At 36.2% G+C, this 57,331-nt stretch overlaps 2 protein-coding genes across 7 annotated transcripts; both read right to left on the bottom strand.

Annotated features, from left to right (window-relative positions):
* Positions 1-531: 531 nt before the first annotated feature.
* Positions 532-13,739, bottom strand: fhdc4 (FH2 domain containing 4). Its single transcript, XM_052106606.1, has 12 exons — positions 13,583-13,739; positions 12,667-13,046; positions 10,302-10,363; positions 9,116-9,218; positions 8,823-8,908; positions 8,513-8,613; positions 7,379-7,449; positions 7,128-7,235; positions 6,936-7,006; positions 5,537-5,654; positions 5,157-5,321; positions 532-3,700 (listed from the first exon to the last, which is right to left on the bottom strand). Exons 2-12 carry the CDS (start codon positions 13,006-13,008, stop codon positions 2,597-2,599), a joined length of 2,331 nt encoding a protein of 776 aa, XP_051962566.1. The 5' UTR covers positions 13,009-13,046; positions 13,583-13,739; the 3' UTR covers positions 532-2,596.
* Positions 13,740-18,688: 4,949 nt separating this feature from the next.
* Positions 18,689-29,716, bottom strand: arfip2a (ADP-ribosylation factor interacting protein 2a). 6 transcript variants are annotated; one of them, XM_052107608.1, is made up of 11 exons: positions 29,468-29,716; positions 27,897-28,001; positions 27,641-27,688; positions 26,403-26,511; positions 26,193-26,255; positions 24,554-24,634; positions 23,369-23,484; positions 22,662-22,883; positions 20,354-20,511; positions 19,921-20,095; positions 18,689-19,830 (listed from the first exon to the last, which is right to left on the bottom strand). In XM_052107608.1, the coding sequence occupies exons 2-11, from the start codon at positions 27,990-27,992 to the stop codon at positions 19,675-19,677; spliced, it is 1,224 nt and encodes a 407-aa protein (XP_051963568.1). In that variant the 5' UTR covers positions 27,993-28,001; positions 29,468-29,716; the 3' UTR covers positions 18,689-19,674. The 6 variants fall into 6 exon arrangements, with proteins under 6 accessions (XP_051963568.1, XP_051963571.1, XP_051963569.1 ...); XM_052107611.1 differs by lacking the exon at positions 26,193-26,255 and having other exon boundaries at positions 29,468-29,715; XM_052107609.1 differs by lacking the exon at positions 27,641-27,688 and having other exon boundaries at positions 29,468-29,714.
* Positions 29,717-57,331: the final 27,615 nt, after the last annotated feature.

Below are 57,331 nucleotides of genomic sequence, written 5' to 3' on the forward strand. Positions count from 1 at the left end.
TCCCAGGCTGTTATTGATGTAGTTTAGCAGGCACTTTAGACTTTGTAAACCACCTAAGGCAGGCCTGTTGGGATCCTCTGATGTTATCTATTCTCCCTAACTAAGCTCTCAATGTCTTTATCAAGGATTTAGGCTAAAAACATGATTGAGCCAGATTACTGCAGCCTTTTACAATGTTTTGACCATGTATATCCACATCCAGTAGAACCAAAAATCTTGTTGGCCTAACCTATCGATGTAACACATAAAAAGGTACAAAATTAAAAAATGCTTAAAAATTGCTTCAGCAATGTTAGGAAGAGTAACAGCAAAAACAAATGCACTTAACACAACAATTTTATGAGCATCCACAGGTAAGCCACTGAGCTGTTGTTTGGATTGGTTTTAAATGTTCTTAATTGCAATTTTAACACTGTTACAATACTATTTCAAACAGCAAGTGCAAAGGTTTACCAGCTTGTGCTATGGAAAGGTTCAAAACAAAGTTCTTTTATTTCTGGAGTCTTTAAAACTGCAAACTACATGAAACTTCCTCTATTCCCCATTTTAATCATGCAACAGAGTATATAAATCCTCAGTTTGCTCTATCATAGGAAACACAATAGACTTACAATTTATTGAACATTTTCAGTGACATGATGTGGTACGAACTAGGCCATTTCAGTATGGGTGTACTGTGCTAGTTGGCATTTATGTATGCTTTGGAATAATGTGTAAACAAGTCAGGTCAACAGAATTAAAAAAAACACCTTAAGTTATCAGACAAGATTATTTTATTGCAACCAGTTCAGCTTGATATGTTCACAAATGTATTGGTATTACGTCTGGTCAATATAATCTTAATTAGAAGCATTATGCATGAATGAGAAAATAACAACTCAAGTCTACACATTGTGCTAATGTGTGAAGGCACTGTCAACAAATCAAGACAATAGCAGCATCCCAAATCGTACACTTCTGCACTATTCTGACCATGTTGTAGTGTAAGTAGTGCAGGTAGTATGTTTTCACTAATAATGCAAAAAAAGGATTACTATGAGTACCCATCTGATGTAGGCTACTTCAACTGGAATGATGGACACTTCATGCACTCAACAGACTCAGCTTGCCCTATGTAGTGGAGTTCATTGATGGTGAATGTGGTAACAAGCTAAACTTCTTTGAAGACAGCACCTTATAAATGTGAGTTGAATGTTTTAACATCACCTCAAGATGTTTGAATATGTTTGTTTTTTTTAGATATAATTGTTGAACTGAGTTTGACTAAAACGCTAAAGATAGCTTCAACATATCATGTGTGTTTGAAATATCACCTCCATCAGCTGAGAAACAGCAAGTGTTCGGTGCAGTAAAAAAATTTTTGTGTTCCACTTGGGACAAAACTACAATTTGAAAGTTCATACACTACGTAGTTGAGTGCATAGTGAACATTGCAAGTGGATAGTGTATACGGTGTATAATTTGGAACAGGGCTATTGTAACACTGTGGAAATCTGTATCATATACTGCCCTCTTGTGTGGAATATGGTGCATTGCATGTAAAATTAATAATTGTACACATCTTAAAAATATATCTGAATAACATTTTTGGTATTCTGTGAAATTGCATGAGCATTATTATCTCTGCTTTTTGTTATGCTCTTTTTTTTTTTAAAGAGTCATGGAAATAAATGTCAATTCACTGTTTTATTCAAGCAAACATTGATCAAGTACAAGCTTAAGGGATAATTCACTCAAAAATGAAAATTCTCTCATCATTTACTCACCCCTCATGCCATCCCAGCTGTTTATGTAATTCAGCTTCTGCTGAATTTTTAGAAGAATATCTCAGCAATGTTGGTCATTTCAATGAAAGTGAATGTTGGCCAGCAATATTTACTATAATCTTCACTTTCACATCTGAGAGTGAAAGTGGAGAGTTATTGTAAAAAGATAAATATTGATCTTTTTCTCACCCACAACTTTATCATATCTCTTTTGAAGGTATGCATTTAACCACTAGAGTCTTATGGATTACTTTGATCTGCTTTTTGGACCTTCAGATTTCTGGCCACCATTCACTTACATTGAAAGAACCATCAAAGCTGAGATATTCTTCTAAAAATCTTTCTTTGTGTTCTGCAGAAACAATAAAGTCATATACATCTGGGATGGCATGAATGATGAAAAACCTTTCATTTTTGGGCGAACTATCTCTTAAAAAGTGTGAAACTAAAGTGTGTAACTGTTTCGGTGTTCAAATACTTTCTGTAATCCCATCTTAATATGAAGAGACAACTATAAGTAAGCCATTTGTAGGGTCATTTTCTCAAAAACTGTAAACAATGCGTCTCTGCGGTGCTATAAAAATTGCTCAGTTTGAACATCTTGTACAGCCTGATACAACAATATTGACTCAACCAATGGTGTGAGTTGGGGGCATCCTCTTGTTTTGATCAAAGGCGTATTTGGAGAAGATGTTAGAAAACAATGTTTATTTTTGTAATTTCATTTGGTGGTGCAGAAATTACACGCTTTAATTCCCACAAATGCAACATTCCACATCCAGAATTTGAATAAATGTAGAGCTGTGTTTGTAAAAACCCATGACTTCTCATCATGGGTCCACACTATCGCAATCAAGCTCTTTGCTGTTTGATTTTCCACGCATACGTTTAAATAAAGACATAAAGCTGAAGGTCTCTTTAGTGCTTTTGGGTGATATGGTTTGGTTGTTTAGTTTTTTCCCATTACCAAATTGCAAGCTACGCACTGTCTCTTCAGTCTTTGCCTCTGACTCAGCTGATTGTAATTGTGATGAGTCAGCTAATTGTGATTCCTCTTGAGATTTAAGTGGTTTGGCACAGGAATCTTTTATTGTCTCTGTCAAGCGTTGTGTAATGAGCATACTGCAATCCACAGATTTCATTTTACCAATACTACCAATAGGGGGAGTTGGAGTTCCCTTCAAATTACCAGGAATGAATAGGTCCTCCTCACTGATGTTTCCACTACTGGCTTTGGGAAGTGCGATTGTGTGCCGGCGATTGATAATCTGGTTGGTCTGAAGTAGTTCCAATGTGTTAATGCTTTTAGAAGTCATTTCTTCAAATGTACAAGTATTTTCTTGTATGGACACGATCAGAAGCTGTTTCCTGTCTTCCTGGAAGACCAGCTGCCTGGGTGACTGAACTGGTGACAGGGCCTCACCAGACGAAGCGCTGCCTCTGGACTGGAAACGTAAAACCCTACGTGACAGCTCTCTCATATTCTGCACATCTGTCTCAGTCTGGGCCTCTTCTTCATCTTGCTCAATGGTCACAGAGACTCGCTTATTGATGGACAAGTTGGTACTAGCCCCAGGGCTCAAGATCGTGATCTCTGGTGGCTTGGGCGGCCCCTCCTCACAAACATTCTTATTATTGTACTCCGCAGCCAAGACACTTTTTAGCCAGCTATTCCTCTTGACCTCTCGGTTGTTGGCAGGGCAGTTCTCCTGCGAGGTGATCTCAGAAATGCTTCCCTGTGTGGGTGACGGAGTCCCAGCCCTGCGGCGGGATGAGCTATTGTTGATAAACTTCTGCAGGACGGACTCCAATGCAACTCCTTCTATGTCTTTGTCTCGCATGGAGCAGGTGGCGGTGGAGCGTCGCTTGGCAGCACACTGAACACGCTCTCGTTGTCTGCGCTTTACCTCTGCCATTTCTCGTTCAAGGTTCTCCTAAAGCGAAAAGGCAAATGAAACAAGAATGAGATACTAATTCAGAATTCTGAAGTCTCTGATGAACTATTTTACCTAGTCAAGTAGCAACAATCATATAGAAATCGTATCATTATAAACTTGAGTGTAAGCCTTTACAGAAAACAATACAAAACTAGATTTTTCCTGTTAAAGTGACAACCAGTGTTTGATAAGTTTATTAAAAAATTATAATTCACCACAAATTACAAATTATTTCTCTCAAATATGTAATCAGATTGCTTTGCTCATTACTTTTTGAAAAAGTTATCATATTACTAATTACTTTAATTTTAAGTTACTTTCTAAAACACTTTTTTGCTCAACAAATTCAAAATATTGCTTAGATTTCATACACAGAAGTCATACACAGAGCACCACACATTTCTCCTTCACAAGGACTCGTTACAGGCCCATAATTAATGTATTCCACATAAATAATGTATTAGAAATAAGCATAACCCTATTATGTACATACACATTTTTACATTAATTGAAAGTCAGTATCTGTAATCTGATTACAGTTGCATTTCACAACTTTTTGACTAAAAAGTTAATTAGATTACAGTAACTAATTACTTTGTAATTTGATTACACCCAACACTGGTGACAACTATTTCTAGTTATAATCCTACAAATGTATGTAATCCTAAAAAAGTAGGATCAAAATAAGTTCTTATTTAATGGAAAGATGTTAAAGGTGCACTAAGTATTTTTTTTTTTTTTTGTGATTTGCTGTCCATCAACGTGGATTCAGATAATGCAAAAGAAAAAAAGATTTTGGTTATTTGAATGCTATAGTAAAAATACAGTGTTAACAGAAATATATTTCATCCATTAAAGGGACAAAGCTAATAGTTTTGGCTGATCATGTGATCTCAACATGCAGCCACCATAAGAAAATAGTACTAGAAAATAATTGTCTATGTCACTGATATGACTGGAGTCTTAACTTATTTGTCAAAAGTACTATTCATTCCAGTCAGGCTTCCTAAGCAACCAATTGGCCCGGTTGCTAGGGTGGGTAGAGTCGCATTGGGTTAACCTCCTTGTGGTTGCCATAATGTGGTTCTCGCTCTCGGTGGGATGCATGGTGAGTTGTGCATGAATGCCGTGTAGACTGGCATGAAGCCTCCATACGTGCTAGTGGTACAGTACTCAACAAGCCACGTGACAAAATGCATGGATTGACAGTCTCAGATGTGGCTGCAACTGAGATATTGTCCTGCACCACCCGGATTGAGGTGCCACTACACCACCACAAGGACTTAAAGCGCTTTGGGAACTGGGCATTCCAAATTGGGGAGAAAAGGGGAGGGAAAAGTACTATTCATTTCTTTAGGTATGGACCCTTTTTTAAGTCGAAATAATTCTTGGTGCACATTTAACATCCTTAGATTGACTAAATTAATTTTATATTTTAGAAGAAAGGTATTACCTGAACTGCTCGTTTGAACTTCTGACAGAAAGAGTAAAAAATGGAGCAACACTCCTCAAGTTTGAACTGAGAGGGATCCTCACAGAAATACTCTGCTACAGACTCACTCACAGCAGCAAGAGTCTGGAAAGAAGCCTCAGTCACCTGTAACCTGGTCTCTGCATACTAGAAAAATTATGGAAAAGATAACATACTTTTCTGATGAAAACTTGAGTATTTGGCAATTGATGTTGGCACGTATCAATGTTGATATGTCAGCAAATCAATAGTCTACAGGGTCAACAATGTGTTTCAATGTTCCAAAACTTGCATACTATATACTCATGTTCAGAGATAACCTAAGGAAATCTTGAGAAATTGTGACATAAAAAATGCCTCACCTGCAAAAAATCCCTCATCTGTTCTTGAAGATCAGGCTGTTTGTCAGCATTCTGCTTTGACACCTGGACTTTGCTCACTTCCTTTTGGAACTCTGTCTCAATTTCTTGTATGTGAATCCTATATTGAGGAAAACAGACAATATATTTTTGTTGTATGCCATTTGTTCCACAAGTTACAGAGGGAAATAACTGTAGTGCCCAAGAAAAGTTTTGTATACAGTACATTATCTGTTGAGGTTAGTGAAAACATTGGCAGCTCAAGTACAAATCTAAACAATTGGCCCGTGTAAGAAAAAAATCCTTATTGTTGAGCCATGTAATGAGTAAGCTGCTTTAGATTTCATGATACATTGTACTGTTAAAATGCTACAATTATCATTTGCACTGTATGTCAATCCAAACTTTGATGTTGGCTTGACAAAGCCTTGTCTGAAAGTTTAAACTAGTTTAAAAAGTTTGCTGGTTATACAGGCAATACAGCAAGACAAACAGCCAGCTTAGCTAGACAGTCAGACAGACTTTCACATCAATAGTCAGATAAACTTTCACATCAAGAACACGTGTGTGTAAGGAGGTCTGGAGATGCCTGTAATTTTTTGTTTTTTTGGGGTCTAAACTTCTGAAGAGAAATAGTCTAGTATCTCATAGCAGTTAAAGCATGCATGCATCCATCCGCCTATGTATGCGAAAAGTTATATGGAGTATACTTTAACAGGTTTTACAGTAGACTTTTGAGTTTGAATATACGCAGACTGAGCGTTCGCATCAAATTGGAAGGGTTTAAGTCTGATAAGTTAGAAAAGACAAAGCACATTTAGTCAGTCTGAAAGTCTGTGCCAAATTTGGATGTAGCTTGAAAGCTCTAAGAGGGGTTTGGTCTAGGTTTAGGAATTTTGAAAAAACCCTTCAAGTTTGTAGAATAACAATATGTTGGCTTTGTCAAGCCAACATAATTACATATTGATACAGTACATTTAGACAAAACAATTATAGAGTAGAGCCATAAAGTGTCAGAAATTAACTATTTTATGAAGCTGTAATATTTGCTCCCTGCAATTTTCAGGCTTTTCAGGAGCATTATCTACCTTTAGGAGGGCTTTTTTTTCTAACCATATCAAAACATGCAGCATGATGTAAATTTTGGTCAAACACTTTTCAATCTGAACAATTGTGACTGTTAATTATAAAATCAAACTCAAATGCAAAATAACCTGTAAATAATGCACAAGAACAAAACAATATAAACACTTTGTCCCAATTTTAGAAGAATTTGCTACAGTGAACTTTTTTTGCCCCACATTTAAAAAAATTGTTTTTTCTGGGGCATTTTTGCCCAAAGCCATGTTTCATTTCTGACCCTGGTGCCATGTATAGTATTTGAAACAGCACTGTGGCGTACCTTGCTGCATCTCCAATGTGACTTAGTTGCTCTGTGAAGTTCAACAAAGATGCGTCTATCTTCTGGGCTTGCTATATCATAGATGGAGAGAAAACATGAGTGAAATCTTACAAAAGAAACCCATCACATTCTAATAATTCAGGTAAATGTTAATTTATGAAACCACTTTATAATATCAAACTTCTTTGCTACCATCACAACATAGTGCATGAGATTCATTCCAGGCTTGTTGGCTTTGGTATCAGCAAGTTTGAGAAGAGAAGTCATCCGAAATCCCACAGCACTGCCAGCGTACCCTCCCTGGAAGAATTTGTGAAGACATACAATTGAAGATCTCAGTGTAAACACGCACACATGTGCTGTGTATTATGTTGTTTTACAGTTAACCAACATTAATAATTTTTAACAAGTTTAAAAAGACACAGAGGCATGATTATACTGACAGAGTTCATGTAGTTTCCTGTCTTCAACACCAGCCGGATGACAGAATGTAGATCGACGCATTCCAACAGCTCTGGAGGGAATTTCATACATGGGTTAGGTGAAATAAAACACAACAAAATATAACAGTATAACATGTCCAAGAGCTTTTTAATATCAACATCAAGATTTTAGGTTAAAAATGGAAATTCTATATTTGAGGTGCTGTGATTGGTCACTTCACTAAGAAGACTTGATAGTATGGAATAACATGAGTCAGTGATAAATTAGTTTTCTTTAGCGTAAGCCCCATCCTACTGTTCAGCGTCAGGAATCTCGCTCGAATCTTCAGATCATGCCAGAAGGAGAAGATGGCAGGGGAGAGGAGCTTACCCCACAGAGCAGGGCGGGACCTAAACTAGTGGTGTTGGGGTGGAGGTGGGTGAAATATGCGCATCGTACAAGCGTAGGAAGACAGATGTGGGCCTTATGAGACATAGGCTAGTTCATGATAGGATGAGATTCCGGAACTGAATGAATGATGTTTTTTTTAAGTACAAATATACCATGTAGTTTCTCGATTAATGAGGTCATAAAAACAACATGCATAATAATTATAACATAATTTTAATAAAAGTGTTAAATATAAATATAGCTTTTACATATAGTATAGCATGATAATCACAGGATATGTCAACTAATGTCATCTAACCATATATGCATGTGCACTATTTTGTAAGGGTGATTTCAGTTCTAAAAGAGAAAATACAAATCACGACCATAAATATATTTTAGTATGTGCACAGTCAAATAAAAATGACCACAATATAGTACTTACTACAGCTATTATTATATGGAGATTTGTGAAGAATTATTTTGCTTCCAGTCATTGTTTTTAATGAGGTAGGAAATTTCAGAACAACAATATTTTATATTAAAACTATTTTACTGGCATATTCATCATGTAATATGGCATTAAAAAATGTAAAGTATAACTACCTATTAAAAAAATTATTTATGTATAGTAATTAACAATAGCTGAAAAGTTGTGAAAGATCTTGTTTCAAAAAAGGGGAAGAGGGCAAGTGGACTCATAGGAAATGCAGACAGCATGTGTTATTACTTTTACAATAGGTAGTAAATCTGCATAGTCAAACCTTTTCCAGCAGCAGTCATGACTGCAATAGAGTTATTCGCCTCATCCATGAAATGGGGAAACTCCTCTTTGAGGACTAAACTGTTCAACCGTTCTTCGTAGCTAGAGGAAGAATACACAATTAAACATAATATAATCATGATATCACATCCAAAGTCCACTCACATCTAGTGTAATTTGCAGTGATGCCTTCAAATGTACAGATATTGAAAATCAATAGCTGGTGATGGGCTGGTTACTGTGTAGTAAATATACTGAAGGAGCTCTGTGTATATTAATCTGTTTGTCTTTGTTAGTTTGTGTTAACCCACCATGGAACTTTGACAAGTTGTGCCATGAACTGATCTGCCTCAGACAGAGTTGTGTAGTCTCCTTTAAAAGCAAGAAGCTGTCGCACCTAAAGTCACAACAGAAAAGAAGAGCACAAAAGGTAACAGTAAGATTCCAGGCCTAATATTTGAAAGAAAACACTGCAGAAATGTCTTAATATAATTGAATGTGTAAAAACCTACATTAAAATGGGATTGGCATACTATCAAAAACATTGCTCAACGGGCATAACTCTCCAGGCCCTGAATTACAAAATATTTTAAAAGGTTCCCACCTCTCCATCCTCTGGCAGTAGTTTGCACAACTCCTTTAGTTTCCCAGTCACAAATCCTTCGCCTCTGCCTTTGATTATGTCATCTATCATTCCATTCACGGACCTGGGACAGGGTGGGGAAGGTTGGTAAAAGGTGTGGTAGAATTAGAGGACCTCTGCTGACTATTTCAACAGTTTCAAAAACAAATTTTTTTTGTGGGGCAACTCAGGGACAAATGAAAGGGAATAAGACCAGACTGTCGAACATTCACCATTCTTAAAAGTTAAGTCAATAACTTTTGCACCACTAGCATCCCAAAATGAATTTTTTTCAAACAGGTTTCCCGAACACTCCCACAACTTTGATTGGTCTGACAAACACATAGTCCCACAAAAAATCACAGCTTTGGTTAAGCGATTTTGCTACTGTATGTCGGGCTGGTTGGGATGCTTAAACAAATAACACAATTTTATGAAAGTGCCACAGTGTTGAAACTTTTGGGGTAAATCAACTTACAAATAGCTTATATATGGTTTACAGCATTTACAGAGGAAATTATTTTACCATAAAAAAAATACACACTTCTCCTTTCAACTAGACTGATAACATTGCAGAACTATCAGTTCAAAACTCAACAAAACTGTCTCCAAAACAAACAAATGACACATCCCGCAGTCCACCTACAGTAGGTATAGAGGAAGTAGCTAAAATATGGACTTCCACACTGTGTGAGTCAGTTATACCAGACTTTGACTTGTTCTGATTGCATAATACTCCTAATCTTCTCTTCTTGGCCAAGCAAATAACATACCACTGTTTGACATGTCCCATCTTGTTATTTTAGAGATACACATACTAGATATCGACAAGCACACCAAACTCGTATCACCAGAATCTCACAAAAATGTAAAACAACGTATATATTCATTAACATGTTAAAGTAAAACTGTCCCGGCCAGCTAATCAATATCTGAGGAGAACCCCTGCATGATTAAGGGAACTGCTGATGATGGATATCATTTGAACTCCATCTCATCTCCACAGTTGCTGTAGAAAAGATATACCTGGACTGACGCTGTCAGGAAAAATGTATTCGGCCTGCAGAGACATGTGGGATTTCTATCATATGACTATTGGATGTTTCCACCCTAAGAAATAAAGTGCTTTTAACCTGTAATTTAAGGCACTCCTATAATGTACACTAACCTTCTGAACTGCTTGAGGAAAATTCCAATGTTCATGTTCTTCTTGGAATTGAGAATGGACACCTGGCAAGAACAAAAATTTTTATCAGATTTACAATAAGCTACCATTTGTTAACATTAGCTAATGAATTAGATGTCATTAACAAACAATGAACAATATATTTACAGCATTTATTCAGCTTGTTAATGTTAATTTATGTAAATAAAATTGTTAATGTATACTGTATTAGCTAATGTTGACGTTTACAAATGTACTGTATATAACTTTTTAAAAGAAAAATGTACTAGCACACTGTAAAAAAAAATCTTGCTGTTTCAACTTAAAAATGTAGTGTTCGTGATGCCTTATTATTTTTTTAAGTAAACTTGACTTAATTCAGTCAACTACTAATTCAAATATAGAAGTTCAATCTGCATTTAAAATGATTGATAATTGTAGAAGTAGTTAGTGCTATCCCATTGTCAGAGGGAAAATAAACTGCCATAAATAAATGGCCAGTCGATGATCAGAAACCAATGTCTGATACCTCTATCATGCTCAGATTTAATCTTATCTAGGAGACGTGCATGGTGATCAACACTTTACATGCAAATCACAATGAAGATGACAATCATCAAACCAGTGGCATAGCCAAGGGTGGCCCGGGGTGAGCCTGGGTCCACCCAAAATAGACCCAGACCCACCTAGAATATAAACGATTATTCTTTGATATATATAGTTCAAATATATATATATATATATATATATATATATATATATATATATATATATTTATAAAATAGTTTAAAACATTTATAAATTCTGAAAGAACAGTTTGAATGCGCTGCTTCTCTGTTAAGCAAAAAAAAAAAAAAATCATATCATAAATTGATATGTTGAAGTTAACATTAACCAAGATTAATAAATGCTGTAAAAGTATTGTTTTTGTTAGTTCATGTTAATGAAGTTAACTAATGTTATTAAATACAATTTATCTTTAGTTGTTAATGATTTAGCCATTAGCGTTTGTGACATTAATGTATGTGTAAATTGTTTGACAAACGAAAGCTGGCAGATTAATCGTTTACTCTCTTGTATGACTTCTTTTGTACTGTTTTTCAGGCAGAACAACAGCCTCAGTCACCATTCACTTCCACTGCATTGTTTTTCCATGCAATAAAAGTGAATGGTGACTGAGACTGTCATTCTGCTTAATATCTCCGTTTGTGTTCCATGTAAGATGGAAAGTCATATGGGAGTCATAAGTCAGGGTGAGTTAATGATGACAGAACTTTCATTTTTGGGTGAACTATCCCTTTAATGTAAATAACGGTAGGATATTCCACCCTAAAGTGTGTTGACATCATTGAAAAATAAAAAAACAACCCAGCCTATTAATTTCTTAAATTAAGTATAATCAAAGGGAGATTGCAATGGTGTGATAAAGGAGTGTAAAATTAGATGTTATGCATCACTGTGTTTTTGTAATATCAGCTATTCAACACTGGTCGAGTCCACCTTATGTAAACACTTACAGAAAGGAAGAAATCACTCCCCTTTTGAAAGGGTGCAGATGAAAGGACAAAAATAGCCATGTGGCATCAATAAAGGCCACAGCATTGTATTTTGAATGACTTTGAAAGAGAAAGTTACATCTTTTGTCCACATGCCAAATTGAGTTACTAGACTCGTATAACAATGTTATTTGCCAGTAGGCCCCAGTATGACATCATGATACAGCGCCTTTAAATGTAAAATTTTCAAATGACGTGGCCCACTAAAAAACAGTCTTCATGGGGGGGTATTTGACATAAGTAATAGTTCTGTATTATGTGATTTTGGAAGAAGTCAAACTAGTTTTTAAAAAAGAACACAACAAAATGTATTGACCTGACCACATGTTACTTCATTTAGTATGCAATGAACTAAACTTATTCAAAGAGTAAAATGATCATGATAAAACTTATGATCTGTCCACTCATAGAGCACATTAGCATGCATAATTTACCTGTTACTATGGAGATTAATAGAAATGCAACGATAGTGCACTACATATAAGATAAAGGACCATAAAGAAACGGTTTATGCAAAACTAGCAATTACAATGCATGAGAAGCTACAATATATTTCAGTCCTATAGTGAATTAAATCCTTACTTGAAATGAATTAAAAGTCAGTCTACTGAAAAATACCAGATCAGTGAGTTTGAAATGAATGAAAAGTCTCTTGTATTGTAAGACTTGGCATACGTTGTTTGGACAGTTCTACTAGCGTAATCAATGCAGACAAACCCAAGTAAATCCCTCTAATGAAATAATTCTGGAAACACCCATTACAAGTCTGCAGATGCAAAACAACTTTTCGGGGACAGTCCACCTGAACTCACCACTTCAGGTCCTGGTGCATTGCTCGGGGAGAGACGTATGCTCCGGCGATGTGCGGCCTGGACCTGGTTCTGGTCATTGCGGCTGAACAACTCCTCCATACGTTTTGTGTCCAACTCGAACTCCCTGTTCTTCTCCGCTGTCCATATGTTATGTTTGCCCAGCACTGTGTCCTTAGGTATGGCCTCCCAATTAAAATTACGCATTTTAGAGGCCCGCAGCGGCCCTCGGGTAAATTGATCTCCACCAGGGAATTGGCCAGGGGGTGGTGGAGGAGGAGGGGGTGGTGGAGGAGGAGGGGGAGGTGGTGGTGGTGGAGGTGCTGTCACTGGTGGTGATGCCATTGTTGGATGTCAATTGAACAGATCGTGCTCCATCATCCCTTTAAAGTAAATCCAGAAAGAGAATCATATGGAAACTGGTTATGAAGAACAGTGAGGGGCAATGGCTGTCTGTGATCTGCTGTGTTTTTACAGTAAAAGGAAGGTATAGTGGAAAAGGGAAGTTAACTAAGCAACTCTGGGTGAATTTGTGACTGCATAATAAACACATAAACAAAGGCAGTGGAAAATCTCTAATAAGGCAGTACAGAGAGTAATCCAGTAATCAATACATTTTATTTTCTATCGAGTAGATTTAAAAAAATATTACCTTTGGAAATGCAAAGGCTGTCCAAATCAAAAATGTTCATTATTGTCACAAAATTGATTTCTGAAGAAATTAATGGGGGGGGGAAAAGAACTGTGGCTGATATCATGGTATTTTGGTACTCTTTGGTTACCATATTTATATATATATATATATTATATATTATATATATTTATTTATTTCCTTCTTTTTTTTCCTGTGCTACAGTAAGTTTCATGGTAATGTAGTGAGGTGAAAGGTTAGTGAATTTAATAGAAATGAGCGACTTACTTGTTTAAGAGGTATCCAGACGTTAATCAACGAAAATATTTAATGGTAATATCCGAATATACTTTTGCTGTAGGGCTTACACTCCAAAATGGAAAACCACGCTCCATGTTAGACTGCCATGCATGGGTCTCTGTTCGTTACTAGTCCGTGCTGCATTCCTCTCGTTTTGCGGAAAAGTGATGTTGCAATGCCCGCTTCCTCTCACCTGTATCTCCACGCCCAGAGAACTCGTCAGCGCTTGTCTCAGACGCATAATCTATCTAATTGAATATTCAAATTTTCAAATACTCATTTAACAGAACTGAAGATTATAGTAATGGCATTTTATAATTAAAATAGCCTGTTTATGTTTCAATTTTGTTTACCACCAACAACATTTTTTATAAATAAATGGCGGTGGTAGGCACTTAGGAAGAAAAGGCGGCAAGTCTCTTCACATTAAACTACTCATTCTTTTAAAAGTATTGACACAAGACGTAAACATTATGTGTTAGTTCGATTTAACTGTGGTAAAATCAGCGATTTACCTGTGTGTTACGACGTTTAGATTAAAGGAATATTTTTATTTATATACATTATTTTAGTCGGATAATTTTCTGCGTAAAGTTATAGCCAATTTTACAACTTGGTTGTTATGACGATGTAATGTCAACAAACCCTAAAATGACCGTAAAATGTATTTAATCAACTTTACAATACAAATGATACATAGCCTACAGTTTAACAGAAGAGTTAATGTAAGTGCTTTTTTTTTTAAATTATAAGCTTCAAAAGTCTGCCTTTAAACCCTCCGAGAATTGGCCCTTTCATTGTACCTCAATTTAAATTTATTTTTGCCTAAAATGAGGTATGAGTCTAAATAATCTTTTGTGGTAAACAACGTTATGCCAAAAATGCTGTTGATTTCAACTTGTAGGCCTATTGAAAACAGAATATTCCTTCTCGAAAACAAAGTTTTAATATTGGATACACCTCTACACAGAAAAAGTTAGTAAGCAATTTAATCACACTAAAATCATGTTAATGCATATAATGTTTACATCTTGTGGCTATACTTTTTCCCTCCCCTTTTCTACCCAATTTGGAATGCCCAATTCCCTGTGGTGGCGTAGTGGCTTGCCTCAATCTGGGTGGCAGAGGATGAATCTCAGTTGCCTCTGCATCTGAGACCGTCAATCCGCATATCTTATCATGTGGTTTGTTGAGCACATTACCATGGAGATCTAGTGCAGTAGCGGTTTTAGGCACGGGCGAACCGGGCATTCGACCGGGGCGGCATTTTTTCATGTCACATGGGGGGCAGCACGAGCAGTTAAAAAAAAAAAAAAAAAAAGATCTATCATTTCACCATTTGGGGAATTGGCAAATTGGCGCCCCTGCGTGCTGAGAATGTGCCGTGTGTGAGAAGGGGAAAGGGAGGGGGCGCAGCAGGCAGGGTATAGTTCACCTCTGGGTGACTGACTGGGGGGTGTCCACTGTATCACAGAGCAATACTCTAATGAAATTAGTGGGCTAAAGTCAGTCACAATCGACTTTCTTCCAAATAACGCACATTTTATTCATAATATTATAAATACAGGCCTATAGTTCCTGCACATTTTTGTTTTTCTGTGTGAAATGGCTAATAAAAAGAAGTAATACAAAACGATTACGTGGTCGCCTCACCAAGGTGAATTGGTTTAGTCTTGACTTCCGGCCGTGACTCGTAACGTGGTGAGTGAGTGACAGTGTTGGGAAATCTGTTGATTGTCGAGTGCCAAATAAACAGGGATGGATAGGAAAAGGTCAAAGTCATCAGGTGCACAATTTAGGAAAAAAAGAAAGGAAGAAGAGGAGAAACGAGCAAAAGATAAAGGTATGCAACTATGTTCTCTCTGTGATATAATTTCGGTATCCATGTTGTCATGAATGAAGGGCTAATGTTAATTGTTGGTAACTCTTACGTTTGTTAGCCTATTTGCTATGATGCTTGCTATGCTTATACAACAATAATTCGGTTTTAAGTCAACAAACACGAGATCTAATTTCACCATAATATTGTGCTTTGCAACCAAACTGTTACAAGTTCAGTTATTATTTATTTCCATCAGTTGGGTTACGTTAGGCCCTGTAATTAGCCAACGGATTTTTTTTTAAATCTGTAGGTAGTTTCAAAGTACGGAAGAGGATTAGGGCCAAGCAATAATAAAATTAAATATCTCATTAAATATCGAGAATAAAGTCGTTGTGTTTCGAGAAAAAACTCGTTAAGTTTAATCTCGCATTATAATGACTTTATTCTCGATATTTAATGAATTTATTCTCAAGATTGTATTTCGACTTCTTTCTCGAAATTTAACGAGTTTAATCTCGCATTATAATGACTTAAATCTCGAGATGGCTTTATTTGTTTTTATTATTGCTTGGCCCTAATCCTCTTCCGTATCAAAGAGACGACATTTGCTATTTATTTACTACTTTATTGCTACATGACATATGCCATGAATATGAAGGAGGTTTTTATGCATGTTTATGACAACTGTTATTAAGTGTCACTCGCTCAATAATGACATTTTTAATGCAAATATGACATAATTTGTTTGAGATGCCTTTGTTGACAACTTGACATTACCAAGACATCATAACCTGTCATAAATATGTCATAAAAAACATGACATAGCAGATTAATTATTAAACTTAAGAAACTACTTAGCTTTATGAGTTAACATTACATTAAACTGCCATGTTGGTTTTGACATTGGCTGTCATGAAGCCATTATAACTGTGTCATGAATATTTTTCTTTATTCTTTTTTAGGAAATTAAGAACTTCCCTGAACTGCCATCAAAGACCATGAGCCTCCTTGAGCTTATCACTTTTATGCATGATAAGGATCTATCGGAGATCTACCCCAATTTTTGGACTGCTATCAGGATTGCACTTACTCTGCCAGTCACTGTGGCTCAAGCAGAGAGGAGCTTTTCAAAACTAAAGTTGATCAAGTCATACCTGAGATCAACCATGTCCCAGGAACGGCTCACTGGCCTTGCCGTCATCAGTATCAATCACTCAATAGGGGAGCAGATTTCATACGATGACATCATTGATGATTTTGCATCAAGGAAAGCCAGAAAAGTCAAAGGTGGTCTCGCCCAGGGTGCAATTCAATGTAGAACCGCCACTGATCTAGTGCATGTGGAGGCCCATACTATTCTCTGTGGCATCCACGCACCCCACTGAGAGCAAGAACTACATTAGAGCGAGAACTACATTATATTGACCACGAGGAGGTTAACCCAACATTTAGCAACCGGTCCAATTGGTTGCTTAGATGTTTTAATATGCATGCGTATTCACATTGTTTCATTTTATTACTGTAGCATACTTAACGGTCATTAAAACAGTATATAGTTATATACAGTACCGCCACTCCCTATACACATATTACGCAGTCTGCATAGGGCACAAACTCCCTAGGGGGGAACAATCTCTCCCTAGGGGGCACCAGAAACCCCACCGGCTACCCTTACTCGCATGTTATATGTTATTCAAGGACCCATAGCAGTTGGGAAACACAGATGCTCACTTTTTTATCGTGTACAGCATATTTTCTGTGGGTGAAGAGGAAAAACAATTAATACCCTGGCAGATGTCAGCGGAGAGGACTCTGCGACAGCACAGCCCTCCTCTCTCCACATGTGGAGGATCATGCTACTCTCCGCAGTCCACGCACAACTTACCATGCGCCCCACTGAGAGCGAGAACCACTATTCACGACCACGAGGAGTTTACCCCATGTGAGTCTACCCTCCCTAGCAACCGGACCAATTTGTTTGCTTAGGAGACCTGGTTGGAGTCACTCATCACACAGTGGATTCAAACTCGAGACTCCAGGGGTGGTAGTCAGCGTCAATACTCACTGAGCTACCCAGGCCCCCCAAGTTTAATGGTGAACTTAAAACCAATATAAACAAACGTGCAGTACGGCCGCGTGCGTCACTCTCTCTCGAACCAGCGTCTCCAGCTGCCCCTTATCTCGCTCTCCTGCCGATCAGCTGATTCAGCGCCGGCCATGCCCTCCTCCTCATCACACAAGGCATACGTCTTCATTTGTTTAGTAGATTGGCACAGAGATTGATGTGGATTTTGAGTAAACCTTGATGGTGGTTTACTCAAACGAGTTGTTCATATAGAGTATTCATGGACATGCTAAATTTACCATGACATTCTGTATCACTAGATAATTTAGGTTTATTTCACACTAAGCAGTTCTCTAATAAAGGTAATAACTGTCTTTATAAATAAAGTGAATCTTACAGTTTTCAAAGATTAACTGATAATAATAAAACAATAATAATCTCTCCTTAACTGTGGAAGTATGTTTGCTTGAACCTTTTAGGCAAATAAATTATATTATGGAAGTAATAAATAACTTAATAATTTAAATAAATTACCTCAAACTCTGATATTTTCCAGATGCAAATGATATTCCAAAGCAGGTGGGGGGAGCAGAGACAATCATGCTCATCCACATCGATAGATGGCAGTACAGCGAATAACACCACTGCCGTATCGGTACTTAGAGTGCACGAAGAAGAGCAATACTAACGCTAGCTAGATAAATTTGAATGCCCCTTTAAAATGTAAAGTAAATTGGAAAGGAATGTAATGTTTTCAGCAGTCAAAGCGGTGTTAAGTAATAGCCTTAAACAGTATATAAAAGTAAACACAGCCACAGTAAGGAGTGGGATGTGAGCTTAGTATTCTAAGCAGATAAAATACCCAGAATAGTTACTGAATCGTTATCAAATTGTGCAAGATTTGCACAATGATATCTGAATTCTTACAAATACTTGTTCATCTATCCCTTAAATTTCACTCAAAAACGAAAATGGTCATCTTTTACTAATGATGTAATAAAGCTGTATTACTTTTTTCTACTTTGAAACACAAAAAGGATATGTTAGAAAAATGAGAGTCTAAGCCACTATTCTATTTCATTGTATGAAAAAAAAAAAAAGATGCAAAAGTAGTTGGTAAATGAGGCTGTCAGTCCTGAACATTCTTCCTAACATCAGAGTTCAAAAATTGGTGACCAAAAAAGCTACTAAGACATGACTATCACCTTCAAATGTGTTTTAATTTTATAGGTGGGGCACACTTTACATAAATATATTATTAACCTTCTTATGACGCATACAGTGAAACATTTTTCATTCTTATACCATGTCACAATCCTCCTCCAAACATCCTTATATTAAAAACAAACACACAAGCACAACATTCTTTTCTTTCAGATCTACTCTATCGAAATAAATGTGATAAAATAAACTGGCCTGGGAGGTGCTGACTAGATACAGAAGAGTTCTGTGAATATATAATGCCTGATAATGAATACCTCCGAAAATGCTAATGTTTTACACAAAGTGATTGCTTGGTGTGACTGATTTGTACCATGTAATTTAACATAATTTTACAATGGACAGCCCATACACAATATACAAGTAAATTAAGGCAGCTGTAAAACATAACCACAGTTAGTTTCAATAACCATTTGAATAAACTCAATTAAAGGGATAGTTCCCCCAAAAATGTAATTCTGTCATCATTTACTGACCCTCATGTCATTCTAAATCCATACAAAACACAAATAGACATGCAAGTTATCACAAGAAAGCACGTCATGAAAACGAGTTTCTCGCATGCACTCATGACTTTCACTGAATAAGTTGTTTTAAACTAAAACCAATCATATGCCTTCAGAAGACTTAGAATATGATGCACCAGTCACATGGACAACTTTTATTATAATGTTGCATCCTTTTTGAAGCTTGAAAGTGAAATCACTATCAACTGTTATTGTTTTAAAAAGATGGACCTTGATGGTTCGCAAATGTTGACAGAGTTGTCTTTTTTGGGGGTGAACTATCACTTTAAATGTTCATCTGAAGATTTTCTGGGTTTAAACTGGGCATCTTTCCAGGGTTTGGCAACATAACAGTTTTACTTCTCTTATTCATTCATAAATATGTTCTTTAATGCACCAGTTTACATCCCCATTAATCCTTTTTAAAATCTTCATGTTTAAATGTCTTTACAGATTGACAAAGTGATCACTGTTCCTCGAGCCATGATGGCTTGTCAGAACCCAGTGGCTTCAACTTCACGTTGAACTGTCTGAGAGTCTGTTCCAACTGCTGCTGGTTTCCAGCGAAATATGCAGAAATAGCATTGTGAAACAGTAGGAGTTGCTTGTGCATCACCTTCACCTGGAAATCAACATAAACATCCATAGAATCTGACACATTTCTGACGTAACAAATAAAGTCAGCTGAATAATAAGTAGGATTTCAACATACTTTATTCTCTTCCAAGAACTTAAGTTTGATAGTGACATCACTGCGCAGTCGTTCATACTTTTCTCTCTGGATTTGGTACTGCTGTTGAGCCATCTCGATGCGCACCATGGCTGCAGCGTCCCGTGGACCTGTGCTCAACTCCTCCAGGTCTGTCCTGTATGCATCAAACTCCAGTCTAAAACAGAAACATCATTACAATTAGTATAAACTAGCATAATAAACACAAAACTAATCCTGGACAAAAAAATAAATTCCTCACTAAAAGTTTGAGAAACCTCCTTCTTGAGAGAGGTTGCGAAACCTCAGCTTCAGTTTTGTTCTATTTAAGACAAAAACTAAAACAAAGCATAGACTATAAATTCTTTAATATATCGACTTATTAAAATGGCTAATGACACATTAATTTAAGAGAAAATTAAGCAATGTTTGATACCTTGCATTCTCATACATCTTGATGGTCATCAGTGTGTCCTCCATGGTTTTGTTGACTAAGGTATTAATGCTGGACACAAAGAAATTGATGGCACCCAGGAGTGTTTCTCCATTCTTGCATAGCAGTCTTTGTGTCTCTGCATTGTAGCCAAACTCATCCTAGAAAGGTTTAAAGATGTTTACGTTAGAGGCGAAATGTATCTATAAAGATTTTAAATCATCAAAACATAGTAAAGGCCTATTCACACCAAGAGTGTCGCAAATAGTTTTTTGCATAAACATTATTCATACAGAGATGAGTGCAATCCATGTTTTAGTGTAACTTAATGAAAGCATAATGCGCTCTGGTCAGTCACTTGCTTTAGTACAAAATACATACTATCGATTAAAAGTAACAGATATGTTATTTAGGCTTGGGATCAATGCCATTTTCATGACTCGATAATCAGGATAAAAGATTTTCCAGATGATTATGAATATATATCGGGATACCTTCAGATATAAATAGGGTTGCTCATTCCACAATATTCAACACATTTCTCAACACAACTTTGGTAAAGCGTGAGCGGCAGGGTTAATTAAAATGGTTTGCACACCAAACTGGTGGACAATATGGCACATTCTAAAATTCAAAAAAATGATTTTATATCAAGGTACACACACAATGTGGGCTCGCTGTCTCCAGAGGCTGTTTAAGATTCTGCAGCGCCACGGAGCTAAACTCATATAGTTTTCCATTAAATTTGACCCAAATCATTATCAAAGGACAAAGATGATTTACCCTTGTCATTACTTGATGATGTATGGTGTATAAGTATCTTTCCTATAGCCTAGACAATGCATTTGCAGGTACAAGTATGTCTTTTTGAAGTTTGACAGCTTGAATGAAAGCCTAATCAATGCTACATGCAGGAAACCTGCATAATAAACCACCATTTCTAATCGTTTAGTTTGCACAATTAAACCAGTTTCATACTCTAACCTTCAAACTCATCATTTATTCTTGAAAAAGTACAAAAACTTTGTAACTTTGGACTGCCATCAGATCGTAATGTGTGTGAGATATCTATGCCTGTCCTACACGAGACAGGCTTTAGTAAAAGTTATGTTGCCCCCTTGTGGTCTCCCGAAGCTATTACATCAGAATACATTGAAAATGTATTCTAAAAAATGTGTCTTCTAATTTAAATGTTGGCTGATTGTAATAAATGTATCGATAAAATAAAATGCAGATCAATATATTGATATTTTGCGACATCCCATATGTTATCTCTGCCCTTGAACATCACAGTGGATTACCAAAAACATGACCTATGCTGTGGAGAATTTTTTTTTTTGCCACTTTGCAAATTCTCAGACTCCGCGTGAAAATGTCAAAAAAATTTTAAACCAAAAATGTGCTCTCTGTATGAAACAGGGCGTCGTTTCCCAAAAGCATCATAAGCCTAAGCAGATTGTAGAATCCATTTTATAATTCATCTTAGTTGTCATCTAAAGCCATCATTACTTTAGTACTTAAAAATGGTCATAGATTTACGAGTGCTCGAGTAATCGTAGAGCGCTAAGAACATTGTAGGGAGACAGACTTATGCAGACACCTGGAACAAAACCCGCACTCCAAAGATACCAAAATGAGATTTAATGAGAGCAGAAACAGTTCTTAAAAATAACAGTAGTAAAATAGTGCCCTCAACTGACAACTGTTATGAACAACATGGCATTAAAATGCAATATGGCTCAATAATTCGCTGCAACTACAATACTATGAGAATGTGAAAAATTATTGACAAGCAGAACATATTATTGTCTGTGGAACGCTGACACCTTTTTGTTTGCTGTTTACAGAGTCTAGAGCTGTCACAGAGACTGGTGAGATATCTCAGGGCACTTATTTTGTTAATATCTAGCACCTTTTTGCAATATACAGAACCTTAAAGTTCAGCTTTGGGAAACACTCGTAAAATATAAGGACATGGGTAAAGATCACTTGTGAAAAACACTTAACTGCAAAAATCAATTGTTATTGAGAAACAAGGCACAGGCCTTAAATTACAATTTTAACTATATATATATATATATATAGGCTATATATATTATAATAGCGACTGTCGATTTAAAAACAATCAATCGGCATTAATCACAATTGCTCCCATGTAATTACATGGTAATTAATTAGATTAATAATCGATTGATTGTTATTGTAATCGATTGATTGTTAATGTATATCTATTGACAGCCATATATATATATATATATATATATATATATATATATATATATATATATATATATAGACTGACACTAAATACCTGTAGTTCTGGGGATTTCTGGCTCAGATCAGCAAAGGTATCCCCAAGAGCTTGCTGTGTCTGCACCATGTTGTAGAAGTGGCTGGTGAGCTCTTGTGCTAGTCTCAGAATGCGTTCATACTTAAATTTAGTCTCTCTTAGCACATCGATTTGAGCTTCAAGTTCCAGGTCGACTGTCTTTGTACCACGGCCAAAACGCTCTGAAAACATCTGTTTTGTGCACTAGTGAACAGTGGCACAAATGAAGTCAGACATAAAAAAGAATCATAACATACAACAGCTTTACAAAACCTACCTCAAACTCTTAAAAGGATAGTTCACTCAAAACTGAAATGTCTGTAATTCTTTCCTCTCCCTCATGTTGTTCCAAATAAAGGACGAAAGCCTCAGTCACCATTCACTTCATTGCATCTTCCATCCAATGAAAGTAACAGTGACTGAGGCTGTCAGTTCCAAACATTCTGAAACATCTCCTTTTCTGTTCTACTGAAGAAAGGAAGTCAAACCCATTTGGAAAATATAAGGGATGACAAAACGTTTTTGGGTGACTATCGCGAAATCAAAAAGACTAGCAGTAGATTATAATATACTAATACAGAAGCAATATGATAACTGTAATAATACATATTACATTAATACATTAGTAATTAAGAAGTTGTAACACAGTTCTATTAATCTATTCTGACAAATGAGTGTATTTTCAGTACCTTGTATGTGTTGATGCTCCACTTCTTCACACTGTCAAATTTCTCTACAGCTACTCCTCTTGTGGCCTCCTCTGACATCATGGATGAATTGCTGCTGCTATGATGCATGCTGGGAGCTGATGAAAATAAGTTAGACATATAATAAGTTGCACTTTAATTTAATTACTTAATAAAACATTAAAAAAAATCTTTCACTGTCTGTCTCTTTCTACTGTGCTAGCTTCTATGCAACTTGGCAGTGTGATACTGCAGATATTGTTGACTTTCTATGACAAATTGTTCATGTTCCTCATTTGTAAGTCACTTTGGATAAAAAGGTCTGCTAAATGAATAAATGTATATAGATCATTATAATAGGGCTCATGCTCTAACTTTAACTACAATGTTGCTTATAAGGGATTATAGTTAACCGAAAAAAAAAAAAGAAAGTTCTGTCATCATTTAATCACTTTCATGCTGTTCCAAACCCATAACACAAAAGGAGATTTTTGGCACACTGTTAGGGGCTCAAAGTCTCAGTCACCTTTCACTTTCATTGCTTATTTTTTTTCTCCACACAATGAAAGTAAATGTGGCTGAGACTTATACCAAAAGTCTTATTGTGTGTACCACGGAAGAAAGTCCTGCAGGTTTGTAAAAACATGAGGGAGAGTAAATTATGACAGAATTTTCATTTTTGTGTGAACTAACCCTATAAAAAGTGCTGCAAGTGGATTTTTTATATCACACAAAAATGCCCCTACAAGCCAAAAGAAGGATGGAGCGGCCCACTCTTTTTTTTAGCCATCAGAAATTCTTTCTGCACGTGAATAATTTTGCATGCTCAGGGTTTGCAGACTTCAGATTACTCATACATTTTTATGGCTAAGTCAAGCAAAAGATAGTATAACCATAACATTGCTTATAACTCATTTAAAATGACATAATAATAGGCCATTTTAGGACATAATGACCAACTTCTCTAATACCAAATGCCTGTTGTCTTAACAAGGCCACTGTATTGAGCTTAGGAAAAAAAGCTTGGTACTCACTCATATGGACAATACTACATATTTTAAAGTTCTTAATATTTCTGTCTATAACATCCATTTCAGTTAAAAATGAATAAAAGGGTAAATGACACTAAATGATGGGGTGAAAAGGTGTCTGGCAGTGACAGGAAGGAGGGAGGACGCCCTGGGATACCTTTATAATGTCCTGGCTGGTTTGCTATCCGACTGGAAGCTGAATGGCTGGGAGTGATGCCCCTTGACTTGGAGCGGATGTCTGAAATGAATGAATAACAGAGGACGGGTGGAGGGATGGAATGGAGGTTTAGTCTAAGTGAAAGGCCATTAGGGGAATGTAACACAGTGTTTGAGTAATAGGGACGATTATCTCAAATAGGGTGTCCCATTATTTTGTAGTGGAGATTACGGTGCGTTCAAATGCATGATTTCATAGATGTAAACATCAAACTGTACAGTTGTACAAAACGGCCTCTTAAATTCTATCGTGATGTAATGGATAATGGATATTTCCATCCAGACCGGTAGAGGGCGCTGCTTTCTCGCACAGTGCTGACTGAAGCACTGAAATTAATACTATATTTTAAAATGCAGCCTTTTAAGAATGAATAATTGTGCAAGACCATATTGTGATTTTAATCTTATCGCAATCAATTGTGCAGGCCCACTGGATACCTTATAAATGTCTCAGAAGTCAAAGCATTTTTAATGGTTTCATTCGTCATGTATGTATAGGTAAGTGCAACAGTCATGTCTATAACTCCAGTTCGTCCTGCTACATGTTTTTAGGAGTGCCAAACATTAAACATGTTTTGGCTATCATTATTTCTGGATTGCGCATTTGATTTCACAGAGATTTTACAAAATGTGCTGCTAATTACATGTGAATAAACGATTGGTTTTTAATATATGCGTTTTCATGCTTATAACCGATATAATGATGGTTTTAATTTGGTCAATAATTAGCCAATAAATATCTGTGGTCGAAACATTGGTGCACCCCTAGTCCAAATCCTCTTTGTTTTACAATTGTTTTGTCATTTGAAACCAAACTAATTTCTTTTAGTAAGATCGTTTGCTTGAAAAGTGTGTTTGTGCCATCTTGGTTTATGCCACCTGATTTGATATTTTGATATTATGCAAAGACATTCAAACATTTTTAATTGTTGCTTAAATACTCCCAATACTTTTTGGGACCACTGTATATACTTGGATATATAAACAGAACAATAAAATTGATGATGATGATGCTAATGTTTGAGTTAAGAATGATATTTTTCAACAGAAAAAGAGCAATAAGAGGGGTTAAATGTAATGGTGCAAGGTGATCAAAAGAAAGGAAAATTATGGTTTGACAGAATTAAAATGAATGAAAAACAAGACTGCTGCTAAAGGACTGCTGCTAAAGGACTGAATGTTAGGATTGATACAAGGGCATGTGTATTTGTTCTGTGCTCAATGTGTTAAAGCCAACCATGTTACTGAGCATAAAGAAATACCATTAAAAAAATTATTCTGCATTCCACATTTCAAATACATTGAGCTTGCAAACAACAATACCTTTTGTTACAAAAAAAGAAAGTTTAAACAGTACATTTTAAAACAAGAGAGGTTCATGTTGCAATTACAGATGCAAACATGCGTCCAACATGCAACTGTTTGCTGTACCCTGTCAAAAGAGGCAAACGCTTACTGTTAAAACGCTGACAAACCAATTTTCAAACATGTACACCCAAAGAAGGAGAAAGAGAGGAAGCTGCAATGACAAAGGTTCTAAAATAAGATTTTCCATCAGGTTTACATGCATACACAGACACCTGGTTTGGGGCCGTTACCACATCTTCTGTCAAAATACTCCGGGTTGAAACGAACGGCTGGTCCTAAACATATATGTCAGCAAAAATGTAAGAGCTTTGAGGGACACAAGACTCAAAAACCCTAGTGAGTACAGAAGCTGCTTCAGAATGAATTATATCTAATTTAGCAGAATGTCACACAATATTAGGAGCTACTGGAGTACTCTTTACCTTTGATGGAACTGGTGGGTATGATGCCCTCTGCTGCCCCTCCATAGCCTCCTGACACAATGCTGGTTTCATTCAGGTTAGGTCCAGACACCATAACCTGCTGCAAGTCCTGAAGATAAAGAAGACAAGCCATTCAGACAAAATACCAGCCAAGCTAAGAAGACTGTAGTGTATTCAATCTACAATAAAGTCACAATACACATATTTAACACAAATTACATGGTAACACTTTACAATAAGATTCTATACGTTAGCATTAGCTAATGCATTAGGTCTCATAAACTAAAAATTACAGCATTTATTATTCTCAGTTAAAGTTTATTTAAAATATATACTATTGTTCATCGTAAGCTCCTATAATGAGATCACTAATATTAACATATAATGAATGACCCATAATGTTAGGTTGTTGTTTGGTCATGTAAATTCATAATGCATTAACTAATGTCATCATTTGTAAGCTGCTTTGGATAAAAGTGTCTGATAAATGACTACATATAAATATAACATATACAGCTTTTACTGTTAAAATGTTATTAGCGTATGTAGAAATAATATTAACCAAAATTTCAAGTACTGTAAAAGGATTGTTCACTGATAGAATGTTATCTTATGTTAATGTATACAAACTTATTGAGCTGTAGAGTGTTACCAACTGTACTGTACATGAAGGACATAGGTAGGTAACAAAACAAACAATGGAGTCAGAAAGCAAAATAAATAAATAAATATGCAAACTAAATTCTAAATCCTTATAATATGCTTAAACTAAATATACAGTACTTAAGTTGTTTTAGAATAGCAGTACTGTATTAAAGAAAAGTGCCCTATATATATCAGAAATAGCCTATTTCACAACCAAATATTGAACTGCTTTTAATATTATCAATGCAGCTAAATACAGTGAAATCGTAATACCATGGTAATTTTTGTGACAGTTATTATACCGTGAAAATGTCAAACCGTTACACCCCTACTATAAAGTAATAATCAAAATGAGTCATAAAAACATAAGCAAATTAATCTATTTGCATTACAGCTTTCCATTTTAGCATGTCTCTGATTGACTTAGCTGACCTACAATCAGGATTAACAGCTCCTGTTTGTGATTAAAATTTGGCCAACACAAACCTATGATACATCTATAGTATGTGTGCTATTACGCAGACACGCTAACCATGCTACGTTAAAGACAACAGGGCTCCAATGTACACGGACACCCAAAAACTCGCCCTCACCATGGCCACTGGCAGTTTGCTTACAACCTCATCTAAGCTCCCACCAATCTGTGCAGAATAAAGCATAGACATACAAAATGTGAAGACAAACATAAAAATAAAGATGGTGAGACAATCACTTCAATATCCAAGCACAACAGCTTAATTTGGTTGGAAGTGTCTATATTTGTGTCTGGTTCATGGCTTAACTGAGTGATGGGCCTGAAAAAAGTGTGTTCATTTATGTCATTAAGTTTGATGGACCGTGGACACAAACCTGCTCAAGACTGTCATCTTCAGCCATCCTGGTGTCCCCATTGCTGTTGATGGGTATTTCCATAGTGGCAGCTTTGCTCAAGATACTGTCTGTCATGATGGATGTCTATGACACAAGAAGATAGATAGATAGATAGATAGATAGATAGATAGATAGATAGATAGATAGATAGATAGATAGATAGATAGATAGACCAATGAATAAACAGACAGACAGACAGACAGACAGATAGATAGATAGATAAAGATATATATAATATAGAATATTGATGGAACAAAATAATTGTGTGAAAATAACTAATAACGGAAAGTTGTTTTGTTTAAAATTATTATTATTTAATAATAAAAAATAAATAAAAAATGTGGTGAGGGAACATTTTACCCAACATTTGGGGTAAAAGTCCCACAAGGGGGTTAAAGTGATATTGTGTAAATAGGGACAATAGTTATAGGGCAACATTTGTCAATTTAGGCATGTATTTTTTTTTTCTGACAGCAAGATGTTTTTTTGAGTAACAAATTATGATACCGCTTATTCAAATTATCCACTCCAGAAGAGGATTAAGCATTTTCTGTTCATTTTAATTACATTTGGGATGTCAAAATGTATCTGTGATTGGATCAGTCAATGTGAGCCCACTTTGAAAAGTATTAATTTAAAATGTATTCACTCGACTTAAAGGGATAGATCACTAAAAAAAAAATTACAATCTCTAATCATTTATTCACCCTCATGCCATCCCAGATATATATGACTTTCTTAGTAGAAATATTTTTAGGATAACATCTCAGCTCTGGAGGTCCTTTCAATGCAAGTGAATGATGTGTTTTATGGGGGCCGTTAGCCCTTGCAACAGTGGGCTTTTTACCTCAAATACAATACTTTCACTTATTGGACAGTTAATAAAAAACTATGCATTTAATCACCTTGAAATTATACTATAAAACTGAAAATGATAAATAAATATTTTGCCTAAAATATAATTGTGATAATTTCAGGGATTCTCAATTGCTACATTAATTTGCAACATTGATAAAATAAAATAATTATTAAATATTATATCCAAAAACCTCAAAATCAAACTTTATACATTAAACGCGATTATATCATGGATCAGTATTTTGCAGTGTTTAGTAAACTACAGAAAGAAAGCACTGTGGTAGCTTTGCCTTTTTGCAGCTGTTTAGTGCTTTGGTAGAAAAGTGCCTTTTACCCGGGGGGACTTTAGCCCCACTGTACCGTTCAGAATAGGCATGCAAAAGCCGTATTATTATAAACCAATGATACGTTTGTTATTTATTACATTGATATGCCTGTCTCGTGCCCCTGCAATAGTAGACTAGCAGATTAAATAGCCATATGGCGATGAGGCCTTGAGGAAAGGGGGAAGAAAAGAATTTGTCTAAATACTACAGAGTACATAGACGCCATGACGCTCTCCAGCCGGACTAGGTCAAGCATCCTCCCATTCTGAGCTCCGTTTGCGCTGCTACGTGTCACAGCGGGATAGAAGAGGATGCTTGTCCCGCGCGATCCATCAAAACGCTCGCAGCTGCTGCAGCTTTACTTACCCGTGTGCCGTCTCGACCGCGGATATGAACAGAACGCAGACCATTCGAGATTATTCCATGATGAAAATGCGACGTATTGTTTTAATGGATGTCTGGGGAGCAAATATTATTTTCTGTCAATCCTCCTCGTCGCTCGTGAACGCAAATCCTCTCCGTTTTCGCAAACGGAAGTGACGACGAGAGTCTTCAGGGTTACTGTAGCGTTCCTGAACATAGACATATTTATTATGTCTATGTTCCTGAACACATAATGCTTTTAGATTCGAGAAAAGAGGATTGCGGTCATGTATGTCATAATAATACAATATATGTTTAGAAAAACATATTTATGAGATTAACGCTATCATTTTAAAGGCGAGGTCAAAAGAGATAAATATGAGGTGTTATTCGCAATATGACCAGATAGTGTCACTATTACCTCAGGAATGTGAGCATAATTTTAAATGAGCTCTAAGGTCTCAAGAACTACTTGTGTTTGTTAACCCATTCCTTCAACAAGGGCAATAATATATACAAACTGCACACGGTGTTCTCTTTTAATATCTTGCAACAACAATAGTGATATCAGTTTTGCTATAAAGAGCTGGCAATTAGTCCAAATGTAAAAGCTTAACATGCTGATAAGTAACATTTCCACTTTTACATGTCTTGTGAGAGGGCGTTACATTTAGAGGGGGCAATTGTCATTACATTGCATTTTACAGTAAAAAAAAAAAGAAAGAAAAAAAATGCTGCTGTTATATTTTTTCTAACTCTAACTACGTGATCTGACCAACTTACTTTTACTATGACAGAAACAACCTAGCTACATAAGATTACACCAATTAAAGGAATATTCTGGGTTCAATACAAGTTAAGCTCAATCGACAGAATTTGTGGCATAATACTGATTACCACAAAAATAAAAAATTAAATAAAATTGTTTTGTCTTTCTATATCTGCTCTGGAAATAAACCAATATATATCCCAAACATCATGTGTCTCTACATCTGGATTTTGGATAATGATTTTCAAAAATATTGTCAAAATCCTAGCTTAGAGTTTGGAAATCTTGCAATATTCATTTAAAAAAGCAAAAATCAAGGTTACAGTGAGGCACTTACATTGAAAGTGAATTGGAGGGTTTAAAGACAGAAATGGGAAACGTATAATTTAAGAAAGAATTTACTACAGTTCTTCTGTTAAAACTCATGTTTTTATAGTTTATGGTGTTAGGCTACATCGTCATGGAAACAAAGTTATAAAATTGGCTATAACTCTACACAGAAAAGGTTAGTAAGCAATTTTATCATGTTAACATATTGTTTACATCTTGTGGCTATACTTTTGAAACAGTGAGTATTTTAACGTTTATGGATTATCCCCATACACTTCCATTGTAAGTGCTTCACTGTAACCCAGATTTTTCGCTATTTTTTTTAAGAAAAAGTGGGACTGGTTGAAGTAAATTTTTGTAGTAATCAATATTATGCCATATTTGCTGAGCTTAACTTGTACTGAATCCGGAATATTCCTTTAATAATATTTTGGACTTCAATAACACCATTTAATTTAAAAGTAACCGCATCAAGCATATATATATTTATGTTACCTGACAAAATATTTGTTTTGAGCATAGCTTTACATACATTTGATTTTGTCTCATGCATTGCTTCACAAAGTGCTTAGTTGTGTTTTTTCAGACTGCAGTGCTACATGCATTAATTTCAGTTTGTGTGTCTTCTTTAATAAAGTTCAGTATGAAGACTAACATGCTTCTAATAAGTCTCTTATAAGTTATTCAGACCAGAGCAGAACAATGTATTACTTAGTCCAGAGCAAAACAGAGAGGTTTGTTCTGAGTCAGTTAGCTTATAAATGTTTCTTCTGGCCAGGACATATATTTTTTTGGAAGAGAATCTTTAATGGTATCTACACAGATCATTAAAGCAACAGACTCTCAGACTTGGACATGTGAATATTAATGCATGAAAATCAAGGTTGGGGTCAGAAAATTGTCTATTTTTGTAATAAGGGAGGTCAGTGAAAGACAAATGAGCACTAGTTCATTTAAACGCAGTTTTCAAAATCAAACTGGATAAATAGACATCACATACTGCATCAAAATGGAATTAAACACTCTTTACTTAAAACCTCAAAAGTCTCACATCTTAGGTATACACGGAAACCATAGTTGGCAACGTTGCGGTCGCGGCTTTCCTTCAACCGAAGGAGGAGATTTGGGGATGGCAGCGGCTCGGAGAGTGGTCCAGCATCCTCAGAAAATTCTGAATGAAGCAGATGCATTTCCCCGCCTTTATAGCCGTATGTCCGGGGGCGGAACATGCAAATTCTGTCTGCCAACTTCTCATTGGCCTTTTTTCATTGATCAGAGGTATATTCGGCACTCAAGAAAGACCCCTAGTGTCGCTTCTTCGACACAACGTCTCGTTCCCTCCATCAGGGAATGGAGGTTACATCCGTGACCTAGACGTTCTGAGTTCAAACTTTGTATTTTAGAATTTTTTTTTTTTTTTTTTGACATAATTGGTCAAACTTGTTTTTAAATTGAAAGGACCTCACGAAAATTGTTTTGAATAAGATTCAAAAGCTGAGTGCATCAGGCTTGAAGAGGAAGTGAAAAATTGGAAAAGTGTGCTTCTGCTTGACCATTCAAATGGACATCCTTTTGATCTTTGACCACATCCTTTCATGCTTCCTAAAACTCATGGTTAAATAAAAAGAAAACAGCTATTTGGCTTTTTTGCAAAGGAAGAACAGTGCCTTCTGTGTCTGCTCAGGAAAGAAACCAGTTTATACCCCAAAAGCATGCGTTTCTACATCTGGATTTTTGATAATTCAAAACTATCGTCAAAATTGATAGAGTGGTGGTGGTGTAGTGAGCTAAAGCATATAACTGGTAATCAGAAGGTCCCTGGTTTGATCCCCATAGCCGCCACCATTGTGTCCTTGAGCAAGGCACTAAAATCCAGGGGAATTGTTGCTGCATAAATGTAAATGAAATGTAGCAACATTCATTTAAAAAACAAACAATTGTGGGCATCTGTACTTTAAACAGTATCTTTAAACAGATTATTCTGATTGGGTGGTTGTCTGCTATAATACTTAAAGGGTTCGTTCGGGGCCACAAGGTCTGTAATGCTGTACACAATGTTAAAAACATACGCTTTACTATTATCATAGTAATTAGGTTGTAATAACAAAACACATACCTTATAGTAATCAAGTTCACACCACAAGTCTTCTGTTTATAACATGTTTTAGTCTGGGAACCTTTGGTTAAATTTGCAAATTAGGCATACTGAAAAAAGCCACCCATGGTAGACATCTTTGGTTGCAAGTTTACTGGTACACATAAACTGAAAACAAGGGCCGTTAAATGTTCAGCTCTCTGTGTTTGAAACCTTTGCAAGGGCATACATTACTGAATAATCTCATGCCTTACAAACCTCTGCAGCTTCCCACTCTTTTCCTACCATTTAGTAAATATTCTGTCACGATTTTAATGATCATTAAATGCATCTCCAGATGTTGGCCAGCGATTCGTCCTCAGACAGCCCTTTATGAGTTCCTCGACTGCAATCACAGCACTAAGACAAGGACCTTAGAAAAAAAGAAAGAGAGAAAGAAAACATGGCAACACACCATGCTCAAGATTTCTTGCCTGCTATCTCATTATTCCCAAGCAAAATAATTACAAACATTGCTCTGTGTTTACACTGTATAGCATATGGGCTTGATCCTTTTATAGTTTTTGTAATGTGCCATTTCAAACAAACTGTCAGCTTTTTTCCGCTCGCTTGCTGTTTAATCAGGGTGAGTGCGATTCATCATTGTTATGGATCCATGAAATGCATGACTGCGTACATCAAACATTAAACCTCTTCTTGAAAACACAAGGTGAAAAGAGAGACACAACTTATCCTTTATAAACCACTATAACACACTATGCTACTGATTGAGCTCTCCCTTTTAGGTGAAGTGTGTAATTATTTTGATGTTAAAATACTGTCTGGTACTCAATGGAAATTTGATATTCAGAGACAACTAGAAGTTAGCCATTCGTAGGCTGATTAGCCCTGATTATAAAAGCATTGCTCTATTTGTAAGAGGTTCTCGACCAGCCCAACACAGAAACATTGTTTAAGCCAACAGCGTGTGTTTAAGGTGGAACCATCTGTTTGAATGATCCATAACAGATGGGGGGAGTGTTTAAGAAACATGTTTAAAAACAGTCATTTTTTTTGCAGTTCCATTTGGTGACACTAGTGGCGCAGAAATTGTACACTTCAGCTTAAACTTCAGCATTCTCACCTTATATGAACTTACATTAACTGAATTAACTACTGTAATAATTTTATATGGATTTTCTAGTTGCTAAATTGCTAAATTTATAAGAGTGGTGAGGTAGAGTGAGAGTAAATCAGAACTCAGATCACTTTGATTCTTCTCAGAGCAGCTGTTCTAACTTTCAGATCTTGGAGATAATTTTCAGTGATGTTGTTTTAAATTTAGGCTTGTTTCATCCATTAAGCAAATATATTTCAGGACTAAATTGGGTGGGTTTCAAGCACTGTCTAATCCAGCTGGAATTAGCAGGAGTTATGGCTATGGTGAAGAAGAACCACAGCTGAACTAGTTACTGGGAAGTTTGGGATCATTTGACAAGGAAATTATTTATAAAGGTAGCTAATGGCTTTCCAGAAACTGTGGAGCTTTTGGCTTCCCACGGTTAAAAGACTGTTGATTTTCCAAATCTGTGTAGTGCCAAAATACTGTATATATATTTGTTCATGGTATTTCTGAGAAACCAAAAAGTCAGTACAGTCATTACAACTACTTATTTAGCTCATAGTGATGTGGTTTGAATGCAACAGAATAAAGAATACTGGTACTGCCAGATGAGTAGTATATAGGGTGATTTTAAAGGGATGGTTCACCCCAAAAAATATACAATTACACACCTTCATGTTGTTCCAAAACCCTATGACTTTCTTTCCTGGGGGGTTACAGTTTATAAAATATGCATTACTCTTCACTGTATTACATCCTGTACAGCTGAAAACAGCTCGCTTTACAACTCGCATTAGGCGCCCCCCCCCACTCAACATTTCACCTGCAAAATGAAGCTCACACGTGCCCGTACGCCCAACAGCACTTACAGCTTTGACCACTGGAGGAAGTGTGTTGAATTTCGGTCAGCATATACCAATCTTTGCAAAAGAAATGTCAACCTACTCTTTTCGATTGCAATATGAGATCAGTCTGAAATGACATACTCAGACACATTTACTTTAATTGAATGGAAAAAGATGACTGAAGTTGAGTTCCACAGAAGAAAGAAAGTCATACAAGTTTGGAACAACATAAAGGTAAGTTCATGATGAGAGAATTTTTATTTTTGGATGAACTATCTATTTAAAGCTTCCAATAACAAGCTAAGTTTGTTCTCAACCTCCAGAGACCCGAGCGTGACTGCTGTGTGCATTTTCCATTTCCCTTTTTGATTTATAACTAGTAGCACCTAAAAAACAAAACAAAAATAATCTAGAGCAAATAGTTCTCCTAAAAATTTGATACCAACATATGTGGACAGCTTGACTAAGTTGGGACATTTTAAATAATTCCAAGCAATAGAAAGTCTTTTTTTATATAAAATTGTTTATGTTTCCAGGAGTGTTTGTTATTCATGTTTTTGAGACATTACATCAGAAATTAGCATAATTAATTATTATTCAAATTAATGGCCAGCATCATCCAATCACTGCCAACCATGTTAAAATAAAATTAAACATGATAAATTCTGAATCTAAGTACTGATCAGTGTTGGGTAAGTTACTCTAAAAAGTAATTAATTACTAACTACTAATTACATCTTCTACAGTGTAATTAGATTACTTTACTAGATACTTTTTTGAAAAGTAATTGCATTACTTATTACTAATTACTTTCTAATAAGTGGTAATGATTGTAAATTCACTATTGTGTTATATCTTATTTTCATCCTAACCGCATAAAGCTTTTGAAAGCAATATTTTTCAGCTTTTGGATGAACCCATTGATTATCAGTGTGATGCACAGTAAATATAGGATTTCTAAGGAAAAATTGTGCTTAAGTACACATTAGTGTATATTGTGTAAATATCTGAAATAAATAAAATGGCTTATCGGATGAAATTAATGCGTTGTGTATAGCGAAGCCAAAATACAACGTCCACTTATGTGTACGCGGGGTTGCATGAGGTTAACCACTGTACATATTTTACCATTTCACAAAGAGTTTTCCTAAATTTTAGACAGCTTTCTGGTAGGTTTATTTATACAGCTTTTTAGAATATTACTGTAATGAAATTGGTTTTGGCTTGCAGGAAGACGACAGATTATTTGTTCTGTGCCTCTTTTTATCTTTTCTTCTGTACTTTCTAATCTCCAGAGTCTCTGTGTGTAGAGACCTGAACTAAAGGTATATACTGTATATACAGTTTGAGACTTTGAAACTAAGCCCTTCTCTATCCAAAAGGCCCACCAAGCCAGAAATAGCGATCAATGTCCACTGGAATCACTCCTCAGCATCATAAACTGGTCTTTTAAAAAAATAGATTTAGCTATCTACCCTGATATAAACTTCTAGCCGAGTCTAGGACTAGATTTGAAGTAACCATGCAGAGTTTCACTTGGAAAAAAAGGTTTTTGACCAGAAAATAATTTCTCTTGCTTGTTTACTATAATTTGCTTGTTTTTTGCCTGATGTTACGGTTTTGAAAGAAACGTTACCACACCTTTACAAAAATTTTTGACGCACACTTGGTTTTGCAGAATTATTCCACATGGACATTTAGGACCTAAAAATTTAAAATAGTCCATATTCTGAATAAAATTATTAGACATTTCATCTGTATTTTCAATGTTTTGAAAGATAAAAACAAAAAAACAAGCCTCTATGAAAAACCCTTACTCTTTAAGGTTTCCATTACCACCGATTTGACCCTTTATGTTGTGAGTGATGCTTGTAAAACAGTCAATGAAACAGCACCCAGCAACATGCAGCTCCACAAACCTGCTGTTAACGCTATGACTCTTCCTGGTAAATTCACCTGCATAATCAAAAGGGTGACCAACAAAAGCCTGTAATTATGTATAAACTATTTAGGCACCATAAATCGCGTAAAGTATTGTTAGCATAATCTTGTTAACTTAAGTGTTAACACACAATGGCAGACGATGGGAATTTGAAGACTACATCCTGTAAAGTTACGAGCAGTAATCTTTCACACTGCTGTTTTTGAATGTTTAACTCTTTGGGTTTTAGCCATGACTGCACAGAACTAATAACATTGTTCTGTACAATACTAAATATTTATGCTTAAGAATTATTGTATGAAATGCAATCCATCGATTTATCGATCAGCCAGTCAGTCAGTCAGTCAGTCTGTCTGTCTGTCTGTCTGTCTGCCAGTCTATCTATAGCGCTATTGGATCAAAACTCTTGCTTTTTGGCATTCAGACTCACCTGTAATCTATTTTTAGCATACACACTCACTTAGCAATTTATTAGGGACATCTGTTCACCTACTTATTCATGTGATTACTAAATCAGCTAATCATGTGGAAGTACTACAATGCACAAAAACATGCAGATATGGGTCACATTTACATTTATGCATTTGGCAGACACTTTTATCCAAAGCAACTTACAGTGCAATTATTACAGGGACAATCCCCCCCAGAGCAACCTGGAGTTAAGTGCCTTGCTCAAGGATACAATGGTGGTGGCTGTGGGGTTAGAACCTGTGACCTTCTGATTAACAGCCCTGTGCTTTAGCCACTACGCCACGGTCAGGAGCTTCAGCTCACAAACCATCAGAATTTGGAAAAAATGTGATCTCAGTGATTTCAACCATGTCATGATTGTTGGTGCCAGATGGGATGGTTTGAGTATTTCTGTAACTGCTGATCTCTTCTGGGATTTTCACCCAGCAACACTCTCTAGAATTTACTCCAAATGGTGCCAAAAACAAAAAACATACAGTGAGCAGCAGTTCTGTGGACGGAAATGCCTTGTTGATGAGAGAGGTCAACGGAGAATGGCCAGACAAGTTCGAGCTAACAGAAAGGCTACAGATAACTTCTCTGTACAATTATAATGAGGAAAATGGCATCTCAGAATGCACAACATGTTGAACTTTGAGGCAGATGGGCTACAACAGTAGAAGACCACGTCGGGAACTTTATTAGGACCATAGAGTTTCTAATAAAGTGCTCAGTTAGTGTGCATTTTCCATAAGGTCCAGTTGGCTAAATATTACATATGGTTTAAAGGACCAACCGAGTGATAAAGTCTTTGTGAATATCAAAGAATGGAAAAAAAAATCTTTCTTTTTTAAGTAGTGTAGTGTTGAGTCAGATAACAATGCAACCCTCTTTTGAAGCAAAGAAAACCGTGTAGGTTTTAAAATCTGTGTCTAACTTCTAATTATATTTTTCCATTATTTCCTTTGCTTATTTACACTGGTATTCAATTAAGAATAACAGTCTATATAATAACCCCTTCCCTCTCCATTTACTGTGCTTAATATATCCTAAGCTGTCCATACATTTTATGGAATGCGGTACGTGTGTGCTGACAAGCCTTCCACTTATTAGTACATTGGAGTTTGAAGTTTATTCTATTGGCTCACACACTATTTATCTCTCCTGACCTTAGCCAATGCCACTTGCGGAATCCTCACGCTTGTTTGTGAGTTGACACTGGCACACAAGCCATCTACAGTCACCTTATATCCCTGTCATTGAAAAGGCCTTGGTTTGCCTGTACCCCAAGGCATTGAGGAATTTGATGAATCTTAACAAACTGACCCATCAAACAGCAATGATCTTATACATTTTGTATGTGTTGTGATGTTTTTGCTACCTGTTATCTTGAAAAGTTTGTACTTTTTTATTTATTAATTGTTTTTTGTTCAATACAAGTTAAGCTCAAATGACAGCTTTTGTTGCATAATAAAATAAATAATTTCAATTCATAAAAAATCTCAGTTGCAGTGAGGCACTTACAATGGAAGTGAATGTGGCCTTTCCATAAATGTTAAAATACATACTATTTCTATAGCCATAAGACATACACGTTATACATATTAACATGATTTTAGTGTGATATAATCGCTTACTAGCCTTTTCTGTGTATAGTTAGATCCAATATTACAACTATGTTGCTATAACATCAGTAAACCTTGTAATTGATTTAATCACACTAAAATTTAACTCAAATGTTTAACCAACATGTGTAATGTTCACCACTTTGAAACTGTGTATTTTTACCCTTGCTTGGGATGGCCCTGTTTGAATCTTTTGGATTTATTGCTTCTGCTTGTATTATTCTCTTTTGTACTGAAAGTCTCTAAATAAATGAACATAAATTTACCATTCAGATTCAGAATGTAAGTTATTCACAATGGATGATTAATTCTGGCAGTTGTTAGCTCCTTTAACAAAATCAGTGTTGAACTATAGGAAATATAGAGAACAGAAAGGTTATTGTGGTTTTCTTAAAATGAGAAGATGCTGTACTTAAAACAATCACAAAGTTTTCAAAGCATAAAAATGTCTGTAATTAGTTTAATGACCTTTCCAACTTTACTATGTTAGACTTTGAACACATTAGCTAAATCACAAACAGAAATCTGGCCAATTTATGCACAGTTTTGATATGAAGTGAGAAGACCCTGTGGGTGAGAATGTGAGAGGTTTCTCACATTACATGCGATTTCACACTTTGCCTACTTGTGCATGTTCACTGCATCATTATCTCTGTGTTATTTCCCAGTAATGTTACTGACATCAGAACACTACACGGGCAATATATTTTAGGTCATGAGGTCCCTGTGGTTCCAGTGCTTTTTTGTCTCCGAGAACAAACCTAATATGTAATATTTCTCAAGTACTGGTCCGTTATCTTATGCTTAAACCTAAACATATCATTAAAGACCCCATTAATCAAAATGAGAGTTTTGTGACTTCTAGATGTATGCTAGCTTTGAGGCTGTCTATGCTATTGTACTCCTAAATGTTGACACAAATTATTTTTAGCTTCAAAGAAAACAAAGAAAATATATGGGTGACTCATATTTCACTATATACATTTTTTTCCCTTATGATATTCATTAGAAATTGTGCTCAAGGTGGGTAAGGAACTATCTGAAAAAATCCTAACATTGGGCTGAAATGTGTCAAAACTGTGGAGGTTGTGGTAAGGGACCATCTGATAACTTCAGCCAGCAGCACTGGTTCATGCAGTCAACAGCTCTAGAGGGACTGTGCCATATTTTATACAGTAACTATAAAAGTGGCAGCTCAATGAGTATCACTCAGGAGTGTAGATATTCTACGTATGGTTCCTTTCCATCTTCTCCCATTGACATATTAGCCTTCAGTTAGAAAATGTTACATTTCAATTACATTTATAGAGCAGTACCGATGGCCAAACTGGATTTCTCACATGGAAATCTTGCTGATCCATTTTTTTGGAGAGTTTCCCCATGAATGCAAGGCACCCTGACAGTTTATTAATGGAAGTGTCTAGCCTTGACAGCTCAGACATGCGTCTTCCTTTCCCACTGTCACCTCATGCGATTTACATCACGCTAGGCTGTTGTGCTTGGCACCAGAGCACAGACACTTTCTAGAATGCATGCAGATTCAGAGAGCCATGGAGAGGACATCTCATTTCCACCAGAGATAAAAGAGACAGTATTCCTATTTTCAAAGTAGAAGAAAATAATCACTATCTTTGTCATATAGTCTGAAAATACATTGTTTTTCTAAGGGATATTGAGTGTCTTATGACCCTCTCAGCTTTTAAAGGCCCAATGAAATGTTTTGTGTTTAGTTTTGAGGCGTTTAGTCCATGTGTGTTTACTTTGAGGTCATCCGTATGCCAGCATTCTCCTAAATGTTACAAAATTCACTTTTAACAGATATACTAATTTAAAAAGTACCATCTTTCAAAAGAGAGTATATATGTATGTCTAAGTAACACATCCACTTACACATTCAATTGTGATATGATATGATTTTTTTGCCTCAGTGCTGTTTTGCAAATAACTGTAAAACCAGTTAAACATGATTTGTTTCTCAGACAGTAATCCAACTGTCAAAACTCACACTGTGGTATACCTTAGCGACACTTTCTGCCAAATATGCAAATGTAAAGTCACAATATCAGGGTTAGGGATTTGAATAAACCCCTAATGCTTGCTATTAAACTAACTAGTGGGTACAGACATGAATCTTATGGCTTATTGAGGAGTGGTGTGCTATTTATTTTCTAAGAAATCAAACTTATTGATTTTTGCCAAGTGGATGATAAACAGGCAAAAATTCCTATAGACTTGCATTGAAAGTGAAACCTGAGCATATCTAAGGTCCAGAATGTCATAGAGACTAGGTGGCAGGGCCTTTTGATTTGGGTTAGTAAACAACCAGCCAGAACAACTGACCAACCATCTAGCAACACCTTAGCAACCACATAGCAATGCCCAGGCAACCACTAAAAACCTGCTACATGTACATATATTGAGACTGAAAATGTTGTAGAAACTTCTTTCTTATCTTGTTAACCCTCTGGCCATCACCCTGTTTGTGCACTCTCACTTTCAGCTGGTGGTGAAGTTACACATAAATTACTCCTACTAGTCTCCAACTAGGTAGGATTTCTTCCTTGTCTAGCATGTTTTCCCTAGCGTAATGAAGGATGTCAGCAATTGGAGCTAGTTTGTTTAGATACAGAACACCCTGCATTCCATTCAAGTATTTTGCCAGCTAAACCGATTTAACACCTTTTCTGAAAGGAGACAGAATTTAATTCATTACTCCAGCAGGAGATACTTGGCTGTGGACTGAAGAGATATGACAAACTGGGTTCAGCTTCTTAAAACAACAAAGAAAGATCACAGCTCCTTCGGGAGTCATGAAGTGAGAAAGGAACTTGGTGTTTAAACGGTTTAAAGTGAAACGCTCTTGTAATTTCACTGCAATAACACTGTAGAACAAGAACAAGAGGGTGCCTCCTTCAACATGAGCTGATAAATTTCTGACATGTGTGTTTTTACTTTATTGGCATAGATGATTGTTTGGTCATCATCAACTTTGATGGACGAACAAGGCATAGATGATATAGTGCTTGGCTTGATGCCGTCAGCCTTTGATATGGTACATACTGGCAGCAGTGGTGTCCAGGTTTAAAATGAAACAATACAAACCACAACTGTGCTTTTCCTTGGTCTGCCAGATGCATAAAGGCAAATCAAACTTGGTCTTACGATCTTGAAGCACATGTACGATACTAGTAACACTGCTTCCCACTGTGGACCACCGGTAAGTGAACTTTGGTGTGGAGGTTTTAAAGAAAACATTGGCATTGTATTAATGTATGGATCATTTAAGATAAAGCATATCAATTTGCTTAACAGATTATGTTATTGATTGCAACAGGTTTTGGCCTCTCTCTTCAATCAAAACAAAGAACAGGACATGTTTGCATTTAAGGTTTAGGCGAGAGAAAACAATGCAAATTTATTTGTCAGTTTTTCAAGGATAAAATACATTAACCTCTCTGAGTGTAGCCTTATGCTCATCATGGTTTACCAGTTATTCTCCACCTGAGAATAACTTATTCATTCACTTATAAGAGTGTCTCATCTAATCATACATCTAGTTATATTTGGTGATACATAACAAAATGAAGAATACATCAATAGGAGTGAACTCGCTAAGAATGAATTGGACCCGTTGACAGCATCATGTATTTGCTTGCGTAATGTTGCTCAATCAGACACCTGAAATATCTCATTAAAATGTGAAAAGTGCACATAAATGGATATATAGCCGGGTTTGATGCTCCATCATTTGATTAAATTCAGCTGCCATAAACATTACAAAAAACACACAAACGAGTCTTTTAAATACAATTCTGTTTTCTGTCAGCTTTTGGTTGGTGACAATTGTGTAATATCAATTGCAAATAGCAGTGATGTTTGTGAATCCAGCTCATTCTGTAATCAAACTCATTTGCATAAAATGAAGGCATGTTTAAATATTGTGGTTTGTGAATAATATGTGATGCTTTGCATTGAAATACTACATGCACAGCTGTTGGCTGATAGCATAGAAGGTTGATTTCACAGAATGAAGTTGTGGGATCAAGCTCCATAGTTTAATGAATGAGATGACTCCATCCCAATTTAGAAGAAAGGAACAGGGAGGCAGTGACACTGACATAAACTCAGTGAAACCATTAGGGAAAACTCAAAGCCAAGTGAAAACAGATGAATCCAAGTTGTTTTCTATTTTATGTGGAATATGCTTGTTATGATATTTTTTTTCAGAATGGACTAAACCTCTCTGAGGTTCCTATAGCTCAAATGTCAGTGCATGGCACTAACAATTTCAAAGTATTGGGTTTGATTCCCATACGCCTTGTATGCACTGTAAGTATTTTAGATAAATGTGCCAGCCTAATGCATAAATATAAAGTAATATCTTGTACTTGATCTTATTTTGAGTCTAATGCATAAACAAATATATACTGTACCAAAGTCTTTCTAGCAAGTCAGTCCACTGGCAGACATCTTTGGAACACCCCCGGGATGCTATTTCCAGTCATGAAAGTACAGCTCCTATCTAATTAATAAGGAGAAAACAAAATCTGCAAAACGGTTGGTCAAGGTTACGATCAAAGAACATATTTCAAATCGGCAGTAAAATCAGCATGCATGCCCTTGAGACAGGCGATGTTTATATCTAAAAGGTGACTGGCTCTTTTACCTGTAAGGCAGGACTTCCTTTCTACATCCGTTGACCATTGGGCATTCCAATTTCTTCCAATCGTTTTAATAGATGTTGACCATCTCTGCTAAATAGTCTCTGACTGTACTTGAGCCGAAGAGAAAGTCATTTTAAAAGACTTCACGGGGGAATAGTGGATTAAAAGTCAAATTTTTTTCAAACAGCAAAATGCAAGTACTTTAAAATATTAACCCTAAAACAGGCAAGAATGGAAAATGATTAGCAAAAATTATTTTATTTAGCTTTTTATATAATTTGGACTTAAGTAAACATATCCAAATTAAATTTTGATATATTTGATATATTTAGAATTTTATGAGTTGTATCTCTCGGGATACGTTGCCCTATTAAGGTTTTGTTTGATGCAAAAAAATTACAAATGTCTTATTTTAAAAGATATCAATCATGTATGTGTGTTTGTGTGTGTGAGTGTGTGTGTGTGTTTATGTTAGTTTATGTGTGTGTGAGTGAGTGTGTGTGCGCGTGTGTGTGTGTGTGTGTGTGTGTGTGTGTGTGTGTTTATGTTAGTTTATGTGTGTGTGAGTGAGTGTGTGTTTATGTTAGTTTATGTGTGTGTGAGTGAGTGAGTGTGATAGAGAGAGAGTGTGTGTGTTAGTATGAGTGAGAGAGAGTGTGTTTGTATGTGTGTAACCAGTGCTGGGCAGATTACATGTGAATTGTAATCTGATACTTGTATCATATACAATAAAAACACAGATGACCTTGTATCATTTTAACATAAAATTACAATAAGAAAGAAAATGTATTCCGTTCTTTATTACAAACAAAAATATCTCCTTATGACATTTTTAAAATGTGCATTAAAAATTGCATGAATTAATTTACAATAAACATTAAATCTAAGAGCAATGTCAATGCATGGCTAAAGTTTATACTGTAATTCAAAACACTCAAGTTCATTTTAAGTGCATAAAACAATAGAAACATTACAAACAGTAATTTCTTCCCTTAATCTGGTAATATATCTCAGGGGATACGCACACTTCAAAATGTGCTAAATAAAAGCATAAACAACATATGACATAATTTTCCTCTTCCGCAATTTAAGACAATGTTCACAATTATAATTAGCAGTTTTATATATATTTTTTTTTTCTGAAGAAAATTAAGATTAATATATAATCAATTATCACAAAGTCAACATGTCCTGCACCCTGGCAAGTCATGTTGGTTTTAGGTCAGTGTGGCAGGGCGGAGGACGGGACCGGGTGTGTATGATCACTACCCGGCCCCACCCTCCACCCTGCCACAGTCAGGCTGATTTAAAGATCAAAGAAAATTTGAACTAAGTCATGTGACCCACATACTCAAAACAGACTCAACTATGATAAATGATAAGAAGATTGGGTGAGAAACCACTTTTTCATACTCCCTAAGCAGAGGTGGACAGTAACGAAATACATTTACTTGAGTACTGTACTTAAATACATTTTGAGTATCTGTACTTTACTTGAGTATTATTTTTCTGGAAACTTGTGACTTTAAATTCACTACATTTCTATCAAGGTCCTCGAGTAGAAAGTCGTCACTATGTTTCAGTATGAAGTATGGTCAGTCTAAAAATCATTATTTTTTATGGATTTTCCTGTCAAGTTGCCATAGCCTTGTGGATACACCACTAATGCATAGGTAAGGTTTGACAATGACGTTAGATATCATGCAAAGCATGAATTCAAATGTAAATGAGCTTAAGATTTAAATAAGTTAATATCTTTTAACTTTTATATTTTTTGTTGTTGTTGTTGTTTTCTTTCATAATTACTACATTTATGTGTAGAGCTGCACGATTATATCATAAAAAGGTTGCAATCTCGATTCAAACACCCACACGATCTCTTTCCTAAATGATAAAGATTTGCCTGCCTATTAAAACTTTGACAAAATCATACAGGAACATTCAAATTTGCATTGGTGCTGCCGCGGTGCCAGAGAGCGCTGTTATCATGTATAGGTATGAAACAGCTTCATAAACAGTCTTTTCTAGTCCTGGCCTTACAGCCAAAGTGCGTGGTCATGTCTGTCTTTACAGCAATTTCACTGTCCGCTTGATTAAAATGTGGATGAATGTATACACATAGATGTGTGCACACTGCCAGAGCTGTGAGTGAACACTACCATGTTGTTTCGTGGGGGTGGGAAGGAGGGTTAAATAAAAAAATAAAGATGATTATGGCTTTTTTGACCAGTAGTATCTGTACATTCACTCAAGTAATGGAGTTGTGTACTTTGAGTACCGGTATGTATCTTGTGAGGCACATTGCCTGTTTTAGGGTTAATAAGACCTGCGACCCATTAGAACAATGATAAAGACAGCAGAACAACAACAGTCTTAGAAGTTGTGTTATTTACAGTGGTAACAAAAAACTCTTGAAGTGCGTCAAACTTAGACATTTTCTGGTCTTCAAGGTTTGTTTTTGTTTCCATCCACATGTTGCCCACATGCTCAAAGTCTTGTTTTAGCCTGTCCTTAGTGCAATGTTTTGGTTGCCTGTCTAAATGTAAAATGATTTCCTTTATCAGGCAGAGAATAAACAAAAGTTCTAAGGTTCCCAAGTAATTTGTGAGACCAGGCCACTTGTCAAATGACAAACAAACTACCACCCAGCATTGCTTCCCCTTTCCCTGTGCTGAAACCAAGCTATCAGGCCTTTTGGGATGGAAACCGTATATAAAGCAGTATAAAATGTTATTGAAAAGGCAAGGAAAGGCCAAGGCACTGCTGGAAATAGTTCTGACTGCAAAGGTGTCTCACCTCTATGTGCACCACATTATGCATTATGTGAGAGAGTAAAGTGTGTCTGACATGAAACTGGGATTGGTTAACAGGGTCTAGGTGCCTTATAAATCTATCCCCTTTTTCTTCTTTGGAGATGGCAAGGTAACACACTGTACCATATTAAAGCATAACAAAGTTGAGTGAACAAGCACACCAAATCTGATAAAATGTCCATTTGGGACATCCTCATTAGTAAAACAGTTCATTAATGAAGTGCATAATGTTGTGGTTAGAGTTAGTCTAGCATTATAGTCTAACTTAATATAACAGTTTGGATTACATTGTATGTGTCATGCTTATTACACTATTGTGTTATTTACCATAGTACCAATCATAAGTAATAAAAGGCTGTTCCTTAACTTAATTGCAGAATATGCATACTGTATGTGCTTCATTACTATTACTCAGTTGATTCTCATTGATTCTCTTTGATTTAAAAACAATAAGTAGACCTCATTACAGGCTGTTTCACAACATAATTACATATTAAGTACATATTATTCCTTGCTATTACTAAATATCTCATTAATTCTGATTGCATAAGCTGTCAAATTCTGTTCTAGTTTCACCTAATCAGCTATATGGCCTGGTCCTCAAATTCCCCCACTTGTCTGAGAACTGCTCACATTGCAATACTTTTGAAGAAATGGAAAGTATCTCTGGAATTTGGCTAGTGAAATGTCCATGTCAGCTGCACCCCACTCAGAAGCAGTTTTATCATTTTTTGGGGCCTCAAGCAAAGATTCCATTGGGAAGAGCCTAAGAGAGCTCTTCGTTGTGTGATTGAGGTGTCCAAGTATATAACTGGTATGAATCATTTTGTTAGTAAATGCCAAGTTCTGTGTCCTCTGGAATATTCATTTTACCATATCCTCTGTGAGGAACCTTTTACTAAGGGATTAAGAATTCTGAAATGTGTGGGAGACAAAATATAAAAATGTATCTGCTTTGCGCATGATTATTAATTATGAAATGTGTGTCAATGGTCAGTTACCAATATTCCATATGCATGTACACATACATATTACATATGTAATTTCTTACACAAAGTGGTGCTGATATGTCTGTGACTGACTTGATATACATTTTACATTACTATTTGATGAAGAAGCAACGTGGTTGTAACCTATAGCAAGTGTAACACATGAACAGCACACTTCTACTGAGGCCACTAGTCCGTTTTATTTCAACTTCATTTAAAGAAAAAAAAGGGTTAATAGTGAACTTTCTAGTGAATAACAACACTAGCCATCAATCAGACAGATGTGGCAAACAAACAGCAACCGCGGCCCACATCCATAATGTGCTCTGAAAGATGCGGTGTCCCGAGTGACTCCCTAAACTTGCAAACTACTTCTTTATTTGTATACTGTATCACTGGATATATATTTTAAATATCCTGTACTTATAATCAATATCTTTTAATCAATAGTTTTATATTTTTCATCAATTTTTACTTTAATTACATCATTTGCAATGCGTTATGGAAATTTAGTTAATTCCCTTATTAAAGACCATAGTCTTGTTCCTTTGTCTTCTTGTCCAATTTTGAAAAGTTCCTTTGCGTCAAATCAATGTTTATATTTTTGTGATTCCCCTCAGAGCTAGTTTGTTTTGTTCACAGCTTAATGAAGGACTTTATAAAAATCCCTATGGAAAAAATGTATAGTAAATATACTTCAGGAAACAAGAGGACTGATAAAATAGGTTGCACTCTATTAGTTTTCTGTTGCATTCAGTCTTATATAATGCATAACGATAGCACCAGTTCTTGATTTCAAAGCTACAAATAAATATATATATATATATAGGCTAAATAAACAATAAATAAAACTGATTTTGCTTGCCATTTGTTTTCAACACCCTATTCCTCATTTCTGAACCATAAACACACATACTATAAGTGCTTCTTAAACAAATACATCATATTTGTGAAGCTCAGACGTGGCGTCAATAGGTGGATGGAAAGTTTCTCCACAGCAGCTTTCTCTCCACTGGCGGTACTCTCTGTGATGTAGGCTGACTGATTCCACATACTAAACCTCTGACTCCATGGGATTTCTCTCACAGGGCTTTCCAAAAACCAGTCACAGTTGGCGTCTCTCTTCACCAACACCTTCCATCAGTTCGGCCCACCCTGCCTGAAACCAAGTTGTGGTAGGATGGATCAGGCTAAGGTGGTATTCATTTAGAATGAATTGTACCAACCAAGTGTGTAGATTTGTCTTGCAGCGTAAAGCATTTACCCATGTTTCCATTGATCATGGTATACATCATGGGCTGTAACTTACATTGAAACGAGGCATGTTTATGCTGAAAATAATGACAATGACTTGATTAAACATGTTTGCGGGTGTAAGTGATAAAGACACAGGTTTTTGCACTTAAACGGTGCATGCAAAAGTGGTGCAACTGTTTAGTGTATTCACTCTGAAGAGTTTTCCTTTAAGCCCTTGATTTTAGCACTATTCTAACCTCCATGTCAGCTTTGCTTTTAAAATGTCATTAAAAGTTGGCTTTGTTCCAGTTGGTCTACTGTGAACGTTTATTAGATTTATTTTCTTAAAGGGTTAATGTTTTTTTCTCTCTCATTTTTTCACAAAACCATTAAAATTTTCACTTGTGAATTTGGTAATAAAACAGTCAGGAGTCGAGTAACCTGTTTTATGACTTTCATGAGAGTAAAAAAAAAAACACCCTAGCATGCTTGAGCTTAAATGTGACTTAAATTTGTAAGTGAAAAACTTGAAAGTGACCAGTTTGACTTGCAAAGCTCAAGAGCTATGTGTATTGTTAAGATTTAAAGAGATGCAATCAGAGGTGCAAAATAACAAACTCCTTTAAGACTGATAAAAATTATTTAGCTCGTTATGTATTGGTGGAGCTTTGTGCAATTAAATGGAGAAGGGCTTCATGCTAGGGGATGTAAGGACTAAGACTATGGCCTAGAGTAACTGCTAACAATGTACAAATATCTGAGGTTGTGCTCCAGAGATCATGTGTGGAGACGGGAGAAACTTCCAGAAGGACAACCATCACTGCAACAGTCCACTGATCCGAGCTTTATGGCAGAGTGGCCAGACAGAAGCCTCTCCTCAGTGCAAGACACATGAAAGCACGCTTAGAATTTGCAAAAAAGCACCTAAACAAGATTCTCTGGTCTGATGAAACAAAGATTGAACTGTTTGGCCTCAATTCCAAGCATCATGTCTGGAGAAAACCAGGCACCACTCATCACCTGCGATACAATCCCAACAGTGAAGCATGGTGGTGGTAGCATCATGCTGTAGGGGTGTTTTTCAGTGACAGGGACTTGGGGACTGGTCAGGGTTGAAGGAAAGCTGAATGCAGCAAAATACAGAGACATCCTTGATATAAACCTGGTCCAGAGTGCTCAGGACCTCAGACTGGGCCGAAGGTTCACCTTCTAACAGGACAATGACCCTAAGCACACAGCCAATGCAAAAGTGGCTTAGAGACATCTCTGTGAATTGAGTGGTCCAGCCAGAGCCCGGACTTGAACCCAGTCGAACATCTCTGGAGAGACCTGAAAATGGCTGTCCACTGACGTTCCTCATCCAACCTGACAGAGCTTGAGAGGATCTGCAGAGAAGAATGTTGAGAAAATTCCCAAATCCAGGTGTGCTCTAACGGACTTAAGGCTGTAATCGCTGCCAAAGGTGCTTCAACTAAGTACTGAGTTAAGGGTCTGAATTCTTATGTCAAAGTTCTTAAATTCAAAGTTATCATACATTTTGTTTTTGCTTTGTCATTATGGGTTATGGAGTGTAGATTGATGTGAAAAATAAATAACTTAAAGCATTTTAGCATAAGGCTGCAACATAACAAAATGTGAAAAAATGAAGTGATCTGAGTTAAGGATAGTGCGGTTTCAAGGTTTCACAATATACCTCGGTTATAAAACGGACAGTTTTCATACCGTTGAAATCTTCTCATTGACGGTATTGCATGAAGATAAAGATTTTTTCAGAACTTTTCTAAAATCCAAATCAGTTTAATTTAGACATTTACACAGCTTCATATAAACTTGGCTAGATAAAATAAATCTTTAAATTGTGAAAACATTGTAAACTATTTGGACCTCTTTTTTTACCATTTGGGAGGGCAATTTGATGATAAACACATGGAAAATGTGGCACCTAGAATAAAAGGGCCATGTGAAAAATTCACATTTATGTCTCTTCCCCTGACTTACGAGAGTGGTTGGATTAAGTTGTCTTCCAATTTACACACATCCAGTGGAGTAGCTGGAATATCCAAGTGTATAACCTACTCTTTTTTTCCTCTGAGTCTGTTTGCAGCAACACTTTCTCTGAAGAGAGAACAAAACAATCATTCTTATGTTTGTTCTCCTCTCTCCACACCACAGAGGGACTGGAAGCCTTCCGGGTACACTCCATCAATCTCACTTTCTCCCCCCAAACAAAAGCTCTCATCCAGTTTGTAACCTGGACATATTGAACTAAAGAAAATAACCCTGACTTGCACCAGCAATGTTAGATCAACAAAGTATCTACTCAAGAACAACAATATGGCAACAAACTAACTTATTTTTTCTGAGAATTCAGAGCTTAAGTGTCTAGGAAAAAGTTCACATATACTATAAAATCATTGTAATTTCCAAAATTATACATGCATCAATAGGGTGCACTCAGTAATTTGTTTGCTAATTGTGAACCTTTAAGTAATAGTAGTATGGTATTTAAAAAACTATATGTTTAATATGATGTTCTGTACACTCACATGAGATAAAGACTCTAGCAGTGTTGAGGAAGCTACGTTGAAAATGTACATTCCTAAGCTACAAGCTACTCAGAAATTAAAGTAAAATAGAGTAAAGCTAATCTTTTTTAATAATTAAAAAAAAAAAAAGTAGTCAGCTACACTACAAGTTTAAAAGCAGATAAATACATGTACTTTGAAGCTATTAAAAAATATTAGGCTTTAATCAGGTAATGTTATTTATTTCTGCAATTAAAAGTTCTAAATTGATACATAATATGCAATATTAAATCAATAATACACCCTATTTATATAACTTAATTGAAATATAGTGATAAACAACGGCAATTAACTAAGGCCACATCCACACTAACACATTTTCTTTTGAAAACGAATCTTTTTCTCTACATTTTGGCCTTCCGTCCAAAATGAGACAGCGTTTTTGACAACGAAAACTTGAGATTTTCGAAAACGCTCTCCCACGTGGATAAATTTGAAAATGCCAACTTCATGCTGTAGTGTGGACAGGGGAAATGGAGCAACATGATCACACATGAAGTTGGCGTGATGTTTCCGATAGATTTGATACCTTAGGATCGGCGAATGTATGCCGACACGCTGACATGCAGCATTCTATCAGACATATTTGCAGTAGTTTCACTGTGTTTAACCTTTCCACCTACTGTGATTAGCAGCACTTACATCAGCTGTGTGGGAGACTAGGGCTCAAAGCCAGGCATTAACCATGTTTGAATAATCAATGATGAGCAGGATTTGAAGGTTTCACTTTTCCCTGTAATATTACTTTTTTACACCACCAATGGTTAAGGTAAGGTTTGGGCTTGGGGACAGAATCTATAAATGTATGCTTTTCTCTTCATTGTATAACTTCCTGTAAAGCTGAAAACAACTCTCTTCGCTACTAGCTTTTGGTGACCTTTCCTAGACATAAATGGAGCTCACACATGCCTGTATGCCCTACATTACTTACCGCTTTGGCCACTGGGGGCAGTGTTTCACAATTTTGGCCAACATATACTGATTTTGCCAAAAGAAAAGTCACTCTTCTCTTTCCAGTTTCACTGAGAGATCAGGCTGAATGGAGATATCTGAAAACCATGACATGTGATGTCATGTGATGCAGTCATGTGTTCCATTCAACCCAAAACAAGATGGCGACACATGTTGTAGTGGCATTGTTGTGCCTGATATTCACTTTGATTGCATTGTTAAAGATAAATGTTACTTTGTACAACCGTCACATTGCAATCCTTCAAAAGCAATGGAAATTTTACTCTGAACTACTGTCCGGCGACAAAACATGAGGACAGTTGCGTTGCAGAGATTACATGTAACTGCGTTTTTTCACATGTGCGGAAAGGAGATTTAAGAGGTTTCAAACATATTAGTGTGGATGAGCAACGTTTGGAAAATGGAGGTGTGGACAGAGAGCACATTGAAAACAAAAACGTTATTTTCAAATGTATCCGCATTAATCTGTACTTAATATTTCCCTACAAAAAAGAAAACAGTGACTTCTGGCAAAGTCCTTTAATGCTGCACGTTACTCAAGTGAATAATTTATGTGAAATAGTTGATTTCCATGAACTGTTTGAAAGAACAGATTAAATAAAATGTATCGCCGCTGCTAACGCAAATTATAAGGGAATCATTTATTTTAACCGTTGTATTTACATGAACTGTCCGATTACCCCTTTGGCTCCATTGCTGCGTTCGCAATGGTTGTGAATGAAAAATGTTGTAAAATGTAGCTTGTTACTAGAAAAGCTACACTATTGTGAAAATAGCTAAGATACTTGTTTCGCTAATGAAAAATGTACTTAAAAGGTGCACTCAGTCATTTTTCCCTCATTAAAATAGTTTTGCTACCAAACAAATGAATTGTTAATTTTGAAACATATGCATAAAATCACAACCACACACATCCGATGAAGACTCCAGTCATATCAGTAACCTTAGAAAATATTTTTTATTCTACATAGAAAGGGTCTCCTCATGGGGCAGCCATGCCAAAGACTGGAATCGGGCAGATTTGTTTTTTGTAAAAGATGCATGAATCAGGCCACGTACAACGTTTTCTTGGAATAATACTTGCTTCCTTCTGGTCTGACAATGCTCCCCAACTCTGAGGATTGTTTTTTCCAGCAGGACAATGCTCCATGCCACACAGCCAGGTCAATCAAGGTGTGTCTGGGGGACCACCGTCCACTGGATCAAGACCCTGTCATGGCCAGCCCAATCTCCAGACCTGAACCCCACTGAAAACCACTGAAATGTGATCAAGAGCAAGATTGATGGCCACAAGCCATCAAACAAAGGCAAGCTGCTTGAATTTTTGCTCCAGGAGTGACATAAAGTCACCCAACAGCAATGTGAAAGACTGGTGGAGAGCATGCCAAGACGTATGAAAGCTGTGATTGAAAATCAGTGTTTATTCCACCAATTATTGACTTATGAACTCTCCCTGAGCTAAAACATTAGTATTGTGATGTTTAAAAATGTATAATAACTTGTTTTTTTGCATTATTAGAGGTCTGAAAACACTTAATCTTTTTTGTTATTTTGACCAGTTGAGTCTGCAAATAAATGCAGAAACAAAATATTTTTATTTGGAATTTGGGAGAAATGTTGTCAATACTTTATAGAATAAAACAAAAATGTTCATTTTACTCAAACACAAACCTATGAATAGTAAATCCAGAGAAATTAATAATTTTACTCTAAATTGTTCCAAGAGCAGTATTTGGAAGGTAGGCGCTTAATCAAGCGAACGTTTCCTCAATTCATCAGATAGAACCTGAACTAAAGCTGAGTCTTTATGAAAGGAAACACACTATTGATGACAAAACTAACCGGAAAGTTTGTTTTGCCATCTTAGAAAAAAACAAACATTATGTGAGGTCATGACACTAACACTCAAATGTCTCAGAGTTATGGATCATTTAGCAGATGTGTTTTAACAAAAGTGACTTGTGGTGCAATTACCATAGGGACTGTCATCTTACAGCAACCTGGGGTTAAGTGCCTTGCTCAAGGGCACAGTAACTTTCCAGTTCATGGATCATCCCTTCCGTAGGCTGTACCTTGTTTGACTTTTGGGTTTGCTACTCAGATCTTCTATACACTAAGCAACTGCCCTTAAAAGTCTTAAAGGGACAGTTCACCCAAAAATTAAAATTCTCTCTTCATTTACTCACCCTTATGCCATCCCAGATATGTATGACTTTCTTTCATCTGCAGAATACAAACAAAGATTTTTAGAAGAATTCCTCAGCTTTGCAGGTCCATACAATGCAAGTGAATGGTGGCCAGAACGTTGAAGGTCCAAAAAGCATATAAAGACTGCATAAAAGTTATCCATACAACTCCAGTGGTTAAACCCATGTCATCAGAAGTGATATGATAGTTGTGGGTGAGAAACAGGTAAATATTTATGTCCTTTTTTTTTACTATCAATCTCCCCTTTCTCATTTTTCTTCTTTTGTTTCTGGAAATTTACCTTTCTCATGCATATTGCTGTCTAATTTAACAAGTACTTAAATATTTATCTGTTTCTCACACACACTTGTAATATTGCAATATAACAGTATTTAACCACAGGAGTCTTATGTGCTTTGTAGAGCTTCGAAAATTTGGTAGCCCTTTCACTTGCATTGTAAAGACCTACAGAGCTGAACTATTCTTCTAAAAACCTTAGTTTGTGTTTGTCAGAAGAAAGAAAGGCATACACATCTGGGGATGCATGAGGGTGAGTAAATTATGTGATAATGAAATGTCAAATTAATAGTTCATCTCAAAATAAAAATTCTGTCATCATTTACACACCCTTATGTTGTTCCAAACCGCTATGAGGTTAATTCCTCCACTGAACACCAAAGATGTAGAGCAGAATGTTAGCCTCAGTCACCATTCACTTTTACTGCATCTTTTTCCATACAATGAAAGTGGATGGTGCTAATATTCTGCTTTCCATGTCCTTTTGTGTTCCACTGAGTAAAGAAAGTCATAAGAGTCTGTAACATAAGGCTTTGTAAACAATAGCAGAAATGTAATTTAAGTAAACTTTTTCCTTAAACCATAGACTCTAAACCATAGAATTTTCTGACATCAAAAGGGCATCATAACAGCATTAGCATGTTTATTTACAATATTAATCTTATTAATGCCATCCATATCCAACTCAACTAAATTCAGAGGATGACACACACGTCTGAATCTCCAGTGAAAGTTTTGCTTAAGGTTTTGGTTTTATTTGAAAAAAAAAAGATCAGCAAAAATCCTTCCATAAACAGTTACCTCACTCCACCTGGCACAGTTGTGTTGATAAATGACCCGAATGCAATCATAATAAAAGCCATTTGGAATTGAATTTGTGCTCTGTCCCTATTATGTCATTCTTTTTAAAAGATATACAATACTTTGAATGTTGTTCCCTTCAAAACACAATGAAAAACTGATCATTATATGATCTAACATGGATTTTCTTGATAGCAAATATGATTGTGCCTGGTCACAGGTGCATGTAAAATGGCTAGATATAGTATTTTAGCTTAGCTAAACATTTTTGATGACAATTTACACAAGGTTTATTTCTGTTTCTGCTGTTCAAACTCTCTTTGGATCACATCATCTATATGGATAAATTTTTTCCAACAGAATAGACTAAATAATAAATAGATCAAATGACAATAGAATGCAAAGTAATCTCTACGATAATCAAAATACTTTTTGAATGGAACTATTCTGATTACTCTAACTGTAGCGGAATACAGTTAATAATATTTTGTATTTTAAATCCTGTTACATGTATTCTGTTATTCCCCAACCCTGGTAACCATTCCCTTTCATTGTGAATGACATACTCTTTAAAATCTCCTCTTATGTTACACAGAAGAAAGTAAGTCCAGTATAAGTGGGAGTAAATTATGAGTAAATTAGTAAATGATGACAGATTCTTCATTTTTGGGTGAACAAGCCCTTCAATTTCAGATCAGAATCACATGTATTGTTCTCAATTAGCCCATGTCAGCTTTGGGCACAGTAGCCCTACCAGACATCTACCTAATGAAAATGAATGGCTAGAGATTGAGGCAGACCAAGCGTCATAATTTCATCACAGCAAACCTAGAGCCGACCTTCAAAAACGAGACCAGAAATGATTCAAAATGCAGCAAAACTGGGACCACTAATGAGAACCAGCTGCAGGTGGTTGCTAAGTGACAATGGCTGAGTGGCAGGTCTGGAGCCTGGGCCGCAGTTGCTCACCTCCCGGGCCGCCTGACTTTCTCTCCCCACCGCAGTGGCTCTCACTCTGGCAGGGCAAGACAGGGAAGCAGGGCGGCCTGAAATGAGAACCAGACCCCTTCAACCCTACAATTGGCTCTCTTCCCCTGCCTGCTTTTTTCTGGTATCTAAAGTAGAGAGGAAAAAAAGGAGCGGACTCCTAAAATAGATTAGGGATCGCGTGCCAATGGGTTTTGAAGACTCACTTTTTTTGCTCTCTCTAGTCACGCAAGTAGTCTGGCAAGACTTTGGAAAGCAAAGCAGGAAAAAGCTAAATGCATAAAAAGACAGAAGGAAAGACAAAAACCCTCTAGAGGTTGTAGAGGGGAGCCAATGTGTCTCTAAGGGGAAGACAAATAAGTGACCCCACCTCAGTGTACAGAGATACTGTAGGGAGGTGTAAAAACCACTATTGCAGTCACCAGTGTTGGGAAAACTACTTTGAAACTGTATCTTCTCAAGCTACAAGATAAAATATTTAAATAATTTAGCTACACATCAGTGCAAGCTAGTAACAAAAAGTAGCGAAGATTGAAGCTATTTAAAGAAGAAAGTATTTGTAGATAAAAGCAGATGATATAATTTCATTCTGCAATTCTAATTTCCTTACCAAAATTAACCATGTTTTACTAGAGTGCCCATAGTTTAACTGTGGTATTTGTAGTAAAACAATGATTTCTGGAATTTGTTATTTTTTTTAAATGGTTACTAGTCATTGTTACTTCAAGATTACTATAGTAAAACAAGGTTTATTTTTGTAAAGGTTAAACAAATAGGGTGACAACATTGCATTGAACATAAATTTATACTAGTAAAAGTATTTTTTAATTTATAATAATAAAACTTTAACCACCCTATTTTATATAACCGATTTGAAATATAGTGATAAACGTCTCGGTTACCTACGTAACCTCGGTTCTCTCTAGATGAGGGAACGAGTATGGCGTAAGCTAGCTTACGCTACGGGAAAGATTCATCTTTTCTGAGATATTGAAGCCAAAAATTATCCTTAATTTTGTATCATTTGTCAACGCAGTGCAGCAACTGCAGACATTGAGCGGGCTAGCTAGCGAGCTCATTGGTTGCTCTGCGGCAACTGCTGCAGCCTATAGACGAACTTGCGTGAACTCGCGCCCAATGAGAGGCGCCCGCGCGCTCACTGTCCCAAAGCCCGCCAG

This window comes from Xyrauchen texanus, chromosome 36 (assembly GCF_025860055.1).
Source record: "Xyrauchen texanus isolate HMW12.3.18 chromosome 36, RBS_HiC_50CHRs, whole genome shotgun sequence".
Classification (NCBI taxonomy): Eukaryota; Metazoa; Chordata; class Actinopteri; order Cypriniformes; family Catostomidae; genus Xyrauchen; species Xyrauchen texanus.

What these genes read in the sequence shown, in the direction of transcription:
- fhdc4 (XM_052106606.1), bottom strand. Translation starts at nt 13,008, where the DNA reads ATGGCATCACCACCAGTGACAGCACCTCCACCACCACCACCTCCCCCT. An exon ending in CAACTTGTCAAAGTTCCATG is followed by an intron (nt 8,614 to 8,822) that starts GTGGGTTAACAC and finishes TTCTTCCTCTAG; the next exon opens with CTACGAAGAACGGTTGAACA. An exon ending in CATGACTGCTGCTGGAAAAG is followed by an intron (nt 7,450 to 8,512) that starts GTTTGACTATGC and finishes AATTCCCTCCAG; the next exon opens with AGCTGTTGGAATGCGTCGAT.
- arfip2a (XM_052107608.1), bottom strand. Translation starts at nt 27,992, where the DNA reads ATGACAGACAGTATCTTGAGCAAAGCTGCCACTATGGAAATACCCATC. An exon ending in ACCCACCAGTTCCATCAAAG is followed by an intron (nt 26,256 to 26,402) that starts GTAAAGAGTACT and finishes ATATATGTTTAG; the next exon opens with GACCAGCCGTTCGTTTCAAC. An exon ending in AGAAATCCCCAGAACTACAG is followed by an intron (nt 20,512 to 22,661) that starts GTATTTAGTGTC and finishes AAACCTTTCTAG; the next exon opens with GATGAGTTTGGCTACAATGC.